This window comes from Glycine max, chromosome 1 (assembly GCF_000004515.6).
Source record: "Glycine max cultivar Williams 82 chromosome 1, Glycine_max_v4.0, whole genome shotgun sequence".
Lineage (NCBI taxonomy): Eukaryota > Viridiplantae > Streptophyta > Magnoliopsida > Fabales > Fabaceae > Glycine > Glycine max.
Genome location: NC_016088.4, coordinates 32,709,404 through 32,766,635, shown reverse-complemented (window position 1 = coordinate 32,766,635; position 57,232 = coordinate 32,709,404). Strand labels below are relative to the sequence as shown.

At 36.2% G+C, this 57,232-nt stretch overlaps 1 protein-coding gene across 1 annotated transcript; it reads right to left on the bottom strand.

Moving 5' to 3' along the window:
* Nucleotides 1-49,068: 49,068 nt before the first annotated feature.
* On the bottom strand, nucleotides 49,069-52,550 carry LOC100792593 (protein RMD5 homolog). Its single transcript, XM_003516832.4, has 2 exons — nucleotides 52,395-52,550; nucleotides 49,069-50,431 (listed from the first exon to the last, which is right to left on the bottom strand). The coding sequence occupies exon 2, from the start codon at nucleotides 50,372-50,374 to the stop codon at nucleotides 49,214-49,216; it is 1,161 nt and encodes a 386-aa protein (XP_003516880.1). The 5' UTR covers nucleotides 50,375-50,431; nucleotides 52,395-52,550; the 3' UTR covers nucleotides 49,069-49,213.
* Between the last annotated feature and the right edge of the window lie 4,682 nt (nucleotides 52,551-57,232).

Sequence of the window (57,232 nt, the reverse complement as noted above, 5' to 3'; positions counted from 1 at the left end):
TTATGCATACCGGGGCAAGATTTCACCCGTGCCACTGCAAAGAGATATGGATGACGTTGCTACTTAGCAATGTTCCATCCAGCGACCACAATACCGATCTCCCCCTACGGAAGTATCAATTGGTCTATGTCATCCCGACATAGGTAAGTATGCATATGGTTCAATTGATTTCTGATGCCATCCACTATTTGCAGGGATCGCGCCCACAAGACACCCCGTGGACTCAGAGAAACCCAACAAGGCCCTAGGGTTTCCAGCTCAGGTTACGGGCCTCTGTCAGTCCTACAGGGTGCCCGTGCCCCCAGCAAGGTCATGCCATCGTGACATAGGTAAGTATGCACATCGCTCAACTGATTTCTGATGTCATCTATTGTTTGTAGGGATCGCACCCATAAGACACCCAGTGGACTCGAAGAAGTCCAATAGGGTCCTGGCGTTTCCAGCTCTGATTATGGGCCTCTGTCAGTTCTACGGAGTGCCCGTCGCTGTCAACAAGGTCATCAAGCCCCTTATTAACCAAGCTTTCATCAAGAAGTACTGCGCCCCCCAGGCAGGCGCAGGGCGAGACACCACAGCAGCCTGGGGATAGCCGGCAGCGGGCAATAAACGCACCGCCGCCACCTCTAGAGTTCACCTCAGCTCATCTACAAAAGGTTAGAGCGTTGCCTACGACACGTGGCGGACCAATAGGCGACCAAGTCCAAAGCCAAAGGTAAGCAAAGTACTACCTCACAAAATATATGTATGTATGTTTAGGTAGCAAGATACCTTGGATATGCATGTATATAGCAAAAATACCTCACAAAAATATACACATATTTAGGTAGCAAAATACCTCAAAAAAAAAAAAACAAAAACAAAAACAAAAACAAACAAGAACAAAAAATATATCTTTCAGCTGAAAAGCCAACATGCTTTTGAGAAGAGATAACTTCCAACTTTTCTTTGAAAAAAAATTCACTGATCATAACCAGTTTTTGAAAGAAAATGTGTGTAATACACATGAAGGGTGAATGCTGTGAAAATTTTCCCGAACGCCCAAAATAGACTCGGATGAATGCATGAATTGATAAAAGAACATGTTTTGGAAATACTGGGTTGACTTAAATAGGAAAAATGAATCCTGAACCCTAGTATCGCGTGACCATAAAAACTTGATGCTTGAGTGTTGTTGCAACAAGCCCTTTTGCGGGCGTGCGAGGCGAGGTTTACGGGTACGCTTTCCAAAGGAGGAAAGATGCGCGGAGTCGCCACCAACGTTTATTTGTGGAAAATGCCGGAAAAACCGAAGGAAACCGGTCAAAATGAAAATTCTAAGTTCAAGAGTTATATTTACGTTTGAGGAAGGTATTAGCACATCTCACGTTTGTCTCAAAGGACAACAGCCTATTTTAGAATTGTGAAATTGTGTTATTTTACCTTTTATTTCTTTTTATTTTTTGAGGTCGACAAAAGTGGGGCTTTTGCTCCTACGTACCCTCCATCGAAGAGGAAATCAGACCTACGTAGTTCTTTCTTAAGGGTGAATCAAGTGATTCTTTTTACTTGAAAGGTGATCATTTTAAGGCGTTGGACCTTAAAAATGATCCAGTTACTTGATAAGGAAAACTGAGATGATAAACTTTCAAACCCTTTTTAGTGACTTTTTTTGTGGACGAGCTTGACTAGGCGAATTGATTTTAGCCTTAGTTTCACTTTAGTTATTAGTCAATTCAATTAAGAATGAGAAATCCCAAAGAGAAAACGTCCGACTGATTTTTCGCTTCATTTTACTAAAAGGTAGTTTTTGATTATTATATTATTATTTTACCTCTTTTTTTTATTTCCAACGTGGGTAAGGCACGATCGAACGGTCGGAATTCATTTTAACAGAAATTAACGGATATTACAAATCAAATGATCGGTGGAAATTTATTTTATTTTTTGATTAGGCGAGAAACGACTTAAATAAATGACTGAAGCACGTCAAAAGGGGGTACGGAAAGTAAATCAAAATGAGAATAAAAATACATGAAACAAAATGGGGACCACCACGGGTACATAGAATGAATTGAAAAGCTCGGTTTGAGGTACTTACCAGTTGAAGACTGAAGAAAACGAAGAACGAACGATGAATGTTGAAGAACGGTTGAAAATCTTCGCGTAATTACTCGCGGAAACGTTACGGAAACATTACGGAAGCACCTCGGCTTGGATTTTCTTCACGGAAACAATTTTCCTCAGCAATTTCGAGAGAATAAGAAGTGCCAAGAAGGCTGAACCCCTTTCCCCTTCACTCCTTCCCCTATTTATAGCAAAATAAGGGAGGAGCTTGCCACCCAGCTTGCCCAGCCGAGCAAGGTTGCTTCCTCCAGAAGCAACCGCCTTCTGGAGGAAGAAACTGGAAGGCCCAAGTGGGCCTGATTGCTATTTGCACCCCCATTTTTACTAAATGCACCCCCTTCTACTTTTTTGATAATTCTTTTTCCGTAACGTTACGAAACTTTACGAATTTCGTAACGATACTTATTTTCCTTCCGCAAGGTTATGAATCCTTACGGATTATGTATTTACTCTTTTTTAGCTTTCGAAGAAGTTACGAAAACTCACGAATTGCGCAAAAACACCTCTTTTCGAATTCCGCCACATTACGGAATTTCACGGATCGCGTAAGCCTGCTTCCTTTTGATTTCCAACACGTCTCGGGACTTCATATATTGTGCAACAAAGGATGCCAAGTATCTCAAAGCGGCCAACCAAAGGTTGCATGTCATCAAGTAATAATCCCCGGACGAAATTAGGGTATGACAGTTGCCCCTCTTTACTTACCTTTTATCGGATATAAGAGGAAAGCAAAGATAAGACACTGATTTCGTCCGTCTTACCCTTTCCGTGATTAGTCCATGACGACTCTCATCTCTACTCCTTCTTTTCTTTTCTTTTTTTTTTCTGCACAACACAAAACAAAATACAAACAACAACAAGAACAACAAACATAATATACATATACACATTTGGCAAAGGAATCAATCGGGAAAATAACAAAGATCACATTTCCCAATCAAGAGGATCCGCCCTTGATGATGAAAAACTCTGGAGAATGGAGGATTGCACTAGAGGGTCCTCACTAGTCAATCACGAGGCATAGCTCCAAACTCTTTAGGTGGAGGATGCATGAACGAAAACGCAATTCATGGGGCTCCGAAAAAAGGCGAGGATGGAGGATTGCACTAGAGGGTCCTCACTAGTCAATCATGAAGCATAGCTCGAAACTCTTAGGGTGGAGGATGCATGAACAGCGCTAGGAAATCAATTCATGAGTCTCTGAATAAGATGGAGAATGGAGAATTGGCGAACAGCGCTAGGCAATCAATTCGCGGGGCTCCAGACTCGATGGTGGAGGACGCATGAACAGCGCTAGGCAATCAATTCATGGGTCTCCGAATAAGATTGGAAAATGGAGAATTGGCGAACAGCGCTAGGCAATCAATTCGCGGGGCTCCAGACTCGATGGTGGAGGACGCATGAACAGCGCTAGGCAATCAATTCATGGGTCTCCGAATAAGATTGGAGAATGGAGAATTGGCGAACAGCGCTAAGCAATCAATTCGCGGGGCTCCAGACTCGATGGTGGAGGACACATGAACAACGCTAGGCAATCAATTTATGCGTCTCCGAATAAGATTTGTGGGTAGGACCGAACGGTCCACCGGGTTTTAACACCTATAAAGGCGAACCTGCTTTTTGCAAAGAAAAAATAAATCATTCATGAGAGCACCATATTTTTGAGAAACAATATACTCATGTCAAAAGTAATTTTCCTTGTAACCGAAAATGAGGGGCAGGATGTCAACATTTATCTTTTAAATGAACATTCAGGGGAAACATCGGGTTACGCTGAAACTGGGAATAAATCACTCATATCGTATAAAAACTCACACAGGCCAGTGTTTTACCCTAATCCCAAACCATAACTGCACCATGACTTTATTTTGCACACGATTTCCTATCGAATCAAAGATCAAACGTACGATCACGGACCAATAGAATTTTCTCGAGGATAGTGTTTTTGGAGAGGAAGCTGAGTGTTTCGGTCTTTTCCTTTTATGCGGGGCGGGATATCGCCTATCGAGAATTGTAATTCGAAAGGAAGAGACACCAAAAAATGTTTTTTCCTTTGCCGGCGGCCACTTATCTTGCCGAAAATTTATCTGGCCTGAAGATTTTCCATTCTCTTTCTTTCATTGATCAAGAAGTGTTTCTTTTCCATTTTCACTTTCTTCCGCTCTTCGGCCAGGAATCCTTCTTTCTCTTTCTTTTTATTTCTCTTTTCTTTATTTTCATCTTTTTTTATTTTCTTTCTTTCTATTTCTTCCTTTTCTTTCTTTTCACTTCTCCTTCTCCATTCCTTTGGGAAATCGGGTTTTAGCATTCTATTTGCTCTCCCTTGAGGAGATTCCGCTGTCCTTTGCTTCGGGGGAAAGGATGAGGATTCTTTTGATAGGCCAAGGTTCAAAAAAGTCTAAGGTTGTGTTTCAATGGGGTCTTTTATCGTGGGAACCCAATCTTGATATCTGGGGCAAAACAAATTTGGGTGTCAAGGTGTCGGTCTCGGGCCGAACTCCCATATTACTCCATAAGGCACGCGTGACCATGATGATTTGAAAACAACGTGCAAAATTAGTCATGGCTACAGCCAAGTGGGCACTCAAGCATCCCATTTATGGCATTGTGATACTACGGTTGGGAATTTACACAAACAGACCCAACGTTTCCAAGTTATGTTCTTTCATCAGTTCAATGAATTCATCCATTCTTATCTTGGTTATTCCGAAAAATAAACTCTTAGCGTCAGTCCCTTGCTTCCAAAAGATACGTTTGCTCTTTACGAATGATTTATACTTCTTAACTATAACATGTCGACCTTCGCGGTCTTTCTTTCTTTTTCCTTTTTGATTCATTTTTATATTCACAAAAATATACACCCATTGTTATTTGTGAGGAAAAATTTTCTTTGTATACCTACATTCTTATACATGACGAACTTTTTTTGTACACGTATTAGAACTTTTTCTCTTTATGTCACACGGTCTATATACGAACCCTATTCATGTTCAAAGAGTTTTTCATTTTTCCCAACACACACCTGTGGTTCATACAAAGGTTTCTTTATATACACTCGTTGCTCACACACACAAGAATTTCTCTACACGTATTTTTTATAAAAACCCTTCTATGCACATTTTCCTTTTTCTTTATATACGCAGACATTTTATTTACAACCCTTCTTTCTTTTCTATCATGATTTTGGTTCATTTTATTTTTAGGACGACGTTCCTAAATGAAAAATTCTACGCGATTCCGGAATTTCAACAGACACTATTGACAACAACGAAACAAGTACTAACGTAACGACTCAAACGATATGTATGTACAAAACAAAAGTCAATCAAAACGAAACAAACGTTAGTCCCTTAGTAAAACAAAAATAAAATGATATGTAACAGGAAAAATGGAAACATAACATAAAAAGAAATACGGATCTAGGGATCTCCCAATCATGTGGCTCCGCATGCCACTGGACTCTTGGGTCACGGTAACAAAAAGTGGGGTGGTCGACAAAAGCAGGGTTTTTGCTCCTACGTATCCTCAATTTGTGATGAGGAACTCAGACCTACGTAGTTCTTGATAACTGTGAGACTAAAAATAGTCTCGGTGTTTTCTTCACCAAAATGCGAACATGCTTTAGTAAAGAGACAAAACTTCCAACTGATCAGAGCAACATATGCTTTTTGGATGAAAAACAATGTGTCTATCGGGGAAGGAGAGTATGCTGATGAAATTTTCTCATAACCGTAAATGAGATTTTGGATGTTTAGCATTTCATTTCTAAATGACCATTTAGAGGAAACACTGGGTCCAACAAAGATAGGAGAAAATCACTCAAAGTGTATCAATCTCACACATGTAAGTGTTTTATCCTAATTCCGAACCATAGATATGTCATGACTTGATTTTGCAAATTATTTCCTATCAAATCAAAGATTACATGTGTGATCATGGATCAATAGGACTTATTTTGGGAATGGTTTTTAGGTGGGGAATTTGGCTTTGAGTGTTGTTGCCTTTTCCTCTTCTGTTTTTGTTTAGTGCAGGGCGAGAAAGTCGCTAGCGCACAGGATTTTGGTTGGCAATCAAAGGGAGAGGACCACTTTAGGTCATGGTTTCCTTTTTTCTTGTTTACTTGGAGACAATTCTGTATTGTTCAGATATTGTCTGGTCCAAAGACCTTTCTGCATATTTCTTCTGTTTTCTTCCGATCCTTGATCGGGAATTTTCTTTCCTCTATTTTTTTTTTTGCTTTCTCCCACTCTTTGATTGGGAATTTTTCTTTTTTTTTTTTGTTTTCCGAGGGCAAGGATTGACATTCTCACCCTGGGTCAAGGCTTATGATAAGTTGGGATTTTGGCTCAAGGCTTGTAGAACGGCTGGTCATGATATATGTCAGGGTTTGGCCAGCGGTTCGGGGATAAAGGGGATGTCCTACATTATTTCCATGATACACATGCAACAATGATGATTAGGAAATTTTATGCAAAACTAGTCATGCATGCACCCATGTGGACACTCAAGCATCAAGTTTTTATGGTCATGTGACACTAGGGCTCAGGATTCATTTTCCCTATTTAAAGTCAACCCAGTATTTCCAAAATATGTTCTTCTATCAATTTGTGCATTCATCCGAGTCTATCTTGGGTGTTCGAAAAACTTTTCACAGCATTTACCCTTCAAATGTGTACACACATTTTTTTCAAAAACTGGTTAAGATCAGTAAAATCTTTCAAAGAAAAGTTGGAAATTATCTCTTTTCACAAGCATGTTTTTTTTAGCTAGACAACTTTTTATTATTTTCTATATTATTTTTTTTCTTCCTTCTTATTCTTTTCTTGCTCACTCTCTTTTTGCTCTCTTTTTTTCCATGAGGTATTTTGCCATATACATGCGTGTCCAAGGTATCTTGCTACCTAAACATACATATATATGTTTTGTGAGATATTTTTGCTATATACATGCATATCCAAGGTATCTTGCTACCTAAACATACATATATATTTTGCGAAGTATTTTTGCTACATACATGCATATCCAAGGTATCTTTCTACCTAAACATACATATATATTTTTTTTTTGTGAGGTATGACTACCTTCCGAGCTTGTGCTTGTTTTATTTAAATTCCTAGGATCATGAGCAACTAGGTGTGTCCTGCTATGACTTGAGAAACAAAGGTGATCAGATAACAAGCAGAGATTTAAAAGGTACTAGGTTGCCTCCTAGTAGCTCTTCTTTAACGTCTTGAGTTGGACGCATGATGGCTTGTCGGTCACGAACCTAGTACTTTGCTTACCTTTGGCTTTGGACTTGGTTGCCTATTGGTCGGCCATAGGTCGTAAGCAATGCTCTAACCTTTTTGTGGATGAGCTAAGGTGAACTCTAGAGGTGATGGTGGTGCGTCTGTTGCCCGCTGCTGGCCATCCCCAGGCTGCTGTGGTGTTTCGCCCTGTGCCTGCCTGGGGACGCAGTACTTCTTGATGAAAGCTCGATTAGTAGGGGGCCTGATGACCTTGCTGGGGGCGACAGGCACTCCGTAGAACTGACAAAGGCCCGTAATTAGAGCTTGGCAACTCCAAGACCCTGTTGGACTTTTTCGGGTCCACTGGGTGTCTTGCGGGCTCGATCCCTGCAAACAATAGATGAAATCAAAAATCAGTTGAGCGATGTGCATACTTACCTATGTCATGATGACGTGACCTTGCCGGGGGGAACGGGCACCCTGTAGGACTAACAGAGGCCCGTAACCAGAGCTGGAAACCCCAGGGCCCTGTTGGACTTCTTCGGGTCCACTAGGTGTCTTGTGGGCACGATCCCTGCAAACAATAGATGACATCAGAAAGCAGTTGAACCATATGTATACTTACCTATGTCACGATGGCATGACCTAGCTGAGGGAACGGGCACCCTATAGGACTGACAGAGGCCCGTAACCAGAGCTGGAAACCCCAGGGCCCTGTTGGACTTCTTCGGGTCCACTGGGTGTCTTGTGGGCGCGATCCCTGCAAATAATAGATGACATCAGAAATCAATTGAGTCATGTGCATACTTACCTATGTCATGATGGCATGACCTCGCTGATACATCTGCAGGGGGAGATTGGCATTGTGGTCGCTGGGCAGAATGTTGCTAAATAGCAACGTTATCCACGTAAGAGTGGTCATGTTGGTGCCCATGATCCGTACTCGTCTTTTTGCAGCGGCACGGGGGAAATCTTGCCCCGGTTTGCATAGTAGATGCGTGATAGCCTCCCTCTCTGGATGTGCTCGCACAGCTGGTCGCCCTCTAATATCAGGGGGTGGCCCAGGGACTGATAAAAGGAAACTACTGGCCCTCGTAACCGGGAGCGCAAGTCTTGGTGAAGCATCTAAGGTCAAAGGACCTTATATTCTCTTAAGGTGTGGATATGGAGCACACTGAAAATGAGGACATGTAGCCCTCTAAAGGCGAGGGCGTGCAGCCCTCTGCAGGCGAGGATGTGCAGTCCTCTGATGGCGAGGACATATAGTCCTCTTAAGGTGATAGGTACTAGTACCCAAGGGTCCACCTTTATAAGAAAGCAAGAGATCGACTCATCGAGAGGGCCGGTCATCCAAAAAGATTGGACACGAGATGTAGGAAATCTATGCAGTTAACATGATTTTTAGGGATGCAGACGCATGCAACCTTTGTCGTGAAATTTGGTAATGCTGACCTCATATGAAACAATGCAATGCAATGAAAAGTTGTACAATGTTCATGACATTCTTTCCCTACTTTGTGATTTTGATTTTGATTTAATTTTTTTGGAAAACACAGATTGACTGTCCTTTTGAAAAAGGTGATAATTCATGCAACCATATCCTATCTTTTGCAAATCTTTCCGGGAACTCCCTCAGAGTGTATGTTCTATTTGATTTAGTCACTTGATCATTTTGGAGTGACGGCAATGGAGCCGTTTGACGTTTAATCAATCTATTGAAATTTCAGGGTTTGTCTCCCCCCCTTTTTTCTTGTTTAAAAACATCGACGGGTGAGAACCTTTAATCTGCCCCTATGTTTCACTTGAGGCTCATGCACGATGCCCCTCATTGCCCCAGTGTAAGGCTTTGAGGTACCAATTGTTATCTTTCGTCATGACCTTGTAGCTGGGAACCTATTGGGTGAAAACTTCTAATCTGGCCCTAGGTTCGCTTGAGGTTTTTGCATGGTGCCTTTCGTATCCCCAGTGTAAGGCTTTGAGGTACAACCGTTGTCTTTCGTCATGACCTTGTAGCTGGGAACCTATTGGGTGAAAACTTCTAATCTGCCCCTAGGTTTGCTTGAGGTTTTTGCATGGTGCCTTTCGTTGCCCCAGTGTAAGGCTTTGAGGTACAATCGTTGTCTTTCGTCATGACCTTGTAGCAAGGAACCTATTGGGTGAAAACTTCTAATCTGCCCCTAGGTTCGTTTTAGGTTTATGCATGGCACCTTTCATTGCCCCAGTGTAGGGCTTAGAGGTACCAATTGTTGTCTTGTTTTCACAACCTCGTAGTGAGGAAGAATGAAAGAAGCAGTTGATTCTTGCAAAAAGAATTTTCCAAGGACGAGAAATAGTTGAAGGATTTTTCAGTTGATGGATTAAGTCAAATGACTCCTATGTAGAAGCAAGATGTTTTGATGTCTTGATGATGCTAAAGGATCAAGTGCTTCTAAGTTTTATTCAAGACAAGAATCCAAGAAAATCAAGATATATGATCAAGTTGATCTCTAGAATCTTAAGGAAGAAGTTTCCAAATTGAAAAAACAAAAGGTTTGACCAAAGAGTTCTATCATTTCAAATTGAGATTTTCTCTCTCGTAATCGATTACCAGCAGCTGAAAATGTTTATAACAGTCACTAGAAATTTGAATTCAAAATTTATAACGTGTAATTGATTACACATGGATGGTAATTGATTACCAGCAGTTTATTGAACATTTTAATTCAAATTTTTAAAACCTGTAATCGATTACACAAGTCTTGTAATTGATTACCAGAGGGGATTTTCAGAATATAATTCTCAAGAGTCACATCTATTCAAATGGTTTATGAATGGCCATCAAAGGTCTATTTATATGTGACTTGGAAACACGAATTTAAAGAGAGTTTTCATTGCCCAAAAAGTTTTATCCTCTCAAAAGATTACGAGTTTTTCTGAATTGAAATGTCTTTATCCTTTCAAAAAGGTTCCTTGGTCAACCACTTGCATATTCAATAAGGAATTTTGATTGATCTTCATTATACAATCTATCTCTTTTTAGAGAGATTTCTTCTTCTCTTCTTCTTATTTCTGAAAAGGGATTAAGAGACCGTGGGTCTCTTGTTGTAGAGGATTCTTGAACACAAGGGAAGGGTTGTCCCTGTGTGGTTCAGACTTTGTAAAAAGAGTTTTACAAAGAGAATGGAAAATCTCAAGTGGGTTGCTTGAGGACTGGACGTAGGCACGGGAAGTGGCCGAACCAGTATAAATCAAGTTTGCATTCCTCTCTTCCCTTAAACTTCTTTTATTTATTGCTATTTATCTTTTGCTTTAAAGAAGTTTATTTTGAATTGTCTTTTGAGTAATTCATGTTAAGGGTGCATTGTTAATCCGAAAAGAGAGAGTGAAAGTTTAATTGGGGAATAGTCTTTGTATCTTAATTTAACCCCCTCCTTCTTAAGATAACCGAGGCCATTTGTCCCACACTATTCTTCATAACTCACTTCACTCTAAAAAGACAAACATTCTAGAATGATAAAATGAGGTCACATGAACGTCTTTGAAAACACAGTCAATGAAATGCTTTTTTTTCTTTTTGAACCCTTTTTTTTATATTTTGAAACTTATTTGTTTTGAACTTTACTCGTTTTTTTACGGCACCCCCACCAACATGCAAGACGAGTAATCTCTGATTGAACGGTCTTGGAAGTCCAAACTCAAAAGCACAGGTCGCTTGAGCAAATAGACCAATGGCTTGCACCCAATTCTGGTGAAAGTTGAAAATCCTGATGAGTCATTAGAGACATCTAACAACAGCTTTAAAAATTGCCCCATGTGTGGCATCTTTTGTCAATGTCAGGATTTACACGTGATTCTCCTCAAATTTCAGCCAGCCCGCATCAATTAGACCTTGCACCTTACGCTTCAGGCCCCTACAATGCTCAATGGAATGCCCCGAGGCTTCTCCATGACAAGCACACGTTGCATTCGATTCGTATTCTCGGAGAAATGGAGGTTGATGAACCTTGGTTGGGGTTATGGCTACCATTGAATATCAAGTAGATATGCGAGCAAGTCAGCATAGGACACTGGAATTGGGGTGAATTCTACAGGCTTTCTCGCTGCAAAATTCATTTCTTGGTTGGTGTTTTTGGATTGTGCTAAAGGTGATGTTCGTCATTGGAAGTGCGGTAGACAGACTTTGTGGTTGATTTAGGGATGGCCTTTGTGGATAACTGGGCGGTGGTTAAGGAGAAGGTTTGTTATTGGCTGAGTAATGACATTGTTGGGTTGGTGGGCAACTTGGTTGTATAGGAATGGCAGTCACAGCATGGGCTTCTCCCTCACTCTCACCCTCTTCGTTTGCCCTAGTTATTTTGGCATTTATCAAAGCATGATGATCAGATTTGCCTCTTTTTAGTCCCACTTTGATCCTTTCGTTGGTGAAGACCATGTCATCAAAGCTTGAAGGTGTGTAGCCCACCATCTTTTCATAGTAGAATACTGGTAATGTGTCTACTATCATTGTCATCATTTTTTTCTCCGTCATTGAGGTGCCACTTGAGCTGCCAGGTCTCTCCACCTTTGGGCGTATTCTTTCGAAAGATTCGTGCCCCCTTTTTGCACATGTTCGGTAGTTGCATCCTATTCGAAGACATTATACTGACACTGTCTAATGGAGGCAACCACTAGGTCCTTCCAAGAATGGACTCGGGAAGGTTCCAAGTTAGTGTACCAGGTAACAACTACCCCAGTAAGACTTTCTTGGAAGGAATGTATCAGCAACTCCTCATCTTTTGCGTATGCCCCCATCCTCCGATAATACATCTTTAGATGGTTCTTGGGGCAAGTAGTCCCCTTGTACTTGTCAAAGTCCAGCACCTTGAACTTGGAAGGGGTGATGATATTGGGTTCTAGGAACAACTTTTTTAGGTTAGCAAAGGCATAATCTTCACCTCCTTCAATGGCCCTGAGCCTTTCCTCTAGATGATCCAACTTTCCCATTTCTACCATAGCATGAGGGTTTTTACTTGTTGTGGAATGCAAGAGGTGTAGCTGGGGGTGATACTGAGGGCCTTCCAAAGTGTTTTCAAGGGGTATACCACCAACTGCTTGCCCTTCAGTGGCATATCCGAGCCAAGGCTCGAAGTCGGCTAGATTGTGATGGGGAATTCCATGTGTCTCCCCCACGGTTTAAGAGACATGTGCATGATCAGTTTGGGGTTGCTGGCTCTCAATGGGTATATGAGTGGAGTTATTGACATTCTTATTGGGAGTGTACGCCACATTGGGTGGCGTATAGTTGAGAGGCAAGCCATATGGCGGGAAGGCGTGCTCGTTTTGAATTTGCACATCATGGGGGCCGCCCGTACTTCCCAAATCTTTGCCTACCATATCTGAGGTTGGATGATTCATTTGGTTGATGCCGGATGGGGACGTCGGGTTCACCTTAGCAACAACGCTGGTAGCGGAAATTGCAACCGCATTGGCTTCCATTATCTTCTTCAAGCTCATCATGGCCTCCATCATTGCGGCCATTTGCTCTTTCATGGCCTCCATGTCGGCCTCCATCTACTCTTGTACCTCCTCCGCTTTACCCATTACTCTAGCACGGGTTCGGTAAGGGCACCGTAAAGCATTTTTTTTTTCTTTTTTACAACAATGATTAAGTTCCCTTTTTTATTTTATTTTTCAAGGAAAGAATGTAATGAGCAATGCAACCACTGAAAAGTATGGATGTATGCGAATGATGCATAGTTGAAGTATTGCGGATTTTTACGCAGGATATGGGGTTGAATCAATTTAGATTTTCAACATGGTCCATGACATTTTTGTCAAGGTGAAGCTGGAAGTAACAAGGATATCAACAATCTTAAACCTGTTTGGCAGTAGACGAAGCAATGATGTAACACGATCCATCTTTTGCCCCAATTTTGCAAGATGGTTACTTCCTTACTTCAACTTGACTCGATGAACCTTTTCGTAAAAGCACGAGCTTGGTTCAACCCCATAATGTTAGACAAGTGGCCTCAGATATCTTAAGAAGGGGGGGTTGAATTAAGATATTCCAAACTTTTCTCCTAATTAAAAATCTATCTTACTTTTTACTTAAGTTATGAATTCCCTTAATGACAATCTTCTTAAATATTAATTCAAATGAAGCAACTTGAATTATGAATATAAAGCAATAATAAATAAAGGAGATTAAGGGAAGAGAAAATGCAAACTCAGTTTTATACTGGTTCGGCCACACCCTTGTGCCTACGTCCAGTCCCCAAGCAACCCGCTTGAGAGTTCCACTAACTTGTAAATTCCTTTTACAAGTTCTAAACACACAAGGACAACCCTTCCTTTGTGTTTAGAGATTCTTTACAACAAGAGACTCACAGTCTCTTAATCCCTTAGAGAATGAGAAGAAGAAGAGGAACAAATCTCTCTTGAAAGAGATGGATTTTACAGATTGAGCACTCAATTAATTCCTTAATGAATTGCAATTGAATTGGCCAAGGAATTCTTTAAGAGGATAAAATGAAATTGCTTTTTGAGAGGATAAGCACTTTGTTGTTCTGAAAATCTCTAAGCAATTTCGTGTTTAAGTCACATATATATAGACCATTGGTGGTCATGAGTAAAGCCTTTGAAAAGTTGTGACTCTTGAAATTATTTTTCTGAAATTCCTGTCTGGTAATCGATTACAGTAATTGTGTAATCGATTACAGCTTTTAAAATTTGAATTAAAACGTTTACTAACTGCTGGTAATCGATTACCAATATTGTGTAATCGATTACAGCTTTTAAAATTTCGAATTCAAATTTTTATAGCTGTTATAAAATGTATTTGGCCACTGGTAATCGATTACATCCTCTGGTAATCGATTACCAGAGAGTAAAACCTTTGAAAAACACTTTTTATTTTAAATCACTTGGCCAAACCTTTGCTAATTCAATTAGGAATTCCCTTCCTAATATTCTAGTGATCATCTTGATGTTGTGCCTTGTAATCTTGAAGTATTGTCTTGAATTTTAATCTTGAAAAGCCCATTTGCATCAATTGCAACACATTATCATGATCATCATCAAAACATCAAAGCCAATTGCATCTACAATCTCCCCCTTTTTGATGATGACAATACAATACCTGAAATCAAGATTCAAGCAAGCAACAAACAATTGTTTATAGATAAAATGTGCATCCGTTTTCTCCCCCTATATTTCGGAATACATGATCACTTGATTTCTAAGTTTGTTAAGCTTTTTCTTAAGCTTTTGCTACAACCTTTTTCTCCCCCTTTGGCAACATCAAAAAGCCAAAGAACCCGGAAATCAACACAGTTATAACAATGGAGTAGCAAGATATAAGCATCAGAGTATTAAATACAATAAGCCAAACTCACAAACAAGAAATAATCAAACCAGAATCCAAATAACTGAAAATGTCAACAACCACAAAACATCCAAGACTGAAATTTAAAATCCACAAGATAAATAAGCAAAGTACTTAGCATAATAATGTAAATTCTAAGAAACTAAAAGCCAAAATACACGGCTTATAAAAGATAAATAATCAGAATCTAAAAGCTAAGAAGACGGAGGAGGTGGTGGAAGATCGAAACTCTGACGAATGTATCCGACATCCTCTTCAAGCTGTGTAAGACGAATGTCCATACCGGCAAAGCGTGAATCTAACGAGTCAAAGCGGTCACCAACATACGAACGAAGACCCCGTAATTCGGAGAGGACTTCATTCATGAGAGCGGAATCCTCACGTTGAGGAGGAGGTGAAGGAGTACGTTCATCTTGAGGAGGGAGTGCATCCTTCTTCAGCCATTGTCCATTCCGATCTTTACGATACCCAAAGGAGGTCACTGCACCAGCACCAATTGCAAAGGAACGCTTGACTTGAACAAAGGGTTCATCATCAAGCGGAATTTGAAAATGACGCAAAAACAGAGTAATCAAGTGTGGATAAGGAAGAGGTGCATTGGCCCGTAATGCCTTATGCATTCGGTACCGAACCAAATGGGCCCAGTCGATCTGACGACCGGTTAGAAAAGCCCACATAAGAATCAAATCCTCCTCAGAGGCTTGTGCTAAATTTGAAGACCGAGGAAGCAAAATTCTAACAATGATATAATGCATGATGCGATTATCAAAAGTTAATGACCCGGCCAACAATCTACCGGTCATGTCAGCTTGATCATTGCAGACCATGCGACGAGCATCATGACTCGAATAATCGAATTTCCAGTCATCAACAATGGTGCCCTCAAAAGGTGCACCTTGACTGGGTAAATGAGTCAAAGAAAAGAAAAGTGACTGATCAATGACCATAGAAGTACCATGCACCTCAGACATAATAATACCATCCTGAATTTTTAAATTGCAGTAGAAGACCTTTACAAGTTCAGGATAATATGGCAATTTAAATGACATGAAATCAACAAGACCAGAATTTTGAAACACTTGATAGCAATCAAACGTTTCATCATTAAAGAACTCTACGTCTAGGTACTTAGGGTCTAAGATTATTCTAGAAGAAAACTGAGAAAGGTACCGTAGACGTTGATCATCGGATGAAAACAGTGTTGATGATCTTGGAGATGACAAAGAAGGAGGAATAGGTGCTGTGGGTGCTCCGGATGGGCCGTGACGGCGATGGGCAGCAGCGGTGGCGGTGGAAGATGATCCCTTTCTCTTCTTTGATGGCTCTGCCATTTGATGAAGTTTTTCTGGATTTTGGTCGGTGGAAGTGAAAGAGGAGTGAAAAAGAGGAAGATTGGGCTTTACGGGACGTGATTTGGTGAAGAATCGAGTGAGAATCGAAGGTTTGAAGTTCTAGGTATGGAGGAAAACGTGGAGGAAGCTTTGGCTGCGCACGAGCTCCGATTTCGTGAGTATTTATAGAAGATGACGCATTGTAATCGATTACAGGTATTGGTAATCGATTACAGGCCCAATAAGCCTTCTGGTAATCGATTACAGGATGTTGTAATCGATTACAGGCTGCCTGTTCAAGTGTAATCGATTACATTGAGTGGTAATCGATTACCAGAGCCTATCCTAGGCTAGTTTCTAAGAGAATATCTATATTTATGCTCAAATACATCTTATATGACTAATTTTCACTACTAATACACTAAATTCAATCATTCAATTACTATATACACAAGAAATCATAAATTCTATCATAAAAACAAGAATTCAATCAAGATCAAACAAAATAATCTACAATCAAAAGGTAAAAAGTAAATCAATCAATCAATCAACTAATCAATCAACCAATCAATTCCTATTTTTCTAAATCTCTTACATCTAAGAGACCTAATTCTCTTCTAATAGAGAAAAACACTTCCTTGGGGAGAGGTTTAGTGAAAATATCAGCAAGTTGATTCTTAGTATCAACAAATTCTAATACACAATCTCCCTTTAAGACATGATCTCTAAGAAAGTGGTGTCTAATCTCTATATGTTTAGTTCTTGAATGTTGAACTGGGTTTTTGGATAGATTTATGGCACTAGTATTATCACACTTAATAGGTATGCGATCAAGAATGATGCCATAGTCAGATAATTGTTGCTTCATCCATAAAATTTGTGCACAACAACTACCGGCAGAGATATACTCCGCTTCAGCAGTAGATAAAGCAACACTGTTTTGTTTCTTACTATGCCATGAGACAAGAGCCGATCCAATAAATTGACAAGTTCCACTTGTACTTTTTCTATCAGTTTTAGACCCGGCAAAATCAGAATCAGAATATCCTATTAAGTTACATGTTGAATTCTTAGGATACCATAATCCTAAATTGATTGTTCCTAATAGATATCTCATGATTCTCTTTACTGCACTTAGATGTGATTGTTTGGGGTTGGATTGAAACCTAGCACACATGCATACACTAAACATAATATCAGGTCTACTAGCAGATAAATAAAGAAGAGATCCGATCATACCTCGATATTGTTTTATGTCTATAGACTGACCAGATTCATCTTTATCTAAGTAACAATTAGTGCTCATCGGTGTAGACATGTGTTTTGCACTATCCATCCCAAATCTTTTGATCAATTCCTTGCAGTATTTGGATTGATTGATGAATATACCTTCTTGAGTTTGCTTGATTTGTAATCCCAGAAAGTACTTTAGTTCTCCCATCATTGACATTTCAAATTCACTTTGCATATCAAGGGAAAACTCCTTGCACAATGAATCATTAGTGGATCCAAAAATTATATCATCAACATATATTTGAACCAACAAAATATCATTATGCCTTCTCTTTATGAATAATGTGGTATCCACTTTACCTCTGGAGAATTCTTTTTCAAGAAGAAAATTACTTAATCGTTCATACCATGCCCTAGGGGCTTGTTTCAAACCATAAAGAGCCTTTTGTAATTTATAAACATGGTTTGGTTTATCAGAAATTTCAAAACCAGGGGGTTGTTCAACATATACCTCTTCTTGAATTAAGCCATTTAGAAAGGCACTCTTAACATCCATTTGATAAAGTTTAAAGTTCATTATGGATGCATATGCCAAAAGCATTCTAATGGCTTCTAATCTTGCAACAGGAGCATATGTTTCTTCATAGTCTATCCCCTCTTCTTGATTATACCCTTTTGCTACTAACCTGGCTTTATTTCTAATAATTATACCATGTTCATCTAATTTATTTCTAAAAACCCATTTTGTTCCAATAACAGGATAATTTTCAGGTTTTTCTACTAATTTCCATACATTGTTTCTTTCAAATTGGTTTAGTTCTTCTTGCATGGCAATGATCCAATTATCATCTACTATGGCTTCTTTTATATTTTTAGGTTCAATCATAGATACAAAAGCCATATTATTGCATAAATCTTTAAGAGAATGTCTAGTTGTTACCCCTTTTGAGATATCACCAATAATATTGTCGAGGGGATGATCTCTTGAAGTTTTCCATTCTCTTGGGAGTGCATCATTGGATTTGCCTTCTTCTGGAGGATCTTCATTGTTTCCTTTGTCATTTCCTTTAGAATCTTGTTCATGAATGTTCATATGTTCTAAAGAATCTGCAATGTCATCTAGCATATTCTTTGTTGACAATATAGCATTAGATTCATCAAAGGTAACATGAATGGATTCCTCTATATTCATAGTTCTCTTATTATATATTCTATATGCTTTGCTTTGTAAAGAATATCCAAGAAAAATGCCTTCGTCAGATTTTGCATCAAATTTTCCTAGATTATCTTTACCATTATTAAGTACAAAGCACTTGCACCCAAAAACATGTAGATGAGAAATATTAGGTTTTCTACCGTTAAATAACTCATATGGGGTTTTCTTTAAAATAGGTCTTATCAAGGCTCTATTCATGATGAAACATGCAGTATTGACAGCTTCAGCCCAAAAATACTTTGGAAGAGAAGTATCATTTAATAAAGTTCTTGCAATTTCTTCCAATGACCTATTTTTCCTCTCAACAACTCCATTTTGTTGAGGAGTTCTTGGTGCAGAAAAATTATGTTCAATACCATGTTCATCACAAAATAATTCAAAATCTTTATTTTCAAATTCACCCCCATGATCACTTCTAATGGATGCAATCTTGAGATTTGTCTTGTTTTGTATGACTTTAGCAAGTTTCCTAAATGCATGGAATGAATCACTTTTATGTGTAATAAATAATGTCCAAGTATATCTAGAGAAATCATCAACTATAACTAAAGCATAGTAATTTCCTCCAAAACTCATGGTTCTAGATGGACCAAATAGATCCATATGCAATAACTGTAATGGTCGAGTGGTTGAAACAACATTTTTAGATTTGAATGAGACTCTTGTTTGTTTGCCCTTTTGACATGCATCGCATAATTTATCTTTTTCAAATTTCAATTTAGGCAAACCAACTACTAAATCCTTTGAAATTAATTTATTTAAGTGATCCATGTTTATGTGAGCAATTCTTTTATGCCATAACCATGGATCATCATCTTTACTAAGAAAGCAATGATTGTTTTCTTGTTTTATGCTTAAGTCTATCATGTAAACATTATTGACTCTATGTCCTACATGCTTTATATCAATGTCATGCTTATGTTCTATAAGACATTTCTGAGAATCAAATGATACTAGATAGCCTTTGTCACATAGTTGACTAACGCTAAGCAGGCTATGCTTAAGACCTTCAACAAGTAGAACATTTTCAATGGAGTTTGAAGAATTTGTACCTATTTTACCCACTCCAAGAATTCTACCTTTGTTGTTGTCACCATATGTTACATGCCCGCTTTTCTTTGGAGATATGTGTGTAAAATTTGATGCATCTCCAGTCATATGTTTTGAGCATCCGCTATCTATGTACCACTTCTTTCTCAAAGATACCTGCATAATCAAGTTTTTGACTTAGGTACCCAAATTTTATTGGGTCCTTGCATGTTAGTATTAACTGAGGATCCTTTTGGGACCCATATCATTTTAATATTACTGTAATTTTTCTTGAAGTAGCAAGTTGATATGCCATGTCCTCTTCTTCCACAGTAAAAACAAGTGATAGAATTAGAATTACATTTTTGTGTGGAAGTGGAAAAGTTTTTATGAACCTTTTGTAGTTTTTCAGATTTATACCCTAGTCCATTTTTATTAGACACATATCTTTGTTTACTTAATATAACATCTAAATTATTTCTACTATATGAAAATTTTGCAAGTGAATTTTTTAACTCTTTAATTTCTTTTACATATTTATCACAACAACTACAAGAATCTGTTATTTTCTTGTCATTTATAGTGGAGATATTAACTTTTTCATTTGTTTTAGAGATTGAAACTTCATTTCTAAGAAGATCTAATTCTTTGTTTAATTTTGAAATTTCATTTTCTAAATTTGAAATTGTTTTCTTTGATGATGAAACTAATTTTGCAAGTTTAATTGATTCTTTATGCAAATCAGCAAATGCATCTTGCAATTCATCAAAAGAAATAGATAAGTTGTTTGAAGATGTTACCTCTTCATCACTTTCGTAACTTTTTGCCATAAGGCAAAGATTTATCTCTTCATTTTCAGAATCATCAGAGGATTCCAAATCATTTTCATCCCATGTGATGTATGCTTTCTTTAGTTTCTTCTCACTATGATTTTTCTTTTCAGATTTTTCCATCTTTTTCTTGAAGATGGGACAATCAACCCTCAGATGTCCAGGTTGATTGCATTCAAAGCATTTTAGAGTAGAGGATGAATTTTCTGTCCTTCTCTTTGATTTAAAATTTGGTCGCCTCTGATTTCCTCTTACTTTAAGAAATTTGTTGAACCTTTTTACAAAGAAACTTAGATCATCATCATCATCTGCATCATTATCCTGATCACTTTCTTCTTGAATTGAGGATGATGCTTTAAGAGCAATTCCTTTCTTTTTCTTGTCATTTTCTTCATTTTGGTGCAATCTCAATAGTTCCATCTCGTGTTCCTGCAACTTACCAAATAAAGTGGCAAGAGACATGTTAGACAAATCTCTTGATTCAGAAATAGCCGTTACTTTGGGTTGCCATTCTCTACTTAAACATCTTAGCACCTTGTTTATAAGATCTTCATTTTGAAATTCTTTGCCTAAGGCTGCTAGATGATTTACTATATGTGTAAATCTCTTTTGCATACTCTGAATATTTTCATTTGTATTCATTCTAAATAATTCATACTCATGAGTTAGTGCATTTATCCTAGATCTTTTAACATCTGTAGTTCCTTCATGTGTTAATCGAAGAGTGTCCCACATTTCCTTAGCACTCTTGCAATTTGAAACTCTGAAATATTCATCCATTCCTAGGGCAGATGTTATTATGTTTTTGGCTTTTAGGTTGTATTGTACACGTTTTCTATCCTCTTCAGACCATCTATCTCTAGGTTTTTCTATGGTTATGCTTTCACTTGATGAACTACCATCTATTGAAACTCTTTCTACTGTGGTGGGTATATAAGGCCCTATTTCAATGGCTTCCCAGATATTTAGATCTATTGCCTCGATAAAAATTTGCATTCGGGTTTTCCAGTAGTGGTAACCCTCTCCATTAAAGATTGGAGGTCTATTTATAGAATTCCCTTCTGGAAACAAGGAATTTGCTGAGGCCATCTTTTTCTTGAAGCTTCTAAACTTTGTACAAGAATGAAGCTCTGATACCACTTGTTAGACAAGTGGCCTCAGATATCTTAAGAAGGGGGGGTTGAATTAAGATATTCCAAACTTTTCTCCTAATTAAAAATCTATCTTACTTTTTACTTAAGTTATGAATTCCCTTAATGACAATCTTCTTAAATATTAATTCAAATGAAGCAACTTGAATTATGAATATAAAGCAATAATAAATAAAGGAGATTAAGGGAAGAGAAAATGCAAACTCAGTTTTATACTGGTTCGGCCACACCCTTGTGCCTACGTCCAGTCCCCAAGCAACCCGCTTGAGAGTTCCACTAACTTGTAAATTCCTTTTACAAGTTCTAAACACACAAGGACAACCCTTCCTTTGTGTTTAGAGATTCTTTACAACAAGAGACTCACAGTCTCTTAATCCCTTAGAGAATGAGAAGAAGAAGAGGAACAAATCTCTCTTGAAAGAGATGGATTTTACAGATTGAGCACTCAATTAATTCCTTAATGAATTGCAATTGAATTGGCCAAGGAATTCTTTAAGAGGATAAAATGAAATTGCTTTTTGAGAGGATAAACACTTTGTTGTTCTGAAAATCTCTAAGCAATTTCGTGTTTAAGTCACATATATATAGACCATTGGTGGTCATGAGTAAAGCCTTTGAAAAGTTGTGACTCTTGAAATTATTTTTCTGAAATTCCTGTCTGGTAATCGATTACAGTAATTGTGTAATCGATTACAGCTTTTAAAATTTGAATTAAAACGTTTACTAACTGCTGGTAATCGATTACCAATATTGTGTAATCGATTACAGCTTTCAAAATTTCGAATTCAAATTTTTATAGCTGTTGTAAAACGTATTTGGCCACTGGTAATCGATTACATCCTCTGGTAATCGATTACCAGAGAGTAAAACCTTTGAAAAACACTTTTTATTTTAAATCACTTGGCCAAACCTTTGCTAATTCAATTAGGAATTCCCTTCCTAATATTCTAGTGATCATCTTGATGTTGTGCCTTGTAATCTTGAAGTATTGTCTTGAATTTTAATCTTGAAAAGCCCATTTGCATCAATTGCAACACATTATCATGATCATCATCAAAACATCAAAGCCAATTGCATCTACACATAACCCAGGGAATGGCAATTTTGATCGCCAATACTTCAACAACATTTCATAGGGATGAAAGACTCGGGAATACGCATGATATGCATGGAAAATGTAATTATGAGATTGAGATGCCCGAAGAAACACCCTTTCTTAGTTAACCATGCATTAGGTACCATGTTCAATCATTTTGTTTTTAAGTGAAATGGGTTTATGATCCCAACACGATTGGCTCATGGTACCGAATATATGCAACTAAGAATGCAGCGTGAATTTTCGCACTTTCTTTTTTGTTTTTGTCTTGCAGGGGAAAACGCAAGGGTCACGCATGAGCAAACATGAAAACAATTGGTATGCAATTTGTAGATCAAAAAGTTTGTTGATCACATATGCATGATGATGCAATGACCCATGCAAAATGGGAGGTTGGAATGTGATAACAGGAAAATGCAGGAACAATATGTTCATTATGATGCTAAAGAGATATTTATGCGATGCATGATATGAATGCATTTACGGACACGAGAGCCCTGAAAAATTATCTCTTCTTACTTGCACACTTGGGGGTGCAGTGCCCCATGTGTGTAGTTAAGAAGACGATATGGATCTTTCGACTTCCCATGACAAAAGACGAGACCCACATACAATGCATGTGTGACGGCATGATGCAGATGCGCAAAAGCGCAACAGGGGGATTTACACAACATGGCAATATCCTCAAATAATCACACAACAAAGGCGTACATGACCTTTAGGTTATATGCATGACAGTGCTTAAAATGGCACGCAGCGTGTTTGCTTCGTGCCCCTATTTTAGGGACCTATAGGATAATATCTAGGGGTCTCTAATAACTACTCCCAACGATTCATAGCTCCCACGGCTGTTTTCTAGAGGTATCATCAACCAAGATACTAATATTGTGGCGGTATGGAATACCAGCAATAACATATTATAAAGAGAGAAAGCTCTAGACGAGGTTTCACTATGATCAAGCAAGTCGAAGACCTAGCATGATCATAGATTCACCTCCACTCCTTACATTCCCATGAACCCGGGTATAGGGCCCCTTTTTTACTCAAACCCGAGGGTGCTTAGAATGCAGTGTAAAGAATGCAAAATAGACAACAGTTATTTACATTTTACACAGTTCAATAAATGCACACACAAGGTTTCATAATTCCACAATTCCTTTAGAATAGGCCTAACTCACAAAAAGGTCCCCAGTGGAGTCGCCAACTGTCGCAACAAGCCCTTCTGTGGCCATGCGAGGCGAGGTTTACGGGTGCGCTTTCCAAAGGAGGAAAGATGCACGGACTCGCCACCAACGTTTATTTGTGGAAAACATCGGAAAAACCGAAGGAAACCGGTCAAAATGAAAATTCTAAGTTCGAGAGTTATATTTACGTTTGAGGAACGTATTAGCACCTCTCACGTTTGTCTCAAAGGACAACAGCCTATTTTAGAATTGTGAAATTGTGTTATTTTACCTTTTATTTCTTTTTATTTTTTGAGGTCGACAAAAGCGGGGCTTTTGCTCCTACGTACCCTCCATCGAAGAGGAAATCAGACCTACGTAGTTCTTTCTTAAGGGTGAATCAAGTGATTCTTTTTACTTGAAAGGTGATCATTTTAAGGCGTTGGACCTTAAAAATGGTCCAGTTACTTGATAAGGAAAAATGAGATGATAAACTTTCAAACCCTTTTTAGTGACTTTTTTTGTGGACGAGCTTGACTAGGCGAATTGATTTTAGCCTTAGTTTCACTTTAGTTATTAGTCAATTCAATTAAGAATGAGAAATCCCAAAGAGAAAACGTCCGATTGATTTTTCGCTTCATTTTATTAAAAGGTATTTTTTTATTATTATATTATTATTTTACCTCTTTTTTTTATTTCCAACGTGGTTACCGAACGACCGAACGGTCGGAATTCATTTTAATAGAAATTAACGGATATTACAAATCAAATGATCGATGGAAATTTATTTTATTTTTTGATTAGGCGAGAAACGACTTAAATAAATGACTGAAGCACGTCAAAAGGGGGTACGGAAAGTAAATAAAAATGAAAATAAAAATACATGAAACAAAATGGGGACCACCACGGGTACATAGAATGAATTGAAAAGCTCGGTTTGAGGTACTTATCAGTTGAAGACTGAAGAAAACGAAGAACGAACGATGAATGTCGAAGAACGGTTGAAAATCTTCGCGTAATTACTCGTGGAAACGTTACGGAAATGTTACGGAAGCACCTCGGCTTGGATTTTCTTCACGGAAACAATTTTTCTCAGCAATTTCGAAAGAATAAGAAGTGTCAAGAAGGCTGAACCCCTTTCCCCTTCACTCCTTCCCCTATTTATAGCAAAATAGGGGAGAAGCTTGCCACCTAGCTCGCCCAGGCGAGCAAGGTTGCTTCCTCCAGAAGTAACCACCTTCTGGAGGAAGAAACTGGAAGGCCCAAGTGGGCCTGATTGCTATTTGTACCCCCCTTTTTACTAAATGCACCCCCTTCTACTTTTTTTGGTAATTCTTTTTCCGTAACGTTACGAAACTTTACGAATTTCGTAACGATACTTATTTTCCTTCCGCAAGGTTACGAATCCTTACAGATTATGTATTTACTCTTTTTTAGCTTTCGAAGAAGTTACGGAAACTCACGGATTGCGCAAAAACACCTCTTTTCGATTTCCGCCACATTACGGAATTTCACAGATCGCGTAAGCCTGCTTCCTTTTGATTTCCGACATGTCTCGGGACTTCATATATTGTGCAACAAAGGATGTCAAGTATCTCAAAGCGGCCAACCAAAGGTTGCATGTCATCAAGTAATAATCCCCGGACGAAATTAGGGTATGACAAGTGTCCACATGGGTGCATGCATGACCAGTTTTGCATGAAATTTCCTAATCATCATTATTGCATGTGTATCACGAAAATAATGTGGTACATCCCCTTTATCCCCGAACCGCTGGCCAAACCCTGACATATATCATGACCAGTCGTTCTACAAGCCTTGAGCCAAAATCCCAACTTATCATAAACCTCGATGAGCCAAAATCCCAACTTATCATAAACCTCGACCCAGGGTGAGAATGTCAATCCTTGCACTCGGAAGAAAACAAAAAAAAAAGGAAAATTCCTAATCAAAGAGTGGGAGAAAGCAAAAAAAGAAAGAAATTCCCAATCAAAGAGTGGGAGAAAGCAAAAAAAAGAAAGAAAGTTCCCGATCAAAAATCAGAAGAAAACAGAAGAAACATGCAGAAAGGTCTTTGGACCAGACAATATCTGAACAATACAGAATTGTCACCAAGTAAACGAAAAAAAGAAAGGAAACCACGACCTAAAGTGACCCTCTCCCTTTGATTGCCAACCAAAATCTTGTGCGTCGATGACTTGTTCACCTCACACTAAACAAAAACAGAAAAGGAAAAGGCCGAGAACACTCAAAGCCAAAATTCCCACAAAGAAAAATCTCAAGAAAAAGTCCTATTGATCCATGATCACGCATGTAATCTTTGATTTGATAGGAAGTGATTTGCAAAATCAAGTCATGACATATCTATGGTTCGGAATTAGGATGAAACACTTACCTGTGTGAGGTTGATACACTTTGAGTGATTTTCTTCTATTTTTGTTGGACCCAGTGTTTCCTCTAAATGGTCGTTTAGAAACGAAATGCTAACATCCAAAATCTCATTTATGGTTATGAGAAAATTTCATCGGCATACTCTCCTTCCCTGATAGACACATTGTTTTTCATCCAAAAAACATATGTTGCTCTGATCAGTTGGAAGTTTTATCTCTTTACTAGAGCATGTTCGCATTTTAGTGAAGAAAACACTGAGACTATTTTAGTCTCACAGTTATCAAGAACTACGTAGGTCTGAGTTCCTCATCACAAATTGAGGATATGTAGGAGCAAAAGCTCTGCTTTTGTCGACCACCCCACCTTTTGTTACCGTGACCCAAGAGTCCGGTGACATGCAAAGCCACATGACCGTGGGATCCCCATATTCGTATTCTTTTCATTTTTATGTTTCATCATTTATCATTTGTATGTTATCTTATTTCTATGATTTGAGGGACTAATGTTTGTTTTTGTTGTTTCGATTGTCATTTGTTTTGTGCATACATTTTGTTTGGATTGTTGCGTTAGTGCTTATTTCGTTATTGTCGATAATATTTGTTGAAATTCCGGAACCGTGTAAAGTTTCCATTTAGGAACGTCATCCTAAAATAAAACAAACAAACGTCGTGATAACGCCAAGAATAGAGAAAGAAAGAGACGTTGTGGACAAAATGTCGTATCTGTATATAAAGAAAAGAAAAGAAATTTTCGTATATAAACAATGTGTGAAAGGAAATTCTTGTATATGAGCAATGAGTGTATATAAAGGAAATTTTTATATAAAACGAGTGTATATTGAAAAGGGGAAAAGAAATCTTTGAAAAGGAATAGAGATTTTATATAGACCATGTCGGTATAGAGAGAAAGAGTTTGTCAATGTGTGTGTATATAGAGAAAAAAGTTTTTTTCATGTATAGGAACGTAGGTGCACAGAAAAAAAGCTTTTCTCATAGATAGCGATGGATGTATAGTTTTTTGCAAACATGCATAAGAAAAAATGAAACAAAAAGAAAATAGAAAGAAAGACCTCGAAGGTCGGCGTGTTATGGTCATAGGAAGAATAAATCATTCGTAGAGAGCAAACATATCTTTTGGAAACAAGAAACTGACGCTAAGAGTTTATTTTCCAAAATAACCGAGATAAGAATGGATGGATTCGTTGAACCAATGAAAGAACATAATTTGGAAACGTTGGGTCTACTTGCATAAATCCCAAGCCTTAGTATCATAATGCCATAAGCTGGATGCTTAAGTACCCACCTAGTTGTATGCATGACTAATTTTGCATGTTGTTTCCAAATCATCATTGTTACGCGCGCCTCGTGGAAATAATATGGGAGTTTAACCCGAAACCGACACCCTGACACGAATTTGTTTTGCCCCAAATATCAAAATCGGGCACGCACGATGAAAAGACCATGTTGAGACACAACCTTAAGCTACCTTGAACCTTGGCCCATGAAGAGAATCCTCATCCTTTCCCCCGAAGAAGAGGACAGCAGAATCTCCTCAAGGGAGAGTGAATAACGAATGCTAAAACCCGAATTCCCAATCAAAGATCGGATGAAAAGAAAGAAAAGAAAAGGAAAAGAAGGATTCCCAATCGAATATCGGAAGAAAGTAAAGAGGAAAAGATCGGAGGAAAACAGAATAATTCCCGATCAATAAAGGAAACCAGAAAGAGAACAGAAGATCTTCGAACCAGATAAATTTTCGGTGAGGTAAAAGACCGCCGGTAAAGGGAAAACCCATTTTGAAGTGGTTCTTCCTTTGGGATTTCCATTCAAGGTCGCTCCCGACTGGCGATGTCCCGCCCCTCATAAACAAAGAGGAAAAGACCGAAACACTACCCTCGAGAAAATCCTATTGATCCATGATCGCGCGTGTAATCTTTTGGTTCGATAGGAAATCATGTGCAAAATAAAGTCATGGTGCAACTATGGTTTGGAATTAGGGTAAAACACTTACCTGTGTGAGTTTTTTATACACCATGAGTGATTTTATTCCCAGTTTCAGTTTGACCCGACGTTTCCCCTGAATGTTCATTTAAAAGTTAAACGTTGACATCCTACCTTTCATTTTCGGTTACAAGGAAAACTATTTTGGCATATGCATATTGTTTCTCTGAAATATGGTGCTCTCGTGAATGATTTATTTTTCTTTGCTAAGGCATCTTTGCCTTTTAGGTGAAAGAACCCGGTGGACCATTCGGTCCTAAAATCAAATCTTATTTGGAGCCCCATGAATTGATTGTCATTCATGCATCCTCCACCATTGAGTCCGGAGCCCCACGAATTGATTTCATAGCACTATTCGTGCATCCTCCACCATCAAATCTTATTCAGAGCCCCATGAATTGATTGTCATTCATGCATCCTCCACCATCGAGTCCGGAGCCCCACGAATTGATTGTCTAGCGATGTTCGTGCATCCTCCACCATCAAATCTTATTTGGAGCCTCATGAATTGATTGTCATTCATGCATCCTCCACCATCGAGTCCGGAGCCCCACGAATTGATTGCCTAGCGCTGTTCGTGCATCCTCCACCATCAAATCTTATTCGGAGCCCCATGAATTGATTGTCATTCATGCATCCTCCACCATCGAGTTCGGAGCCCCACGAATTGATTGCCTAGCGTTGTTCGTGCATCCTCCACCATCAAATCTTATTCGGAGCCCCATGAATTGATTGTCATTCATGCATCCTCCACCATCGAGTCTGGAGCCCCACGAATTGATTTCCTAGCGCTGTTCGTGCATCCTCCACCATCAAATCTTATTCGGAGCCCCATGAATTGATTGTCATTCATGCATCCTCCACCATCGAGTCCGGAGCCCCACGAATTGATTGCCTAGCGCTGTTCGTGCATCCTCCACCATCAAATCTTATTCGGAGCCCCATGAATTGATTGCCATTCATGCATCCTCCACCATCGAGTCCGGAGCCCCACGAATAGATTGCCTAGCGCTGTTCGTGCATCCTCCACCATCAAATCTTATTCGGAGCCCCATGAATTGATTGCCTAGCGCTGTTCATGCATCGTCCGTTATCAAGTACGGAGCCTCCGGTGAGGGGAAAATACGGTTTTTGTTATTTTCCCAATCGGTTCCTTCACCAAACATGTGTATACGTATATATTATGTTATTTTTTGTTTGTTTGTTTTGTTTTGTGTTGTGCAGAGAAAGAAGAAGGAGAGACGGGAGTCAATTATTTCAAATCGTTTTGGGTTGGAACTATTGTGATTGAGATCAATTAAATCCCCATGATGGGCAAAGGATGGCCTTCGGGAGTCATCATAGATTAATTACGGAAAAGGGCTAAGACGGACGAAATCAGTGTTTTATCTTTACTTTCCTCCTATCTCCGATAAAAGGTAAGTAAAAAGGGGCAACTGTCATACCCTAATTTTGTCTGGGGACCAGTGTTTGATGGCATGCAACCTTCGCTTGACCGCTTCGAGGAACTTGACACCCATCATTAAGCAATCTGTGAAGTTTCGCGACATGTCGGGAGTCGAAAGGAAACATTATTGCGCAATCCGTAAAGTTTTGTAACCTTCCAGAAGTTGAAGAGGGGATGGTTGCGTAATCCGTAAATTTTCGTGATATTACAGAAAGAAAACAAGTATCGTTACGTAATTCGTGAAGTTCCATAACGTTACGGAAAAAGAATCAGCAAAAAAAGGGCAAAGGGGTGTATTTAGTAAAATGGGGGTGCAAATAGTAATTTTCAAATATGGGCCCTTCTAGGTGTTTTTGGGCATTTCCTTGCTTAAGGTGAAAGCAACCTAGCTCGCCTGGGCGAGCTAGGTGGCAACCACCTCCCCCGTTTTGTTAAAAAATGGGCTTCCGAGACACCCGTAATGCTTCCGTAAAATTCCTATAACCCTAAATAAGCATATTTCACTTAATATGGGTGAGAAGGAAGGGAAAAAAGAAGAAAATAAAGTCCTATAGGCTTCCATAAAGCTTTCGTAAATTACGAAAGAAAGGGTGAACTTATTAAAATGGGAGGTGCAAATAGCAATTTTCAAATTTTGATTTGGGCATTCCAGACTATTTTTCGAAGCTGGATTGCTTCTGAAGGAAGCAACCCAGCTCGCCTGGGCAAGCTAGGCGGCAACCTCCTCCCCCTTTGTCCTATAAAAAGGCAAAAGGGGACTGTTCTAAGGGTCCCTGATTCCCCTGACTATGCATTTCAACTGTTTTAGGTGAAAAAAATTGTTTCCGTGAAGAAAATCCAAGCCGAGGTGCTTCTGTAACGCTTCCGAGACGTTTCCGTAAGCAAATCCGTGAAGGTTTTCCTCCGTTCTTCATCCGTTCTTCGTTCTTCAACAGGTAAGTTTCCAAATCCAAGACTTTTAATTCATTTCTTGTGTTAGTGCTTAGCACTACTGAGTTTAAAAAGGTTGGCTAAGATTTTGTTAAAACATAAGCACTTAGACAATGAAGGAAAGCTGGAGTTGCTGCACATGATGTCCAACGTTATGTCAAGGAATAAGATCGGGCTGCATAATGCACAAGGCAAGATAAAGTGTCAAGTGATGAATTGAAGTTGAAGGATCCACGATGTCGGATACAATGTCCTGACATCCTGCTCGAGAATACTGGAAGTGCTGTACAATGCAAGATAAAAGTCAAGTGAAGCATTGAAGCTGCAGGATCCAAGATGTCGGATACGATGTCCTGACATCTGGCCCGATAATACTGGACATATAAATCTGTTATATCTTTAACAGATTATTGTGCAGTTAGCAAGAGATTAGAAGATCTATCTTTAGGAACGAATTAAAAGATCATTAAAGTTCGAATTTCAAAGTAGAAGAGTTCGTTCAGGGATTAAAGATTAAAGATTAAAGATTCAAACTAAAAGATCAAAAGTTATCTTTTAGTTCTTTAACTGCAGATTTTTCAGAAGAAGATAGATCTCCTCCAGCATCAAGAACTTGCAGCCCAGAATCGTACACGGCTATATAATCATGGAGGCTGCACGAGTTCTGTACCAAGTCCGGGGATTGAAAGAGTTATTTTGTGTGTTTTGGGACTTGAGTGTTTTTGTGAGCCACCTTGATGGTATACTAACATCAAGTGTTGGACCTGAGTGTGTAGAGTTGATCTCTTGTGTGTAGAGTTGATCTCTATTGTGTAGGGTTGATCCCTTTTGTACAGAGTTGATCTCTGGAGTGTCTTTGAATTAATTGTAAACACGGGAGTGTGAGTGAGAGGGAGTGAGCAGAGGTTCTCATATCTAAGATTGGGTCTTAGGTAGAGATCGCACGGGTAGTGGTTAGGTGAGAAGGTTGTAAACAGGGGTTGTTAGACCTTGAACTAACACTATTGAGAGTGGATTTCCTCCCTGGCTTGGTAGCCCCCAGATGTAGGTGAGGTGCACCGAACTGGGTTAACAATTCTCTTGTGTTATTTACTTGTTTAATCTGTTCATACGGACACATACAATCTGCATGTTCTGAAGCGTGATGTCGTGACATCCTGTACGACATCTGTCCCCTGGTATCAGAATTTCATCTTGTTTTTTTGGCTTTCATCTTTATTTCGTTCAATTTCATTTTCTTTTTCTTCCGTTTTTAACGAGCTTTAACCGATCTTTTAAGCCGTTTTCTCACCTAATAAAGGATAAAATGAATTTCAACTGATCATTTGCGTTGTAATCTCGTTTAATCACTGTTAAAACAAAATCTAACCGATCGTTCACGTTGTAACCTCGGTTAAACCAAAAAAGGCAAAATAATAATAAAATAATCAAAATATCTTTAAATAAAATAATCAAAAAAACTCGATCGGACATTTTTCTTTGGAAGTTTCCTTGAATGAATTGACTAATAATCAAAGTGAAACTAAGGCTAAAATCAACTCACAAATCAAGCTTTGTCCGTAAAAATCACTGAAAATCGCTTTAGGGTCCAACGCCTTAAACGGTCCTCTTTGCTTTTATTGGTTAACATGGACCGTTCAAAAGCATAAAATCAACATGTAACTTTACCGCATTTGCGAGAACTACGTAGGTCTGATTTCCTCTTCGATGGAGGATACGTAGGAGCAAAAGCCCCGCTTTTGTCGACCTTGTGAGATGGTTAGAGGTCCAATGCCTTAGCTTTCTCACCAAGTAAAATGGATTATTTTAAGGTCCAACGCCTTAAATGACCCCCTTCCAAGTAAAAAGAATCACTTGATTCGCCCCTTTTGAAAGAACTACGTAGGTCAGATTTCCTTATCACAATTGAGGAATACGTAGGAGCAAGGGAAACACCCTTGTCGACCACAAAAAGATAAAAAATACAAAAAGGCATAAAAAGACATAAAAACGTAAAAAGGAAAATAAAACAAATTGAAGTCATCTATGCACACTTATTAAAGGTTGTCGTCCCTTGTGATGGACGCGTTGGGTGCTAATACCTTCCGCATGCGTAAATACAACTCCCGAACCTTTCACACTTAAAGTTCGTAGACCACATCCTTTTCCAGTTTTTCCGACGTTTTCCTCAAATAAACGTTGGTGGCGACTCAGCGCAATTTCCTCCCATGGAAGACGCACCCGTGAGCCCTCGCGTCGCTCTCCCGCCGAAGGGTAGGTTGCGACACATGTACACCACACACACCCCCCCCCCACACACACACACACACATATATATATATATATGTTACCCAATTTTATATACTAGTAAACCTTGCCACCAATTTTAAGTACCCACAAAGTTATACAAAAAAAATTGATCGATACTTGGAGCCTTGCAACCCCCCACAAGATCACCACCCTGTGACATCCAAAAAAACCCATAACACACAACAACAATCATATCCAACATCAGTGATTATAAGACCAAAGGATTGTGTTTCAATATGTATGAAAAGAACAAAAGGAAACTAAACAAATAGAAAGGATAAACTCAAGTGACTAAGTTGTCCTAGTTGCAAATGATGTGGAACCAAGTATAGATGAGCGTGGGATCCCAGTGCTGGAGGATGTTGTCCATGTCCAAGAGGATCCATTTTGACGCATTGATGCATAAAATATGTAAGACTTATACAAGGTCAAGTGTACCTTACGCAATAGTAATCATGGACTCGAAAGCCCAGATATCAAACCTGAAGAACCAGTTGTATTCCCAATTAGTCAAGTTTATTAAACTAACAATGAAGGTGATTAAAAAGAGGATTTAAATATTTTTATGGATTTTGGTTTTTAGAAGAAAACAAATTAACAAATGCAAAGAGAGTTTTTGAGTGATGATAAGAATGTCCATGGGTTATAACTTAGTAGTACTAATTTCCCCCAACCTAGTCCTAATGAAATTCCTTCCCTAGTTAATTACCAATTCCCAAAATCAACTAAAGTTTATGATCAAGGTCAGAAGATGCTCTTTGCCTTAAATCAATACCCGAATGATCATGAATCTATCAATTTAAGTCAAATGATAAAATCAATTTTATGGGTGATTAATTAAAGATTAACTATTCTATTGGAGATTATCTAAATAGTTTAATTATATAATTTGGTGCAAAACATTCTCTACCTAGATCTACCAATTACATGTAGATGATCACTACTATGCAATTGATTAAGTATCAGAATGACCGGTTTCAAATAAATAGTAAAAATAAGGAAAATAATTAATTAACATAAAACAATGAGAAATTCCATTAAGAATAAAGATAGAATTACATTTTAACAATTACACCATAATCCCCATACTAGGGGGGCTAACCACTCATGATCAAAGCAAAACTAGCAATCCTATATGTAACACCCCATTTTTCGTCAATAAATTAAAAAGGTTTTTTATTTAAAATAAATAGTTTTAAAAATGATGAGATTTTTGTAATTAAATAAATAAGGATAAATAACTTTATTAATTAAAATAATGGTTTGAAGAAAAATGAAAAGGATATTTTATTTATTCATTTGATAGCAAATAAAATAGTTTTGTTTATAAAATAATAAAAATAATGAAAAATAGAGTAAATATTAGGTTGAGAGTACCCAACTATAAATAGAGACATGTTAGGTCCATTTTGAGACTAACGATAGTCTCTATGCTTCCTCTTCCTCTCAATTTCGTTCTTCCTTCTCCCCCTCCCAAAACCCTCTCTTTTTCCCGCATTACTCAAACCTATCTTAGTAAAACAACTATCCCAGACTTTTTAACCATTAGATCATCGTGAAATTTGAACAAGAGGTTCGTAACTTATTTCCACACAGACCCATCGTTGGGATTTTTAAGATAATTTCTATGGTAGAAGAAATATCCCTCACACTGAGCTTTTCCTTTTCTTGCAGACACCCAAAATTTTTCTGAGTAAAACTATGATCCTAGAATTGTCAACCGTTGGATCGTCATGAAATTTTTACATAAGTTTAGGAATACATTTTCGCACATTCGCACCATTGGGATTTGCAAAATAATGTTTTTGAAGATAAAATTTAGTCTCACACTTTGACAGTAAAATGAAGGCTATAATCTCTTCTTCTCTCTAGCGCTTGGAAACCCTAAACAGAGGAAAAGGTTGAGGAATCTTAGGAAACTGCTAGATACGCCGCTATCACTACTGGACTACACATGTGAGCTTGCTTAGAGGTAAGGGATGAGTTATTCACAATTAGGGAGTAGTGAGAACATGTGTAGGGATCTTTAGAGTATCAATTGGAATGAGTTTTTGCGGTGTTTCTGCAAATTTTGATTCTATCTTTACAATTATAACTGTGAATTATACATGTTTGACAGACCAATTGATGTCCCAATGAGAATTTGTCATGAAATTGATGTGTTTTTGTGTTGAGTATGAATCCTAAAAATTGAGTTTTTTTATTCACGTGAATTGTACTCTAAAATAATATTCTCATTAATTATTTATTTTATACAAATTATTGTCTTTATTTTTGTATTTTCCCACGATGATGATCAACATGTTATATATATATATATATATATATATATATATATATATATATATATATATTATATATATATATTTTTTTTATGTATATTATAATAATAAAATAATAAAAATTAAAGAAAGTTGTAAAGTTAATGCCTAGTAATTAATATTTCTTTTGATGTAATTTTAAATTTAATTGTTGCAGAAACTCTTTTTGATTGAAAATAATGTAGCTTGTAGCTTGATTTAGAGAGTGTGTGTGTGTGTGTGTGTGTGTGTGTGTGTGTGTGTGTGTTGTGTGTGTGTGTGTGTGTGTGTGTGTGTGTGTGTGTGTGTGTGTGTTGTGTGTGTGTGTGTGTGTGTGCCTAGTGAGGAACCAAAAGTGTTAAATTGTAGCGCAATGTGTTAAACGTGTTTGAAACACGAGTGTGAGGTTGTAGCGCAATGTGTTAAACGTGTTTGAAACACGAGTGTGAGGTCGTGGATATTGTATAATTCATGAGCAGTGTCTGTATGCAAAAATTGTTTTAGGGGTTGGACCTTGATGTAGCTCCATGTGGAGCTTGTAGGCCTTAGATCTTCTTCATCAATGGAGTCCTTTGCTTCTTGAAGATCATGGTAGCGGAATGGAGAAGGAAGAAAGATGATTGGAGATGCCACTTCAAGGAGAAGATGAGTCAAGAAGAAGCTCACCATCATAGGAAGTCATGGATAAGAGCTTGAAGGTAGGAGAAGATGAGTGGAGGGAGAGGGAGAAAAGGGGCACGAAATTTTATGCCTCAAAAGAGGTCTGAACTTTGAAGTGTAATTCTCAAATGATCAAAGTTGAAAAAATGCACACACGTGGCATCTATTTATAGCCTAAGTGTCACACAAAATTGGAGGAAAATCTGAATTTCTATTCAAATTTCACTTGAATTTGAAATTGAATTTGTGGAGCCAAATTGTGGAGCCAAAATTTCACTAATTATGATTTTACTTAGTGAGAGTGACCTGACATATCCATTGTGTGGTGTGTCTTGTTATGTACTCCTAAGCGCCCAGTGTGGTTTTTCACTGACATGGTACCACATTGCATATAGGCTTGAGTCTTAGTATAATTGTTGCATAACGTTTTAATTGTTTATTATGAAATTGATGAGTGTTATTACGTCTTGACCGAGTGTGTGATTCATGTGTAATGTGATTGTGATTGAAAAATGAATTTTAAATGATAAAGTGGTGAAGTAACGTGGATTGTATTAAGTTGAGTTATGTTATAAATACTTCATAATTTATTTTGATTGTCTTTGTTTATTTGTATTTTTTTAGAAATGTGATAACTCACTCCTTGTGCTATTTGTGTTTGGATCTGTGATGATCTCGAACCTTGTGTTCGTGGAGCAGATGACTAGGTGATGACTTTAAAGAACCTCGTGCTAGAGACGTGGGACACAATGCTCTGATAGGATGTGACATTGGGATGAGTTTTTATTTTAATTGCATGATGTTATTTTATTTTATTTTACCTCACTGATTTAACAAAATTTCTTTTGTAAACTTTGACGGCCTTATTCTGAGTCGAGATGATTTTATTATTTATTTGGACACATTCTATTATGATGTTAGAAAAGTAAATGTGAGTCTTTTACCCTTTTGAAATGTTTTTATTTAAATGTATTTTAAAAACTATTAATTAATTTTGTATTCTTATTCCTTTTAATATTAGTACATATATGTGTGGGGTAGAGGGTGTCACACTATATGAGATAAACATAGAGATATCAATAGGTAGAAGTGGTGATCATGATTTGTCCTAACAGTGTTGTCAACGCTTCATAGCTCTCAAAAACCCTCAAATTCGTCAAAAGATAAAAGTGAACAAAAGATTTTTTTCTTTTTTTTACAAAGTCTAGTATTTATAACTTCCTAACGATATCAGTCTGAAAAGATGCACTATGGCTGTGGTGAAATCTACCACGACTGTGGTCAGAAGTGATGTTGAAGCTTTGGAGCATTGTGGATTGACTACGGTCCTCATGATTGACCATAACCCTCATGAATTTATCACAACTATGTGTGAATTTACCACGACCATTTTCAGATTGTTAACGATGTTTAGAGGGCTATTATCATTTTATTGTGGTCGTGTTGTTTACCATGGTCGTGGTAAGTGTACCACAATCGTGATCAAGTGCAGAGTCTTCAAATCTTCATAAAATCATGCAATATCCAACTCTTTCATTTAATTGAGTGGCTATACTTTTCCAATACAAAACTAGTGTCCAAATGTGAGTTCTGCCATGAAAATGCATGCAAAATGGCACAAAAATTCACAAAAAATATCACTCAGAAAGTGGTTTATCATGTGTCGCCTTTCGAATTTAAGGCCCTGCAGTGGGTGAAGGTTAGGGTCATAGAAATAGAAAGGAGGAACTGCAAAGAAGGCTAAGTTGCTACTGCCATCACTTATGGGAGGTCTCTGATTGGAGGCCTTGTATGCAAAATTCACCACTTGGAGGTATTGTCAATGGAGGAAACAAAGATTTGCAACATGGATTAGAGCGTGTGAAAGAGAAAAGTTTTTTTCTTTTTTTTAAATTAGATAAAAATACAAGTTTATCCTTTGTTTTGGGCTGATGTTAAATAAAGAGATCATGGTTTTTTAGTCAAGTAAAAAGGTGTTGAGTGCTAACATAGACATTCTATTTTTCAAGTGGGTCTATCTTAGTGGCCCCTTATATAATTTGCTTAAAAATAAATATTAAACATACATTTGTTGCTTAACCACCATAATAAATAAAAACATGATTGTTTAATAAGTATTACTGACCTAGCTAATGTTATATAATTTTTATTAAAATAGTAACTTGAAACATTACAATAGTTAGTGTCAAATAAATAAATGTCTCTAAAAGTTTTAATAAAAAAAAAAAAAACCCAGCAAAAGTAGTACAAGATATGTGTGTATTTGCATGGGGCACTTGAAACATTACAATAGTTAGTGTCTCTAAATTTTATTAAAATAGTAACTTGAAACATTACAATAGTTAGTGTCAAATAAATAAATGTCTCTAAAAGTTTTAATACAAAAAAAAAAAAAAACCCAGCAAAAGTAGTCCAAGATATGTGTGTATTTGCATGGGGCACTTGTTTTCATGCATATTTTAAATACACATGTTTATGAACTTAAATTTTTATATTGAAGACAAATATAATTAGTAGTTTAAGTTCCCGATAAATGCATAAAAGAGTCATTCAAGTAAATAAAATATATTTATTTATAATCTCAAAGATACTTCTTATTTCATTTAAAATTTTTATTAAATCATATGAGGAATTTATGCTAAAAAATATAATTTATAAACAATGCTTCAAATAGGTTAATGTCTAAGATTTAATTATATAAAATACACATTTTTTAAATCAAATATTACTTAGCAATATGTTGATTTAAGTGAAATTGAGATGAAATCCCTTAAATAAGGCCTTAGTACGAGTTTTGTGGTTGAAAGAGATCCTACAAAAGTCAATGGAGAGCGATAAATTATTATTTTATTCAATAATAGACAATTTATATTTCATTAATAAGTACTTGTGTAAAATGAGTTGTGATAAATTTTTAGTATTATTTTGGTCCAGTGAGAAGAAAATGCATTAAGTTAAAAAGAATAATATTTTTGTCTAAATATTTCAATCAATTTTTCATGAAGGATTTATAACTGTATTATATGTCGTAAGCATGATAAAGATAGTGTCGTCTATAATGGTTAATAGATGTGGACTTTACTATGAAAAAACTTCTATACTTAATCAAAGATATAATTGATGAAGTAATTTAAAATATTTTTTTTGTAATAAACATATTTAATAAATTAATTTTATTATATTTCTTATATATAAATTTAACATTATAAATTAGAATGAATCAACAAAATTTTAGCATATGAAGTTATTAAATATAGATTCAAAATATTAAATATTATTTTTTAGTAAATATATTAACTAATTATATTTTTAAAAAAAAATAGTCTATAAAATTCAGGTTCATAAAAAAATATTATTCAAAAGAATATTTATTTATGAAGTTATTTAAGATTATTCTATACAATTTCTAAGTAGAATAAGATTTTAGAGAATATATATATATATATATATATAAAAGAATATTGTTGAGTCTTGGTTATGTATTTGTGTTAAATATTCAAAGAAAATTAATTTGTCACTTATAATAATCATATTTGACTCGAGCATGATTATGGTCTTTATAATAAAAAAAACTAAAAGTAACTTAATTTATGATATTATAATGAAGTAATTTAAAACTATTTTTTAATAAAAAATATATTGAATAAATTTATTATAATATATTTAACATATATTTATATAAAAAATTAACATTATTATAAAAATATTAATCAATAAAACTTTTGTATCTAAATTTATTAAACGTAGAGTCAAAATATTATTTTATAATAAATATATTACTAATTATATTTACATTTTTTTTAGTATAAATAGGCTTAACCTCAAAATAATAATGAGTTTGTTTAAGCTTATTTTTTAAAATAAGTTGTTTTCTAGTTTTCTAATGTTTGTTCTGTAAACTGTTTTTACTCAAAATTAACAGTTTTTCACTTAAAAAAATAAATCTTATTTACTTCTAAAAAAATACTTATATTAAAAATTACTTTTTTAAAAGTTTAAAAAAATTCACCCTAAATATTATTCAAGAAAATATTTATTAATAAAATTATTGAAAATTATTTTATATTATTTCTAAGTAAAATAAAGATTTTCTAGGATTTAAAAAATTGTTTTGGTAAAAGAAATGTTGAGTCTTCAGTATATAATTGTATTAAATACCTAGATAAATATATTTGTTGTTCATAATTATCCTACTTAGTCGAGCAAGATTGTCTTCCATTAATATTATTATATAAATATTAATCGACCAAAATTTTCCCATATTAAGATATTAAGCATAGAGTTAAAATATTATTTTATAACAAATATTTTAAATAACTACATTTATTATATTTATTTAATTAGAGTCAAAATATTAATTTATAATAAATATACTAACTTGCTTTAATTAAATTTTAGTATAAAAATTTCAAATTCATAATATAAATATTAGTTAACAGAATATTTATTTATGAAATTACTTTACACAAAAGTAAAAATAAATTTATAGGATTTAAAAGTAAAAAAGAAATTATTGAGTCTTAGATATAAAGTTGTGTTAAATCCTAAAAAGAATATATTTGTCGCTCATAATGATCCTACATGATAAACTCAATCAATTGAATTAAACTCCCTTAAAAATTCAAGTTTAGTTTAAAAATTTCAACTTCATAATATAAATATTATTCAATAAAGTATTTAATTATGAAATTATTTAAAATTATTTTACATGGTTTTGAAGTAAAAATGACTTTATAGGATTTAAAATATTATTTGGAGAAAGATATTTGTCATCCATGATAATTGTACTTAATTTTAGCAAGATATTATAAATGATACTTCTCATATTGTCATATAAAAAATTAAAACCAACTCAATTTAGTATGATATTATTGGTGAAGTAATTGAAAATTATTTTGTATTAAAAGTATACTTAATAATTTAATTTTACTCTTTTATTATATATTTATGTATAAAAATTTAGCATTATTGTATAACAATTAATCAAAAAATTGTTTATATGTGAAGTTATTAAACATAAAGTTAAAATTTTAAATAAATTTTTAACTCAAAAATTTCAGCATCATAATATAAATATTTATATTTATAATATTATAAATAAATAAATTTCTGTATAATTTAATATAAATAACTAAAATGAATATTAAATTCAGTAAATTGTAATGTAATTATTACACAAATAATCGTATAAGTTTCAATATGAAGAAAAAAATGTAAAAAAATAGGAGAAAAAGAAATATATAAAATGAAATGTGTTAAAAGAAAGGAGAAAAAGTATAAAAATATGAAGTGAAAAAGGAAAGGAAAAAAAGTATAAAAAAAAAATACATGTTAAAAGAAAAAACTGAAAAAGAAGAAAGAAAAAATTGAGTAAGATAAATAATAAAAGAGAATTTATTTTCTTATAGGTAATAGATATAATATAGAATAGAAAAATGAAAAGCAAAATAATAAAAAAAAAATGGAAAGGGAGGAGAGAGAGAGAGATGACAACGTAAGAGCAAGAGAGATGAAAAAGAAAAAAAAAAGTGAAAAAGGCAGTATGAGGGGAGAACCGAAGACGAAATAATTGAGAAGGAAGAAGGGGAACATGTTTTCTAAGTGTGACACGTGGTACAGTTGAAGACTTGAAGTTGGTAAGAAGTAGAAGTAGTAAGTAGATTTGTTGGGGACCACGGCTAACGTGCGTACCCCTTAATTGGTATGCACGGTGTGAGAAGGATTGAGACCGTTAGATGTGCATCCTTGATAATCAATGGTTAAAATAATTAAGGGTCTATCCAAGAGATACCACACAGAAATAAGATTTCATTTCTTTGTTTTCTATTACCTCTTTCCAAAATTATCCATCCCTTCTTCCCCCTCCCTCTCCATCCCTTCATCTTCATTCTCTTACACACTCTAATAAATAAATAAAAACATCATTCATGAACCGAATCGATTTTTTATGAATCCCAACCATGAATCCTAGATCAACAAAATGTCTTAGAAAATTGTCCACCTTAGTTTATTATTATGATACAACAATGATGAACATGCAACAAAGAATTGTTTTTTTTACAGAGAACAAAAATAATACGATCAATGTTTCTCATTGATCTGAACATGTTTCATGCAAGATAATTTTTTAGAGGGCGAAAAATTACAAAGAACAAAATAAAAATAAAATAACCGCAACACCACCACGATCACGACCAAGTGAAAACCACCATGAATCCATTGTGAATCCAAATTTAAACGCACAACACTTGAGAAAACGTAGATTTGATCATCCACTTGCCATTCGCGAATGCAATGACAACAAAACCTTTTGGGGTGGCTTGAAAGCTTGGCGCGCCGAAGTAGCTGGTTTGACGCCGCGCTCGGGAATCTGTCGTAGTTACCTTCGTTTACCGATACCATTGATATGGTCTTCTTCCACGAATGTCACCGATGCTCTTAGGTGCAACCAGATTGTAACAGTGATACCACAAGCAACAAGAAAATGAAATGGAAACAGGAGTTGTATTGATTAAAGGAAAATTCTCAACGTGAATTGCAAAAGTATAATGCCAGAAATTGTAGAAAGGAATAACAGAGAAAAGTAACAGGAACCCCAAAAGAAGAAAGAAATGATATCACATAATAACCGCCCCCCCCCCCCCCCCCCTCTCTCACGTTTTGCTTCTTAAACTACTTTCGGGACCACTCAAAATCAGCCAGCCTTGAGTTAGTTATTATGGCCCTCATGCTACACCTCTCTCCTTCCTCATTTGCCACGTGTCTTCTTGCTTTGGTCCCACCTTCCTTCTTCATTTCCCTCTAAGGTTGTACTTGTTACATTACCTTCCCCTTTAAAAGAAACCTTGTCCTCAAGGTCGAAGTCAGGAAAAGCAAGTTTAATTGATGAAGTATCTTCCTATGTAGCTTGATCATCTTCAAGACCTTCCCACTTAATTAGTTGTTGTTGCACTTGTTGGTGGTTCCTGAGAATGACCCTTGATTGTAAGACCATTTCTGGTTGCAAAATAGGTTGCATTTCAAAATTTGTGATAGGTAATGGCACATAAGGTTGAGCATGATCTCCTTTACATAATTTCAACTAAGAGCAATGAAAAATCGGATGGATTCTAGCAGACAGAGGTAAGAGAAGTTTGCAGGCTACTCCCCCAATTTTCTCAATCACAGGAAATGGCCCAAAGTACCTCAGTGTAAGTTTCTGATTTTTTCTCAAGGACACTGAATGCTGCCTATAGGGTTGAAGTTTCACCAATACCATGTCACCAATTGCCAACTGAAAAGGCTTTCTTCTTGCATCAGCATATTTCTTCATATGTTGTTGTGCTTTCTGTAAATTCACCTTCAATCTACTGATTGCAGCATCTCTTTGCATTAGTTGTTCTTGAACACTGGGAGGGTCTTGATTGTTGAATGTGTACTTGATTAAAGGAAGTGGCTCGCGACCATAAACTACTTTGAAAGGAGTTATATCAGTGTTGTGATGAAAGGAAGAATTGTACCAAAATTCTGCCCAAGGCAACAATTTATACCACTCCTCAGGATTCTCAAAGGTAAAGCACCTTAAATACATCTCAATGCATTTGTTCAAAGCCTCGGACATCCCATCTGTTTGCGGATGGTATGCAGTGCTTAATTTCAAAGTAGTGCCACACAACTTAAACAAGTGTTGCCAAAAATGACTAGTAAACACCTTATCTCGATCATAGACAATTGTCCTTGGAAATCCATGCAGCTTTACTATAGTTTTCATGAACAACTCAACAACTTGTTTGCTATTAAAGTCAGACTTCAAACTAGCCAAATGAGCATACTTGGAAAGTCTATCAATGACTACTATAATGACCGTATGTCCATTGGAAGAAAGAAGGCTAGTGATGAAATCCATAGCTACATCTTCCCAGATTTGGTCTGGAATTGGTAGTGGTTCAAGCAAGCCTGATGGTAATGTTGTATCATGTTTAGCCTGTTGACAAATGTGACAACTCTAAACAAACTCCTTGATGTCTTACTGCATACCATGCCAATAAAATTGAGAAGCAATTCTCTGCAGTGTTCTGGTAAATCCGGAGTGTCCTCCTAACAATGTACTATGAAACTCATACAAAATTTTCTTTACCATTTCATGGCCTCGTGTAAACACCAGACGACCTTTCCAATACAACAACTTATCAGAAACTGAATAACTCAAATTTGGAGGCTTGTTCTGCAAATAAAGTTGCATAATTAGACTTAATTGTTTGTCATGTGCAAGGGCTTCCCTCAATTATGGAATCAGCTACAACTTAAGTTGAGATATAGCCATCATAAAGGATCTAGAAAGAGAATCAGCAGCTACATTCTCTTTTCCTGACTTATACTCAATGGTGAAATCATAACCAATCAACGTATGCAACCAGTTTTGCTGCTCGGGTGTGTGAACAACTTGATCAGTGAGTGACTTGAGGCTCTTCTGATCCGTCTTGATGACAAATTTGTGACCAAGCAAATAATGCCTGAATTTTGCTATTGCTTTAGTAATAGCAAAGAATTCCCTTGCATAAGCTGATTGTTTTTGCATTCTAACATTCAGCTTTTTTGAAAAGTAAGCAATAGGGTGTTGCATTTGACTTAGTACAACACCTACACCTATTCCAGATGCATCTGTTTCCAAGGTAAAAGGCTTCGAAAAGTATGGTAGGCTAAAACTGGTGCTTGTGTGATAACATTTTTGAGCTTGTTGAAAGCTTCATCTGCATCTACTCCCCACAGGAATTTATCTTTCTTAAGAAAATTAGTCAAAGGTGTTGTAATTAGTGCATAAGGTTTGATAAATTTTTTGTAATATCCAGTGAGCCCGAGAAAGCCTTTTAATTGTTTAATGTTAACAGGTGTTGGCCAATCCAAAACTTCCTGTACTTTGTCTTTATCCATTGACACACCTTGGCCTGAAACAATATGTCCTAGGTAATCCACTTTTGGCAACTTGAATGAACATTTGGATAGTTTGGCATATAACTGGTGCTTCTGCTGCAAATGAAGGACTAGTTCCAAATGTAAAAGATGCTCTTTCTAGGTAGAACTGTATACTAATATATCATCAAAGAAAACCAGGACAAATTTTCTAAGGAAGTTTTTGAAAACATCATTCATGAGGCTTTGGAAGGTAGCAGGGGCATTGGTAAGCCCAAATGGCATGACTAACCATTCATAGTGCCATTGATGAGTTCTAAAAGCAGTTTTGTGTCTATCCTCAGCAGCCGCAAGAATTTGGTGATAACCTGATCTCAGGTCAAGTTTGGAAAAATAATTAGAGCCATATAACTCATCAATGAGTTCATCAACAGTTAGGATTGGGAAGTTGTCCTTAATTATTATCGCATTCAAGGCTCTATAATCGATACAAAACCGCCACATTCCATCCTTTTTCTTTACCAAAATGAAGGGTGAAGAAAATGGACTAGTGTTGGGTGTGATGATGCCTGCAACAAGCATTTCTTGTACCATAGCTTCAATCTGATGTTTTTGACTGTGGGGATATCTATAAGGTCTCACCTTCACTGGTTTGGCATCCTTTACCAATGGAATGTCATGGTTCTGAGTTCTTGAAGGAGGTAATTCAGTAGGCACAACAAAGATACTTCTATAATTATGCAACAACATCACCAAATTTGGTTCCATATCTTTAGGTAATTCGAGCCACTTATCCTGAGGCACATCTTGTTGCTTATACTGCAAGGTAAAAACTTCAGCTATAGCATGTGTATGATTCATTCTCCTCAATTGGTTAAATTGAGCAAGGCCCGATAATTTAGGGTGATAATGTGACAAACTAATTGTCCTTGTAGAACTTCAAGGTAAGCTGGCTATAATTAGAAACATGAGGACCCAATGTAGCAAGCCATGTGGCTCCAAGTACCAAATCAGCACCAACAATTGGTAGGATGTACACAGGTAATTTGAGAGAATGACCTTGAACCATGACTTCTAGTTGCTTCACCAAACCTTCAACAACTAATGAGTTTCCATTTCCCACAAGGACTTGGAAATTGGAAGCATATTCAATTGGAAGCTTCAGACAATTAGCAATCCTAGGTTGCAAAAAGTTGTCTGAACTATCACTATCAAGTAATATCTGAACCACCATGCCATTAATTGTACTACTAAACTTCATAGTTCCTAGGCCAGAGGAACCTTTAAGGGCATTATAAGATAGGTGATGGTCTAAATTCAAATTTCCCATCTCTTCCTCAATTCTAGGAGGTGGGTCTGGTTGCACTTCAGCATTTTCATCCTCATCCATTTGCAACAGTAGGTATTTCCCATCTCCCTTCGAATCTGCATTTCAGCTGGTGACATTCTTCTAACATTTCCTGGTTTTGGAAAATTAGAATTGTAATTCATGCTGGGGCTTGGAAGTAAGGGTGGTAGGCTTGTGGATTTGATTGACTGAGAAGAAGGTAGGCTTGTGTTTATGTTTGTGTTTGGGGTTGTGTTTTGGTTACGATTTTGGTAGGGATTTTGAAATGGCTTGTGCTTAGGTAAGTATTTCTCCTCAAATAGCTTGGCCAGAGATATACAACATAGTAGTGTAGTTGGTGATTGGGCTATTACATCACGTTGAATATCAAGTTTAAGTCCTCCCACAAAGCAATCAATCAAAGCTTCACTAGTAACACCTTGTACGCGGTTTGCAAAAGCAGTGAATTGAGTGTAATAATCGTGAACAAATCCTATTTGTGACAATTTGAATAACTGAGATCTAGTACATTCATATGGAGATGGACCAAATTCCATTTCTAAAGCACGAGTAAAATCAATCCATGACTGAAATGGAGTAGATTGATTAGTCATTTGGAATCAGGGAACTACCTCTTTTCCATGTGAATTGCAGCAATGGTAAGACGTTGAGTATCCGGAGTGTTGTAGTTGTCAAAAAATTGCTCACGTTTTGCTTCTTAAACTACTTTCGGGACCACACAAAATCAGCCAGACTAGAGTTAGTTATTCTGGCCCTCATGCTACACCTCTCTCCTTCCTCATTTGCCACGTGTCTTCTTGCTTTGGTCCCACATTTTCCTTTTTCATTTCCCTCTAAGGCTGCACTTGTTACACAAATCTGATGGCAAAAACTCAAATCTATCAGAATCCATCACAGAAAAAACTTAAGAATCGCCAGATCTAGAAAGGAGAAACCCAAATTCACAAGTCTAGAATCGCACTTTAAGAAATCCATATTTTCGTTCGTAAAAATTGTCATTGTCGTGGTCTTCACGGTGGCTTGAAGGCTTGGCAGAGGAGTAGGTTTGGTGCGATGCGAGGAACAGTGTGACGACATTTGAGAATAAGACAGGCAACAAGTGAGGAAGAAGTAGAGATGTGTACGTGGAATAGTGTGGTGGTGTAGAACTGTGATGGTTCTGTTGGCTATTTTTGTTACAGGTTTAATGGTGGTTGTAGGGAAGGAGACTGGAAAAAAGTCACAGCATGAATGAAGGGTACTTTGGGATGGAAAAAATAAAAAGAAATAATCCAGTGTGGACGGTTCTAGGGCATCCTCACGTTTACCTCAAAATTTAACCGTGTAATTGCCACACGCACCGTGCAGCCGATTCCAAAACAAGTGTTCGTATCGTGCTGTCCCTTATAGGATATCCCACGTAAAAAGTCACGCATTCCCACTGAAATACAGGAAGAAATTAAACACATTGACAGCAAAAGTAAACTCTTGTTACATGGTGTAACTCACCCATATCCTTGCATTATATAAACCCAAGTTCAATTCCTCTTCTCATTAGTTTTATAATTACTCGATCTACCAATAACAGAACTAACCTGGAACAGTGAGAGGGGAAGAATCACAGTAAAAGAAGGAAGAATCGGTGGAGTACTAACTCAAAGGGATCTAGTACCGACTGTAGCAGAACCGCTACATCTAAAAGATGGGAAAGCAAATAATTTGGAATCCTTAAGAGGAGAGAAGGGGAAATAAAGAATGCTCATCTCAAAGCGCTCCAAATAGTTAAATGCTAGGGGTGTTTAAATTCAAGTAGATATGAAATTAAATCACAAATTGATTTAAAAAAATTATTTTTTCAATTATTTTTTAATTTTTTATCACTATTTTGTAATACCGGTTGATTTGATTTGGATTTTGGATAATATTTTCAAAATCGAATCAATCCAAATCAAATTGCGTATTATATTAATATCAATTTTACTTAATAGATGTTAAGTTTTAGGTAATACTCCCTTCGTTCTCTTTTATAAGAAAAAAATTGATTTCATACTTGTTAAAAAATTAATTAATTTTATTAAATTATGGTATTTTTAATTTAAAAAAATATTTTTTCTTACTTATCCTTTATTGGAACTTAATATAAGCATAATCCCCTATTAAATGAATGATATTTTGAACATAATATCATTAAATGGAGCAAAAGTAATCAAGATTTACTTATAAAAGAGAACAAAAAAATTGTTTTTTTTTTTTGCTTATAAAGGAGAATGAAGGGAGTAGTATCTTAAACTTTTAATAATTATAACATGTAATTTATAATTTAATTATTTTTATAAGAAGTTTGTAATATGTTATTTTTGTTGCTGTTAATAATAAATATTAAAATAATTTGTAGTGTTGTTTGCTCTGTAATTGATATGCATAATTTACGTTTACATGTTACAAAACGAGTGTATCAATATTGTTAAAGAATACTAGAATAGTACCAAATATCAGATATTATGCAATTTACTTTTATGTCACAAAATGATCATGTCAATATAATTAAGAAATTATGTTAAATAGTAGAAAAAGTATTGTTTTTCAACTAAAATATTTTAAATAGTGATAAAAATAAAATTTAATTTTTTATATCAATATAACACAATAATAATTACGTAAATATTAAAAACTGTCAAATAAACCACTGGTTCAAACGACTTTTCTTCTAAAAATCGACCAACTGCATCGCGAACATCCCTTTTTAAACACAACCATCAAGAAAAGTGGTGTTATCAAAGGTGATAAATAGGTTTTGCTGAATCCATTTAGGTCAGTCCATTGCAGGCAAAGAAAATTTTAGGCTAAGGCATTATGGACTGAAAGTTAGCCTTTGCTTTCTTTCTGCACCATACGTTTTGCTTCTTGCACCCCATAGGAGTTTCGAATTAATCATGTTTTTAATCATGACGCTGATAACTTCATATGTAAACGGTAAAAAGGAAGCACGTTGCAATAGAAGTAGGAATCGTCATAGTTCAAGCCATTCATTGACCCATTGGGCATTGGGAGAGGAAAAACCAGCTTTAAGTGTATCAAAACTTATTCAAATAATGAAGGACTTGCCAGTCATATCCAGATTAAAAAGAATTTCTATTTACAACAAATTTATGAAATACACAGAGATCACAACAAGGCATGGGCCTTTGCAAACGTGGTTACACCTATTGCTAACACAGGATTGAATTTATACAGGAGTTTCATACAAATCCATCAACATCAGAAATATAGCTGCTTGCACTGTGCTGCATCAATATCAAAGGGACAATATGGGCACTTAAACACTTTTGTGCTATTCTTGGACATCTTCAAGATAGACTGCTTGCAGAGGACATGGCCACAGGACATTAACATCGGAGGGTTATCCTCGGTTGCTTGTTCCTTGGAGACAGGACAAACAAAAATAGAATGGAACTGGAACTCACGGTCCAACTCAACCGGCACCGGTAACTGGTTCATAGACTGCCATTCATTCTTCTTCCCTGCCATGACATTCATAAATTTGAGGAGTGGTGGCAAAACCTGGACCCCTGCTGCTACAGTCACGCTCAATGGACTATTATACGACTGTCCCAAAAGATTGCAGAACTGCCTTTTAAGTTCCTCAGCCAACTTATCCCAGTTAGATGGTGATAGTAATGCATGGTAAGGAGAACGATCAAGCTTTCCCGTCCATAGAAGACAGCCCATAAGTTTCTGAATATCGGTCATGTGACTGGTAGCAAAAGGAGAAAGGTGCATTCGAGCATAATGAAGAGCTTCCTCTCTACTTCCATTTTGAAGTACTTTCACAAATTGCATTGAGTGAAGTTTCAACACAATATCAGATCCACTTTGAGCAAGTTTGTCACCATTAGTGGAAGCCCAGTTGAGGGCTGGCTCTAGGTTCTGATTCTGCATGGCTTCAAGTATTTGATACATTTCCACGAACGGAAATTTCATAATGGCTGCGGATTCAGGCTCTCCAACCACACTCATAAAATGGTCCCCTATCTCAAAAAGGCCCTGGTGATAAAAATGGTTAGCAATTATTTGGTTTAATGTATGTCTATCAATGTCGATATTTCTGTAAGCCTTGGATATATCAGGGTTGAAATGTTTCTCAAGAAGCTTCCCATACTTGGTGAGTGCTACATTTAGCTCCTTCTGTGTACCTTCCATTTGACTAAGTGGAGCAATTAAAAGAAAACTGGCCTTAAGCTCATTCAGGACAGTTTTATAATCAAGTTCATGGTCAGTGTTATTCGCTGACTGCAGTGTGTCTAAAACACTCTCAATTTCCTGTCTGATCTGATCAATTGCTTCTTGAGTCTTGGAACAAGATAACTTTTGCTTCTTAGTAACACGGTCAAAAGCATCTTTTATAGTACTCAGCTCCATATTGAGTATTAACTGTATCTACAACTTGTGATGGCTTGAAGCTAAGGTGTGATGCACCTGCAAAAGTTCATAGTGTTAATACAACTTTTAAGAACAACCATGCAAACTACTGGTACCACAATTTGAAATGTTTTTATTCTTAAAACAAATACATAAAAGAAAAATTCATTGAGAGAGACATGGAATACAATGCAAGAGAAAATAGGAACTCTCCCAAAACAGAGTATACCACAATAATGGAAAAACCCCATTTCCAACTAGAGAGAACAGGAAGTGAACTCACATTTTTCCCAACTTGTTATGAATTAAGAAAATACATATTTGTAGTTAGGATATGAATTATGGAACAAGTGTTGTTAAAGATACAGTCATATAAGTGCAAATGTGTTTATTTTGGTATGAAAAGAATGAATACTTAGTGGTAGAAAATATCATATTATTAGAAAACTAATTCAGGCCAATCCAAATCATTGCAACAGAATACATATCCCCCAGCCCTCTCTACATGGCATCCCCCAAAGTATCCATACAAATAATGCCTGGAAAACATAGCCATTAACTACTTGAAAAGTTTATAAATGGTATCTATAATTATTATCATAAGATAAAAGGTGTAAACAATCTCAAGACCAATAACTAGATTTCGGTTAGGACACTCCTGGCTAATTAAATCCCTTTTAATTTGTTTTGTGTGTGGAAGTGTGCACACTCGTGTGTGTTTGCAGAGCTCCAAGTGAATAATGTACTTCGAGCAGCAAACAAAAACAATTCATATTAATTATCTTTAGGCATTCATACTAACTGAGACTGATCTTTTCAATTTCGAAGAGGGGAGGGGAGCAAAATCCCTCCTTGTTCAATTTTTTATCCCCTCCAATATTGGGCAGATTTGGACTTTGAAGGGGAGGGAGAGGGGATTTAAAACTTTTCAAGTAACTAAAATATCTTATGTCTTGAAATTTAAAATTATAAGGATACAAAAGTAAATTAATTTTTAAAATCCCTCTCCTCCCCTCATGAACCAAACACGGAAAGGGCTACCTCCCCTCCCCTCCCCTCAAACAATCCCTAAACAAATAATAATAACTACAAAAATACCATGAAAGAGACTCCACTCACGTAGAGGAACTTAAATTCAGGTGTAGACAAATAATCGACAGCAATTTAAGTATAAAAAAAATAGAATCAGAATAAGCAAACTGCTTACATATTCTTTAGCCTTGGTTAGAACTTAGAAGATACCTAAGTCCTTTTAACAAGGCTTTAAAAAGAGTAAGTTCTCAAAGATTAAACTATTACAAACCCATTTCCATTAGTCAAACAAGCATATGCCTCTATCTACAAAAGAAAAAATATTCCCAAGTCTACATCATGTTTTACAATAACTTGTCTCGTCTTACTCGTGACGTCCACTAAATGGTCTACAACGAAAAAACCAACAGAACCTATCTGCCTTAAAGTAATTTCCACTAATATCTAACATACAAGAATATAGGTCCATTATAAATTGAAGAGAGCATATTAAAGATCGGCAAGAAGCTGAATCAAGAAACAATCACTATGCAGATCAAATCCCTAACAATATAAAGTTGAATTTGGTTCCTTTCCCATCACAATTCCCCAATTTGAAATCTAAGTTCAACTCAACACACAGCATAAATACCATTATTTTCACTTCAAGCTCAAAATTCCAAATTATGTCACAAAAAACCGAAACAAAAACTCGAAAAGCCAGAAAGAAAGATAAAATCCAAAACGCAAGATTCGAAGAAGAAGAAACGGTCGTGCTATCAGACACAATAACATGAAAAAATGACAGAGCTTGCAATAGTAAATTACACAAAGCTAATAAAATCGTTTGTTATTAATCGAGTGAACCATGTGTCATACGAAGCCAACTTGTTATGTTTATTTATGAAGAAGAAATAAAAAAAAAAGTAAATAAATAAATGTGAGCGAAGATAAGGATAAAGTTTTGCGTAATATAATTGGCAGAAAAGGGGGGAAAAGAGAAGCTTACTGGAAATGGAGGTAAAAGATCTGGTGAGGCTGGTTAGGGCAGAGAGCAAAAGAAGGGAGAGAAAGGGATGGCTGTGTTGTGTGCGAAGATGGGAAGTGGTAAGGAAGGGAAGGGAAGGGTTACGTGTCCTTCATTCATGAAATCGAATGATTGACTCACTGTGTCTAACCCACTTTATTTCTGCCAAACGTGACCTCAAACCACAGGCTTTTACTTCCTGCAGTTCCTATTTGCTTATTGCACCCCCCGAAATAATTTGGTAGGACAAAATTGCCCTTTAGAGGCAAAGACTCCGCACCCCAACCCACTCTCTATCCTCCTTTGCATCGCCGCAAGAAACCCCGAACCCTCCCCCTTCTTATGTCGCACCTACCCCTGTTCGCTAGCCTTCTTTGCATCCTAACCTTACACTGACCCATTCACCATAAATCCTTGTGCCCCAACACCTTGACCCATTCACCTATACCCCAACATTCCTCCAATAATTCAAGCGAAGGTGGAGGCGAAGCTTGAGGAATGACGACGATGTGAAGAAGGAACGGGAACGATAGTGAAGGTAAGTGTTCCCTTTTTTTTATTCTATGGAATCCCTCTTCCCCTAATTTGTTGCCCCTTCCCTTCCCCAACTATGCAACTTAAGGGTGGTTTAGGTTCAATGGGTTGCAAACAAATCTGGAACGAGCAATCCAAAATTCGTACCCTTGAATTCCAAATTGGATACTCCAAAAGGCCTTGAACATTCCAAAACATGTGTTCCATAATAGGTGTTGAATCCACAAGGAAAATTGGTAGATATGCCACTCTTCTTTAGGTAATTAACATTGGTTATAATTTTGCTATTATATTAATCATGATATGTACTTACTATATATTTTTTCTTTGTTGTTTTTTATAAAACAATGATGAATTTATGAATATTTTCCTATCATTGGTGTGAGGGATCAAAACTCTAAGCCCGAATATAAAACTCTTCAAGTATACACCATTTGAGGTAGCCTCAAAACAAGAAACAAACTCAACCTCCATAGTGGAAGTAGCAGTCAAGGATTGCTTTGCACTTTTCCAAGATGTTGGACAAGTGGTCTCAATAACTTAAGAGGGGGGGTGAATTAAGTGTCAAAATTTTCTCACTAACAAACTTTAACCCCCTTTTAAATGATAGACTTAGAATGCAAAAGAAGAAGAAGCAATCAATTTAATAATATTCTTTTAAATGCGCAAGACAAAGTAAACTACAATAAAATAACTGAGATAAGGGAAGATAGAAATGCAAACTCAATTTATACTGGTTCGGCCACTTCCCGTGCCAACGTCCAGTCTTCAAGCAACCCACTTGAGATGGTTATCATCATCAAAAAGGGGGAGAATGTGAATCATGCAGGTTTTGATGATGTCAAAAAGAATTTACTTGATAATGATTGTCATCATCAAAAAGGAGGAGAATGTAAATCATGCAGGTTTTGATGATGCCAAAAAGAATTTACTAAATAATGGTTGTCATCATCAAAAAGAGGGAGAATGTGAATAATGCAGGATTTTATGATGCCAAAGTATAATCAAACAATATTTCTTCAAGAAACATTCACGGTTAAGCAAATAGAGATTGCTTCAAGATTAAATCAAGACCAAGAAAACAAAGATCAAGAAGAAAGCTAAGTCTTAGTCTATCTTTGTTAAAAGAGTCTCTTAGTGATTGCAAAGGTTTGGCCTCACAATAGTTTTTAAATTGGTTATAAAAAGGTTTTAGAATATTTTTTAACATTTTCTAAAAAAATGTCTTTTCAGAAAATGTTAAAAGTATTCTACTTTCTTCTTGATCTGTTTTATTAGTATTGATTTAATCTTGAAGCAATCTCTGTTTGCTTAACCTTGAATATTTCTTGAAGTAATCTTGTTTGATTATACTTTGGCATCATAAAAAACCTGTATTATTCTCATTCTCCCCCTTTTTTATGATGGCAACCATTATCAAAGTAAATTCTTTTTGGCATCATCAAAACCTGCATGATTTACATTCTCCCCCTTTTTGATGATGACAACCATCTGTAGGTTAGGAGTAAAAAGAATATATATTTGTGTCGTTCACTCCCCCTTGATTTTGCAATGATTGCTTATATGAAACAATCGAAGATTTCATATAAAAAAATTGTCTCATAAAAAAATAGATAATCCCCTTACTATCTTATCTTTTATCTATTTCTCCCCCTTTGTCAACATCAAAAACAAATCATGAGCAGAGAGAAGAAAAATATTCAGCAATTTATAATGAAATAATAGAGCAGAGCATGCCATACCATTCAAAGTATCATTTCTTGGCTTAAAAAGAGTTAGTCTCATCAAAGACAATTATTAGAATCAAATGATACCAAAAAGTCTTTATCACATAATTGATGAATACTTGGTAAACTATGCTTAAGATCATTAACAAGTAAAACATTTTCTATGGAGGTAGAAGGATTTGTACCTATTTTTCAACTCCAAGAATTTTACCTTTGTTGTTGTCTCCATAAGTCACATGTCCACTATTTTTAAGAGAAATATGAATAAACTTTGATGCATCTCCCGTCATGTGTTTAGAGCAACCACTATCAATGTACCAACTTTACTTTAAGGAGTCCTTCATTCATATAATCATATTTTGATTTTGGTACCCAAATTTTCTTGGGTCCTTGAATGTTAGTTTTGACTATGAATCCTTTTGGAACCCATACCATTTTTCCAATGCTACTATCATTCTTTCTAATATAACATGTAGATGCACTATGACCTTTCTTACCACAGTAAAAGCATGTTAACAAGGGAGAACTAGTCTTTTGAGTGGAAGCAAAGAAATTTTTATGCATCTTTTGTTGATATTCAGGATTATATCCTAATCTAGCCTTATCAAAAACACATCTTTGTTTGCCTAATATAATATCTAAATTATTTTTACCGAGAGTAAATTTGGCAAGAACAATTTTTAAATCTACAATTTCTTCTTTATATTTATCACAACATTCACATGAATGAAATGCTTTATTGTTTTCTTGTATTAAGCATTTTGTAGAAGATTAGTCTTTATCTATTGATTTTAATGTTTTAACTTCAGATTTAAGATTTTCTAACTCTACATTCAACTTCAAAATTTCCTTTTCTAAACTTGAAATGGTTTTCTTAGAATGTGAAACTAATTTGACAAGTTTGACAGATTCTTTATGCAAGTCATCAAATGCATTTTGAAGTTCATCAAAAGAAATAAATAAAGTCATAGTTAGAAGATGTTACCTCTTTTTTGCTTTCATAGTCTTTGGCCATGAGGCCCAGATTTATGATTTTATTTTCTGAATCACTTGATGAATCCATGTCATTATCTTCCCAAGTGATGTATGCTTTCTTTTCTTTCTTATCTTTGAAATTTTTCTTGTCGAATTTTTTCATTCTTCTTTTAAAGATAGGACAATCAAATCTCAAGTGTTCAGGATGATTGCATTCATAGCATTTTGGAACTAATGAGGAATCTTCTCCTTTCTTCTTTGGATTGAAGTTTGATCTCCTTTGATTTCCTTTGTTTCTCAGAAATTTATTTAATTTCTTCACAAAGAATCTGAAATCATCATCTTATTCTATTTCATTCAAGTCCACTTTGTCACCTTCTTCTTGAATAGAAGTTGAGGCTTTAAGTGCAATTCCTTTCTTTTTCTTGTCATTTTCTTCATGTTGGTTTAGTCTCATAAGTTCCATTTTGTGTTCTTGAAGCTTCCCAAAAAGAGTTGCAAGAGACATGTTGGTGAGATCTCCTGATTCTGTAATTGTAGTTACTTTTGGTTGCCACTGCCTGCTTAAACATCTCAACACTTTGTTAATGAGATCTTCATTAGGAAATATTTTTCCTAATGATGCAAGATGATTAACTATTTGTGTAAATCTCTTTTGCATATCTTGTATGATCTCATATTGATTTATTCTAAATAGTTCATATTCATGTGTGAGAGTATTTATTCTAGATCTCTTAACATCAGTTGTGCCTTCATGTGTAACTTGTAATGTATCCCACATTTCTTTTGCATTTTTACAATTTGAAACTCTGAAATACTCATCCATGCCTAATGCAGAAGTAATTATATTCTTGGCTTTTAAATTATATTGAACCCTTCTTCTTTCATCTTCATCCCATTGTTCTCTAAGTTTTTCCTATAGTTGCATTTTCCACTATCATTGTAGGAATGAAGGGACCATTAGGGACCAATTTCAATGGCTTCCCATATGTTTAAATCTATGGCTTCTATAAATATCTGCATACGGGTTTTCCAATAGTGATAACCCTCACCATTGAAAATAAAAGGCCTATTAATAGAATTTTCCTCAATAAATGGAAAGTTATATGACACCATAATTATTCTTGAAGTTTTTAAACTTTAGACAAGAATCCTGCTTTGATACCACTTGTTGGACAAGTGGCCTCAATAACTTAAGAGGGGGGTGAATTAAGTTAAAAAATTTCTCGTTTAATTGACTTCTAAATCCCCTTTTAAATCTATATGTTAAAAATATTGAAGATGAAGATGAAAGTTATATAACAAAATACTTCAAGTGTGCAAGATAAATAAAATATGCAAGATAAAGTAATCAAGATAGGGAAGAGAGAAATGCAAACTCAATTTATACTGGTTCGGCCACTTCCCGTACCTACGTCCAATCCTCAAGCAACTCACTTGAGATTTTCCACTATCTCTGTAAATCATTTACAGACTTTGAACATACCTTGAGATCCCTCACCCTTGTGTTCAAGATTCTCACAATCCAAGAGACAAACAATCTCTTGATTACAATTGAGTTTATGAGATGAGCAAAAAGATTTC

What these genes read in the sequence shown, in the direction of transcription:
- LOC100792593 (XM_003516832.4), bottom strand. Translation starts at nt 50,374, where the DNA reads ATGGAGCTGAGTACTATAAAAGATGCTTTTGACCGTGTTACTAAGAAG.